This window comes from Ammospiza caudacuta, chromosome 10 (genome assembly GCF_027887145.1).
Source record: "Ammospiza caudacuta isolate bAmmCau1 chromosome 10, bAmmCau1.pri, whole genome shotgun sequence".
Taxonomy (NCBI): Eukaryota; Metazoa; Chordata; class Aves; order Passeriformes; family Passerellidae; genus Ammospiza; species Ammospiza caudacuta.
Genome location: NC_080602.1, coordinates 19,484,691 through 19,556,779, shown reverse-complemented (window position 1 = coordinate 19,556,779; position 72,089 = coordinate 19,484,691). Strand labels below are relative to the sequence as shown.

The following is a 72,089-nucleotide window of genomic DNA, read 5'->3' as shown; positions in this document are numbered from 1 at the left end:
CTATGGCGGCTTCTTCAAAAGGATATGCAGACTTTATGGAGGGAAAATATTCATCTTCCTATTTTGGATAGTCTATTGGTAGCCCTGACATCAAGATGAAATCCAGTGTTAACTACACCCCTCTATATGCCACAGAACCCAATCTCCAGCCTCTTGTCCACATTTCCACCCTGATTCTTTTGCTAGGCTTTCATTATCCAGTGCTAAACCATTCCTTTTAAATGTACTGCACCCTAATGCTGGCTGGGGCTTACTGCAAAACTACAAGGCTCAAAAAATAGGAGATGCACTCTTCTCAATTATACAGAGCATTATTCCATACAGGCATACAACATTCTTAAACTCTCAGCAAAGAGATAGTGTGAGCAAAGGTGAATTTTTTAAAATAAATTAATAGATTAATAAATGAAAGAGCTGAAGATACATTCAGTACCAAAAGCTACTGAAGGATTGACCCAACACTCTGTAGTAGTTGACAGAGCTCTTCCTTTCCCAACCCTAATTTTATCCTCGTTTTTGGCATTCCTTGACACCTTCTTGACTATGTTCATGTTTTTGTAGAGACACAGCTGAGATTCTGGGCTAGCAATCCAAGGGAATGGAAAGCCAAGGTTTTGCCTTCCTCAGAGAATTCCCAGAGCATTCTTTGACTCACTTTCTGAAAGATAGCAAAGTCAACACTTGTTATTTTGAGGTGCATTGGAAGGTTTCCTTGCCTGAATTTTAGAGGAACATCACCACCTTCTCTAACCAAGCCCCTAAATCGCAAAACCCGACCTAAAGCATTTCACTGAGGCACAGGGAGAATGCCAGCAAACATTCTGACAAATATCAGGTGCAGTCATTTTGGTTAGATAGGAAATGTTCTGATGTATTTGAGAAATGCGCTGAAAATGCAGTGTGAATATCAAAAGCTGAGTAGGTCTTTCAAGTCATTTGCTGTCCATATGCAACATCATTATCTAATATCAATCCAGTCTTTCCCAGAGAAATCAATATTAGACTGTGTGCTAAGTTCATATTTTATTAACTACTCCTAGAGAAGAAAGTGCATGTGCTCAGTTAAGCTCCCCCTCTGACTGCCATTTAAAGGTGATGAAATCTTTTAGATCCAAAGCCTTTCTCAACATGCTACAATTTTACACCAACTATGACAAAGTTATTAATAAAAATAATAGAGGGAAGATGCAAGATAGCATCCTCTCAGCTTACCTGGGCAATTTCAAACATCCTTTCTGTTTTCATAAAATATATCTGGAGAGGGAGCAGAAATCAGGATTTATTTATACACTGCACCAGTAATCTGCACTACAGCCCTGTACTTATGTAAAAGAATAAACTGTTTGAGGCATCACAGTTACAAAACTTTGACTGGCAAACTGCATTTAGCAGGCTGCTGGGAGGTCTGTGTAAACAATAATAATTTGTGTCAGGACCTATGTTGAGGGTCATCGTGACTTCTTAGTGTAATGATGGTAAACAGCATGACTTTCTTATTAGTAGATAATATAGTCACAATATTTAATAAGTAGTTATATTGTGGTCCTATGACAAATTCATCACTGGTTATGAAACACCCCACAATTGTCTACTATTTCCAGCCAGCTCATTTATATTAAAGGAATTTTGGGAACAAAACAGCTTCTGTGGTAATTCAATTTTATAGCACGCAATTTTATACACTGCATATTAAGGTGTATATCAAAAATTTGCAGGAAGCTATACATAGATGCTCGTGACTCTGCAAATCAGAGTGAGATTACCTTCTAACCCCAGATATTTTCATAAGTTCAGTGAAGGTCAGCAAAGACCAACCAAATTCACTTGACAATTTTGGGGCAGGACTCTTCTTGTCTCCAACAAGAAGATCCATTTACTTTTTCTTGGTATCTTCCCTATGACATTTTCCTACTCTCTCAGCTTCATCTTCTTGCCATGCCTTTTTTCCAACTACTTCTGACCATGAACCATTTGATAATACATTGACATCTGCTTTTCATCTAAAAATCAGTTACTAACTTGCTCTTATGGGACACAAGAAACCTCAGACTGCAGCCTACATATAGTCAAATAGAGATGAGTGACCAGAAGAGCACTGGTTATTTATACTCTGTCCTTCCCAAACCTTTCCAACAGTCAGCTTTTGATGCTGTCCTCAAAGAGCAAAATCTATATTTGAAGTTTTTTTCTGCTTTTAGGCTCTATATACCTTTGCCATTCTTCACTTCTTAGGGCTCTGTGCTGTCAACCTCTTTTTCTCCCTTAGCTTCTATGCTTGTTTCAGGCTGGCCCATCAATTTTATGCAATTGATGTAAATTTATTTATGGTCCTCAATTCAAATCTGGTCTACATCAGGACTGTATGCATGCAACTAAGGTAGTTCAGGAATGGGGGGAGAAGTGAATCTATTGGTATATTGTCTTTTCTGTAGAGGACTTCAAAGGTAGAATGTTCTTTCTGATTCTGCTACACCTGTCTTCAGCTAAGAACTCGGTTCTACTAGTTCAATAAACATCACAAGACTCAGATCTCACTGAGAAAGTCACAAAGACTTTAACAAAGAAAACCAGGATAAAATCCCACAATGGGAAAATCTACTTTCCTTTTGCAGAGATGGATATTGCAGGTTGGGAGAAATGAGAAAATGTCCTGGGTGAAAGGCATGTGAAATTATCAGGGAATGGTCACCCAGCCCAAGACACCCAATCATCTCCATAGACTCCTATATACTTATCACCTCCCCTAACCTCATTCCCTACCAGAAGATTTACCACTATTTCTATATTTTAATTATGATTCTTGCTCAGACCAGAATTAATTTTGTCCAAAATTATCTTTATACCTCCCTTTCTTGATATTTTTCTTCCTTCACACAGTTCAATGACTTCTTGATTAAGCCCCTCAGTAGGAGCTCTATCATCAGCCAGATGCTATCAAAAGATTTTTACATTTCCATCCTCATACTATTTCTCCCATAAGTAACAAATCTAGCAGCATGCTGCTCAATCCCAATAACACAAATACCTGCAATGCAAAATATAATTTAGCACCATGTTTCCTCACTGAATAGGTAGAAGATTTACTATTCTGCTACTCTTACAGGAAGTTAAACATTTTCCCTACACTTTTCAGGTCTCTTCTATCAGAACTGCTCTGTATTTATACTACTCCTGCTTTTAATTTACAGCTGTCTCCTCTCACTCAAGTCCAACCTTTGCCTTGCTTGTTATCTGCATGCAAGTCACTTTTCACAGTTCTGTAAAGCATTATCTCATTATTCTGTCTCTCACTGTTGAGCATTTTCAGACCCTCTGTGTGAAAGATGAGATATAAAAATAAATTGAATTGGAATACATGATGCTAAGTCCTGAACTTAAACAGACTACACCCACAGTGCATATATAATTTGACAGCTACAGGCTATGCTTTCATGGCATACATCAAAAGGATTAATGCAAGGAAATCAGGTTCTAACCATCCTGGGCAGTCTGACCTAGACATCAGACCCATGGCCACAGAACCCCAGGTTGCTGTTAGACAATCTGCCAAAGAAGAATTGGGGTGATTCCAGCAAAATCAATTGGGATGATTCCAGAGCCAAACTTCCAAGTTCATCTGGAAACATTCCTGTCTTCTGTTCCTGATGTCCAGGTAGCATCCAGCCTTCATTAATACAACATAAAAAAGCATTTGGGAGCTCACAGATTTCTGTCAGACAAAACCAAAGAACAACAAAAACCCCACAACAAAAGCAGGATGATTTAGAGCACTTCTTAATCTGTGTGGTATGGAGGTTTGGGTGTCGGCTTTGGTAAAACTGGACAAATATTTTCATTCTAAGGAGGAGAAGCAAAGATGAAAATACTGAGGATGTAGGTTGGCATAAGGAAAAGGTAAAGCTTCATCCAGTTGTGTGGTTTTTAAAAAAATTCAGAGCATTTTTATTTTCCATGGGTATTCTACTGATATAAAATAAGAAGGACAGAGATATAGGTAATTTCATGCATCAAATCCTGTAAATATGATTACTTGAACATTAGAAGAACAGAAGGTTCATCCCATATCAATGTGTACAGATTTAAGAGTTATAATTGTTTCACTTTGTGGCAAAACAATAAAAGAATACATCAGGGAATCAATAGAAGTCATTCCAATTGCTCTAACTTTAGTTAACTCTCTTGGTGCAAGAGCTGTGACTTTGAAACTTACCTTCCTTCATATGGTCTTTTATCCCAAAAATAAGGTGGCACTAAAGTGATATGAAGAATAAGTAATTAATGTATTTGGACTTTTTATTTACAAATATATATATTTCACTATGATCAAAATCCATCTAATAAAACTTAAATCTGAAATGGTTAATGTGGCTTTTGTTTAAATTCAATAATTAAAATTATTAAAAATAATCAGATTTTAAATTGTAGACACAGATTTTAAATATAAGACACCAATATTCTAGGCCTTTCTGAAAATTATGTTCCACAGGACAGGTTTTCCTACACTGACTGCAATAAGATTAAACTTGCATGTCTTCTTATTAATCTGCTAAAATATCAAGCCCCAAGACAGACATTAATTTTTGAGTATAGGAAAAATTATTTTTTACTGCAGCAAATTTCAAAACTGTAACTGTAACTGTAAAATAAACAGTGTTTATTTTTAAACACTGAAAAAAAAAGTACCAAAAAAACCTTTGCATGTTCCTTCATAATGCTGAGGCACACAGAGTATTTCCCAAAAACAAACATCTCTCTGAGCCTAATGGGATGGCACATGTGACATGGTCCTTCATCATTTCATGTAAATTAAAATGGCTGGAAGTTATTCAATTTTCAAGATTTATCTTGAAAAATACAGATATTTTTAGGCAGAAAAAACACCTGTTTCCACCACTTTTTTCCCACTCAACACAAGTGATGTTTATTGTGGGTTATGTTCTCCCTCTAGACAACAGTGACATAACATTGGTAAAGCTGCCTGATAATGTAGGAGGAATTTAGCCAAGAGCAACAGCCATTGTGAAGTGGATTCAATCCTTTCAACAAATCTCCACTAAAAGTAATTTAACTCAGGTAAAACTTGATATTTTACCTCAAGCCTTCATTTAGAAGTTAGTTACCCACCAGTACACATATTTTGAATCCTCATGGCGTATATTGAACAAGCTGAAATAGAATAAATGTTTTTAAAGAGAAACAAAGGAAGATTATGTACAAGCTGGCAAGTAGAAATGTTACAGGAATATTTATTACAATTATCAGCCAACTTTATATTTTAATGATCTGGGTTTAAATTAGGGAGAAGCATAAAACTTGTGCTATAAAGAAGCAATTCCATTTATTCCACTAATAAGTTGCAACCTGTTTCCGTTTTATGAGCGTGCACATAAACGTATTCAGTTAACTTGAATTATGTATGCATGCCTGAATGTTCATGAACCATTTCCAATGGCTTTAGGTTATTGCAAATCTGATATCCTGAGACTAACTTATCCACAAGTACGTATGGAAGTGGCAAACTCAGCCCTGCGCCCCATTTGGCTGTTTCTGCTTGAGAGTGCCAAGGAAAAGGGATTTTAAACTTCACTTCTGCTGCTGCAGATGGGTGGCCTTTAGCTCAGGGGCTGCTCCAAGAGAGTCCTGATGGCACTGAAAAGCTGGTCCTGCCTGCTGAATTTACACAGCTCCCTGACAGCTTCCTGCGGAGAGATGAAAGAATCTGGGGACATTGCAACAAGAGGGAGAGATGGCATGGAAAAGGGACATGATAAAAGAGCACTGTGCTGCTTGGAAAAATTATGTTAAATCACTCTTGGGATTGGTAAATAATGAAGCACAACCAGAACTATTCAGCTTCTAGACAAAATCTATCATTATTATTGCCATCATCATTTTAGAATTCTGGTTTGCAACCTGAGTGCTGAAAAAAGAAAATGAGAAGATAATCACTGAAATCACTATTCAAGAAAATGTATGCATCCTCCTCTTCCATGAATTAGCAGATTAACTGAGTTTTAGTTTTACTTTATGCTGCATTCACCTTTCTCTTGTCCACAGACCTGCTCTGCAAGCAGCACACTGATAAAATGTGCTCACTGGTAGTAAAAACCAGAGGAATACTATTTAACAATAATATTACTAACAGAAGACAAGAAAAAGAACAGAAAGAAATAAAGATTCTTGAACCAAATCTTGAACCCAATACACAGCTTATCACAGGCCAAAACAGGAATATAAAAGAACAGTCAGGAATTTAAGCTATGTAAAGGATTGTTTGTTTGACTGCTGTGCGGGTATGATGAAAAGGACAACAGACAAGCAGAATTTTAGAAAGAAAATCCAGATGCAGGCTGGGCAAATATGGGATGCAGCACAAAGAAAATCCTAGACAGAGCTTTTGAGTCTGGGTACCAGCTGAAAACAATCTCCTGTTTTTGATCCTCCTATGCTCAAGGAAAAGGTACTTGGCATGTCTTTTTAAATAAACAAGATTAGATGAAAGACATTTGTCTCCAACATCAAATTCTCTTTCTAACTGGAACAAACTTGTGAGACTGAATGCTTGACTAACTCAAAACCAGTGACAATGTTTTTTTTTAAAAGACTTCCAGTATTTTCAATAACATCATATGCACCATGGCAATGAGGTGGCCTGCATTTTACCAGTACAAAAAATAAAACTTCATATTACAGTTTTACCAATAAGCTGTAAAAACACCCATTCTGAAAGTCACTGTGAAGTTTGATAACCCATTATAGTAAATAACATTTCTGGGGGCTAATCTGCAGTGATGACTCAAGACATACAATCTCTTTCCTACAAACCTGATTTCTGGCACTGGAAATAACTGCACAGCTGTGAGATTTGCTGACTCCAGTATTTAACATCAAGAACTTGGAACACAAGATCTCTGTTCTAATCAAGCAGCTATATATGTTTAATGTAATTCTGTCACTGTACAGCATAAGCTCTCCTTTCTTTGAAGAGCTCTGATGAAGGTCAGATCCAGAGCTGTATTCTAAGGAACAGCCTGTGAAACTTCTGTGTAAAATCAGCTGTACAACCAAAATTCTGAATTTATGGATCACAGAACATGAATAAAAAGACACATGCTTAATATCAGACTTTTTCTGAGAGGTCAACAAATTACCAAAATGTGCTGATGGGTCCATTTTACAATGTAGAGGATCTCTCCAATTGTTCAATTGCTGTTTTCAACCACTGCAACATGCCTACAAATAAATTATAAGAATTAATATCAAGAATAGTCATGGCCTTAGAGAAGATTTGGGTCTAGGCAATCTCAGACAAAACACATGACTAAGCCATCACTATCAGCAATACTAAATTTTATTAGCCTATGAGGGCAGGACAGAAACTGCTTGGCTGAGTAATAGCAAAGATTCACTTAATTGTTTTCCAATCTCCAGCTAGGCCCATGATCAGATACTCTGGAGGAAAGGGTGACTATGCTGGCAAATTTATCATCATGTTAAACCTCACCTGTGTGTGAAGTACCAGCCCAGGGAGTGCCCATGCCCACACAGAATTCACCTCCCTGTGCTCAGCCCAGCTCCTGGTTACACTGCCCAGTGGCTGAGCTGGACTGGGCTCCCAGCAGCTGCACACATTCCTTCCTTTCTCTCAGCTTCATGTTTCTGCTTGTTTTGTTGACTCTGTGGAAACTGAGCCAACTTTTCTGCCAGTTTTAATGGATTTTGCCTTGAAATAAACAGAAAAATGCCCATCTATAATAGCTGCTAATTTAGTTCCTAATCTGTGTTATGCCAGACAGGAAGTTTCTTTGGCTGACTCTGAGGGAAACAGTAAGAAACACAGAAATGAGAAAGGGCAAGATATATCTAGGAGGTGGCAGCAGCTAAACTCTTCAGCTAATGCAGCTGCTGACATTTCCAGCCATTCAGTGCATTCCTCCCTAGGGAGAATAAAGCTAAAAGAAACTACTTAGTATGAAACCACTGGATGTCCATTAAAAGTCATTCTAGTGGTGAAGATGAAGAGGCTCATTGGCAAAATACTTTTTGTATAAATCTAAAAACAACATTAAAAGCCATCCAAAAAGCAGGCAGTTAAATAGATTCTTTCACACTGAGAAGCAGCAGTACGTGAGACTAAAATGGATTCTAGGAAAAAAAAAAATTACTTTTGATTCCAACCACTGATAAAGAGATTTCCCAGTCAATGTCTGCGTAGTGCTGGAGAGAAGGATTTTTTGCACAAAGCCCTAAGAAGTCCTAGAAAATATGATTCAAAGAACAGTTTTAGGAGTAAAATTCTAAGAAATTTTAGGGATGGCAGATGACTTTGTTATACTAACACAACTTATAGAGGATAACAGAAATAAAAAATAGCTCTATTCTAATGAAGTATGGGACTTAAAGGTTCTCTCTGTTCAAACACTATGGAAATTATGGAATCTGGGGTAGTAGTAACATCTGATGCTAATGAACTTTAAAAATGAATGGAGATGATTTAAACTAGTTCAGAATTAAATTTCCTCAAAATATCTGTAAAATAACCAAGAAACAAGATAGGCAGTTGGAAAAAGAATCCTTGTAAGGTACCTGCCAATGATGGTATCGAACTCCAATAAATGAGAATATACCAAACATCTCTCTGGACATGACCCTGCCATGAAACATTCAGTAGTAATTCCATAGCCCTATTCCCTTATGCTCAAAATATTTCTGCAGAGTAACCCTTCAGGGTACAAATCAAGGCCAACACTTGAGTGCCCCAGGCTTTTGACAAAACAGCAACAATTCCTGCTCCCAGAACTCCAAACTTGCCAGCTTACCTATATATTAGCCCTGCTTCCAGCAGATAGCTCTGGGAATAGGTGAAGACTGCATGAAATATGAGCAGAAAACAGCTCCACAGAAGTACAATTTTGCCTCCATATGTAGATAGCTTGGTCAAGTCTATAATTTATGTTCCCTCTAGACACTACAGTCACAAGCAAGGCAATGCATTCCCTGATTTAACCAGATTTTCTAAGGGCATGTGTTTAAGTGCTGCTCACTGACCTCCCTCTTCATTTGAGTTCACTGGCCATAATGAGGTGTTGTGAACTCCACTGTTAGATTTACACTTTTGTTTCACATTCATCTTATCTGCTCACCACCTCCACAGTTGGACAGAAAGTCAGGACATTTAGCCCTTTATAAAAGCTGGCAAGATTGATAAATCTTTTACCTTGTTATATAAGCCTGAAATGAAAAGCTAAAAGAGACAAAAAAACTTAAGTGGGAATCTTTGTCAACTTCTGTGAATGCCATTTAAGAAAGCCAAACAGAAAATAGATGTACATGGAGAAGGCGGTTAAGGAAAACATTTCAATTCATTTTCAGCAAATCTGGTTTTCTACTTTACTGCTGAAATGAAAGCACAAGTGGCAACAACTCCATGCCTACGCTTGTTATTGCCTACTCAAAATCAAGTGCTCTTTCACTCAAGACTTGATTGTTGGAAAGAAAATAAACTGTCAACCGGTGAGACTTGTTATCAAGCTGGAAAGTGAGAAAGGCTTGCTTGCTGCTGCTAGTCTTGGGATTTCATCAAAATGGCTTTTAGAAGCACATTCTTTTGCTGTAATCCTTGAAGGAGTTCTCTTGGAGGAATAGCATGCGAGGAGACCAGAGGGAAAGAGCCCCCCACCCAGGCCTGTTTTCCTTATAGTGTCCTTGCCCCTGTAATTGAGACAACATGGTTCAGCAGAGACAAAAAAGGGATTCCAGAGGCTTCAGTTCTCCCCTTAGTTCTATAGTGCCCTGCTTTTACACATAGGAAAGCCATTTAATCTTACCCTACTTCAGTTTTCCCATCTGTAAGCCATGACTGATATTCAGCTTTTAATGACACACTAGGAGGTCTCGGATGATGTCTATTTACTCAAGCTAACTTGCCACAAATTAATTTGGCATTTGATCAAACCTCATGTTCTCCGTTCTCTGACAAACAGCCTTCTCTGGGCTGTAAAACCCCCTTCCATTCTCAGGCAGCAGTTGCTTTGTGCTGCTCACCGCCCAAACTTCAAGCTAAAGATCGCTTTGCATGAAGAATGTTCAACAAAAGCTTCTTGGCCTGCTACTCACTGTCACACAGGTGTGAAAGTCTTCTGGGAGTAAACCCTAGGAACAGCTCCAGAATTCATACAGCATCCCACTGTGCTCATCACTCACTTCTGGCTCTCTAAGCAGCACTTCAGCAGGAGATTGCAAATATTGCTAATCCAAAGACGACAGAGCAATGGGGATTGGAGCAGAAACTATTTTAAGTGATGTGACTAATAAGTCCAAAATGATAGTAGCAGTTTCATTAGATTTCATTTATTAGTTGCTTGTGGAACAGCTTTCAATGAGACCTATACACCAGGGTCTACATATTAGTTAATAATATTTCAAGGTTATACTTATCCTAAAAGGATGTCTTCTAGATAATTAAAGGTAATTGACCCAGGTCAGTATTCTTATTAAACAGCGACAGTGAAGATGATTTTCATAGACCAGATTAAAATAAACATAATATGGGCCAGTGTCAATATAACCTGACAGGGAGAAGACAATGCAGGACAGCACACTGGGAAAAAAGTAATAATTTTACTGCTCAATTTAGCCCAAAAGACTGGGGTTTATTCACATGTTTAAATAATACTGCAGATGAAAGAGTAATATATGCAGTAATTAGAATTTTTAGGGCTAAATTGCATCCAGTTTACACAGTAGACAGTGCAGGCCTTTCCTGTATGGTTTAGCAAGAAGAAGCAAACATGGCAGGTTAACCAAAGATTCATTTACCCATTTAGCCTTAGTGTCCTGCTTTGGTAACAGCCAAAGCAGATGTTTAATGAAAGGTTATGAACACAGGACAAGCATAGAATTTATCCTGCCAATTCTCAGCAAACCTGCAGTTTGGAAATTTCCTGAGCTGGAGCCTGGCCCTACATCAGTATCTTTAATGGCTCTTCATGAACTAATTTTTCCATGAGTTTATCTAATCATTTTAAGAAACCATTTCTATTTTGGCATCTCCAGCATCCTGTAGCAATAACTTCCACAATTTAATTAGGTGTTGCCAGATCACTTCACTTGTTTTTGTTTTTTTTAAGTGAGAATAAATAATCACTATCTCTTCTCTCACTTCATGCTCCTCCTAGCCTTATGTGGCTCCAGGCTATCTTGCCTCCCCCTTAGCAGTCACCTTTTCTCAAAACTGGAGAAACCAAGGTGACTGAATCCTCCCTTGCACAGAAACCATCACATCCCTCTGATCACATTGTTTTCTTTTGTACCTCCACAACTTGCATCATATTCTCGAGATGGGACAGCTGGAATTGCACAAAGTATTCAAAAATGAGGTTGCACCCTGTATTTTATTCTAAATGTGGAAAACATTAAGAACATCATTTATAACCCTCAATGCATTTATAGCATGCCCCAATTCCCCCTATTCAGCTGTCACAGTGTGTCTCTGCTCTTCATGTTTTGTCCTCAGCCCAGCTCTGTGCTTTCCATCATCCCTTCACCTATGCTCTGTCAGCACCACATCTTTCTTCTTCTCCTCAATTTCTTCTGACCTCAGATACAAGACAGCAAGCTCCCTGACCCATATCCCTGAAAATCTGGAGGATTTATGGTGTCTCTCCCTGTATCCAAGCTTTGTGCACTACTCAGACTCACATGCTGTATAATATCTATTATTACTTTCTTTCAGCCTGTTCCTCTGCCTTAGCAGCTGAAGGCAGAATTCTAGCTTCAGAAAGATTCCCTGCACACTTTTCAGACATTTTAAAGTAAGTTTTCATATATAAAAACACCACAAGGCATTTTTCCCGAAGAAGCAAAGTAAGATGTACTTGCTCATGTACAATTCCAAACATAGTTAAATAAATCAGACATCACAAACTGGGGGTCTTTCACTTCTCACAACCATATGGACAAAGAAAAGTTCCCTTCAGGGCAGGCTCAGCTCCTGCAGGGGGCAGATAACCCTTCAGAGGTGCTTGTATCTCATTGACTATATTGAGAATCTGGGACATGTGTGATCCTAAAATTAACATCTCAGTTAAGTGAGATGACTCTGGAATTTTGCATTTCTAGGACAAAACAACCTGGGGTTATATGGAAACAGAGCAGCAGTTAAGAACCCAGCCTAGACTGCCTTCATCCCAATATCCTAAACCTTACAAGCAATACCTTAAGTTGTAAACCCACTTTTTCCTAGGTAGATTTTGTACAGTTGAAGGCAGACCATACAACAATTGTTGTGGACTGTGCCAAGCAAAATCCCCAGGGTGTTTGTTTCTGTTGGGAATAATTGCCAAATTGGGCAATTAATTGAAACTTCAGCTATCAGGTTTCCTGTTGCCCTATAAACTTTTATAGACTGGGCATTTCAAAATGGTCTAGCTCATATCCAAGTGTTTCTTCATGGCTTCAAGGATTTCTTTGCAGCAGCACACAGCTAGAGGTCCAATAAGCAGCAAAACCACAGCATCTGCAGCCTCTCGTCCTTCTCCTGAATGCTGTCCAGTTCCTACATTTTAAATTGCATTTCTTGTCTTGGTTTCTCAGCCTTCTAGTGTTACTTTAATGCAATGGCCTAGTTAGCAGAACACTTCTTACCATCCCTTTCCTTGAAGCCGCCTCATGCTTCAGATTGACACAATAAAACCAAACCTCAAGAATCTCTCACGCAGACCAATTGGCCCTGGGTACTGGCTTGTTTCATTTTTATTTTTCATTTTATTTTTTCATCATGACTGTAAACCAAAATGAAGTGAAGGGAGCGAAACCACAGACACCAATGTACATGTAAGATTTCAGCTGAAGTCTCCAAAAAGGCAGAAGCACCCATTTCCTCAGGGAAACCTAATCTTTCACCCACATCTCCATAATCCCATGACAGCAGAAAACACATTTGCTTGCAGAATTTTGTCTATGGATCTACAGTATCAGTTCTTGTATGAGGGTGACTCCACGGAAAATTAGGACGAACTGTTTAAACAGGGAATGACAGGAAAAGAATTCAAAATACCCACCTAAACTAGTCAAAGCAGGAGTCAAGGAGCTTAGTATCACAATACTCCACTTTTGAGCACAATAGCATTCAATTTAAAATCAAAAATATTGAGTCAAATTGTACTGATAATGCAGAATGCTTCCAGGCAAATGCTACATGAGAATGTTTGCTTTTCCTGTATTTCAGATAAGGATGAACAACTTTCTTTTTCCACTTGGTATTCTAGGACTATTTTATCCATCTGCTACTTGTTTGTATTTCTTGCAATTATGATGGGCTACATTTGGTTGACTCAAGGATAACAACCACACATCCCAAAACTTAATTGAAAAAAAAAAACCTAAACATTTATCTGGATTAACCTCCCAAATGCATTTAGGTAGTTTTTTACTCTACTATCACTTCTTGCCAAGAAAAATTTGTACTAGAAAGGTGTATAAAAAAGAGGCAGAGTTATTCACTTTGCACAAGGAGTGAGCAATTGCAGCACAAACTCATCCATTGCACCTGTCCTATGAAAACACCTCCTTTAGTGCTTCTCCCCTGTCCTCATTGCTGTGACAACCAAAAGGTGGTTCTTCCAAAACGTGCAAGTGTTTACTAGAATTTAATTCAAACTCATCATATCACATTGCATATTAAGAAGCATGAATGGCAACACTGCTAGAAAGCACCACCCAAAACTATTACATATATATATATATATATATACACACACACATATATATTAATGTTGCCATGTCATCAGCCATAAAAGAAGATAAGTTTTTCACTCATTTGAACAGACATTATTTGCTTTGCTAACTAAACCCCTGCCACAGCGGTATTACTTTAGAATAACAAATATGATCAGGAGAGAGACATGGAAGTGCGACTCCAGATTTTCTCTGCATTAGTCAGAATGGCGAACACAGAGACCAAATGCCAGAGAAACAAAACACTACAAGCTCACAATAAAGGCTGAATATAGGATGCTTTTGAACAGGCAACCACTGCCTTGTTGTAGGGCTTGTGTGAGGTGAACAAATCTGTGGTTTTTACCATCAAGCCAGAAGTGGCTCCATGTGTTGGACGGGCAGCCCTGAGTGCTGTTTTTAGAAATGCAGGCAAGGAGAACTTATTGAAGGCATTGAGATGCAAGATCCTCAAAAGTTAATGTGTGATCCCCACAAGTAACAGAAAAGAAGACAAAGTTGTATCTAGTCAAAAGTATTGCTGGAAGTAGCCCTATTACAAATGGCAGAAAAAGAATAATTTACAGAATAATTACCAGCAGATATTCCTCCCCATCTAAGTGCTCTGGCTTTCACACTGAGCAAGATGATCCTGAGCAAAAAAAAAAAAGAATGATTTGCCCTTTTGTGAAGTTGGTGGGGTTTTCCCTTTTTTTCTCACTCCTGACAAGTAAATAAATAATAACAGGAGCAAAACCAAGATCTCTTTCATTCCAGTTTGGGCAATTCAGATGAGACAGTTGCAGATCTTTATGGATCTTTCTTCCTGTGCCATCACTGATAGTCTAAATTCTTTCTCAGTTTTCCAAAGACTGAACTGTCCTCTTTACTATTTACTAAGCCTCCATTACACCAAAATCTTAGAAAGACAGTTTGGCAGCATTATTGCTACTTTAGCTTTAAAAAAATTATGCTCTTGCTGTTTGCCACTTTGGAAAGAGGTGTTTATTTGACAGAACAGAGCAGGGATGGTACTCCGAGAAATGGCTGCCATATAAACAATTCCTTCCTCTCTTTATGGGCCTGCCCCAGTGCCAGGGCTGTGGCCAGATTTGGACAAGCCTTGACAGGTCTGTGCATTAGTGCTGCTCAGCATTATGTAAGTCTCACTCCTCCCAAAACAAAGCAAGCAAGCTCATTTCCCCATAGCCGCAGACCCTCCTGGGAGGAGGATAAGGACCTGAAACACGAACCCTGACCCAGAGCCTGATGTGCTGCCCTCACTAACTCAGCCCTCTCTTATCGCCACATGTGGCTAAACAAAAGCTGGATTCTTCCGACTGAAAGCAAAACCAGGTTTTCAACTCCTTTCCCCATCAATACTGTATCCAATATCTAAATTTAGATTTGAAAAAGCTTCTCAAAGAGAACTAATGAAAATTATATGACTTTTTAAACAATCTATTAATTTTCTCCCTTTGTATTAAGAGGCTGTTTCAAAAATTGTTGTGGCCGAATTCCAAAACCCTGCACTAGAAGATACGCGAGGAGAGCACAAAACATCTTCTATAAAAAGATTTTTCAACTGGGAAGGTGAATATGTCCATTTACCAAGCAGGCAAGAGGCCCTGCTGAAATAATTGAAAATGTAAGCAGCATGGCAGAGCAGGGAGCAGAGCTGTGCACACTCACTCTGCAGTGATCCCAGCCCAGCCATAGCTGGAGTCAGAGCAGGGATTCAGGCAGGCACGGCTGCTCCACAGTCTGGCTCCGGCACCCTGTGCTAGATATTCACCCTGATCTCAGCAGGAAAGCATGTGTTTGCAGAGCTGGCTTGGGCTGCACAAAGTTAAACGCTTTATTAAATTTTCTACTTGGCAGTAGGCAGCAACAACTTTCGAGCATGCTAAAAAAGTTTATTTTTGAGATCCAGATTTATACAGTGGAGCGCAGCACATGTTTTCTGAATCAATGTTTTTCCCCTCCTTCCCCGTGGAGATCAGGGCTGCAATTTTTCCAGAGATGTTTAAGATTAAGAGTCTAGCCCCCCTATTCAGAAATTCCTAATTTTAACTGGCTATGATCCCTGCAGTGTAACCATTCAGTACTACTGGCACTGGTTTTAATCATAATTTTTGGTTTTGATCAGTTCATGATCAAGTAAGAGGTGCTACTTGAGAAAGGAAGGTACAAGCAAAGATTTGAGGTTAAATATTCTTAAATGCAGGCTGCTATAAATAATTAATTTTGCCTTGGTTTTTGGTGGTTTTTTCTTCCCAATCATGCAAATTTGATCTTATTTGGAAATAACCAGAACTTTCACAACGACTTTTCCTACCTTCAAAGTAGCTCTTTTCCAAACACCTGAAACCCCCCAATTTTTAAACTACCATTTAATATCAAAGTCACAAAAAACCACTACTAAGTGGGTAGTTTCCTTACTAACTGGGTTAATTGCTAAAAGCATAAGCTAGCTCTTAGCAACATATAAAACCCATGGAATGCATAGCTTTATAAAATACAGATTGAACTTTTGAAAGCTCAGATTTAACTAGGTATTGGCTGACTGTAACACACTGGTTATCAATAAATCCAATTTGTGTCACAAAATTGATGGTATACAAGTGAAGACAAAATCTGGCAACAGTGTATTTTACAAAACACTGCCATGCAATTTTTAAACAAGCTGAATTAAAATTAAATCTCAGAAAACCTGTCAGCACCTATAAACATAGACAAATTGACCTCTCCACCACCCCCTGCACTCATTCTTGCCAAAAGAAAATTACACACAAAAGATGAAATCACTCTCAAACCTATCTGCCAAGCCTACAAGGGGAATTCAGATCACATTTTCTATCTATAAAATGTCCATTTTAGCCACTAAAGCAGGAGCTACAAATATAGAACATTTAATGCCAGTGTCAACTGTTAAAATCAACTCCATAATTTAAAACCTCTGTCCCTCCTCTGCTCAATTACATATTGCAACCAAATCCACTTTCAGCTGAAATCCTGTGCATCAGTGACTCCCTTTTTCAGGTCACAGAGATTTCCTACTAAAGAAACAGGGAGGACCATTGCTGGAGGAGAATGAAGCACCTACAGCACGGTGCAGATTTAATTCTCCCCTAATTCTGCAAGACAAAAGTGTTGTCTTAAAGCACACAGGTTATGTTTGCAGTTCAATCAATGCTGACGTGACAAAATACATTGACAAGGTTTTCAAGAGAGCACTTTGCCCAGCTGTGCCCTGCTGGGTTACCTAACAGTGACACTGTGAGGAACTGTATGTCACAGACATCTTTTATGGAAAATCCTTTCCTTAGGATTTTTTCTCCTGAGAAGAGGAGAGGCCTCAAGAACAAAATGTAAACATTGATTATCTGCTGCTGTGGAATGCAACAGGTGCATCTGTGATTGGTCTCATGTGGTTTTTTTTAATTAATGGCCAGTCACAGTCAGCTGGCTTGGACTCTCTGTCTGAGACACAAGCCTTTGTTATAATTTTTTCTTTTTCTATTCTTAGCTAGCCTTCTGATGAAATCCTTTCTTCTATTCTTTTAGCATAGTTTTCATATAATATATATCATAAAATAATAAATCAAGCCTTCTAAAACACAGAGTCAGATCCTCGTCTCTTCCCTCATCCTCAGACCCCTGTGAACACGGTCACAGCTGTGCCCTGCTGGGTTACCTCACAGTGACACCGTGTCAAGAGCTGGAAACTTCACAGCCCTTGAGGCTGAATGCTTCTCTGCCAAGCACAACAGGAACAGCACCAATATTCCAGGGGACAGGGAGAACTTTCCCTGCTGCTTGCACAGTGCTGGGGTCTCTCTGGAGCATCCAATCTCCTCTTTCCCATCACCAATGGGATGTGCTACCCTGTACCTGACAGCTGAAATCTCACATCCATTGTGCTCCAGCCCTCAGGGTGAGTCATGGCTAACCTGGGTAAGGGAGAGCTCCCTTCTCACAGGAAAATCACTAGATGCAATACTCAGATGTTGCTGATGCACTGAGAGATAACTGCAGAGCGAGACCCCTGAGAAGACACTTCATCACCCTCCCAAGCACCATGGAAAGAACAATTTACTGGTTTCTTCAGCAGTGCTGATACATTTTCTGCTCAGAATAATACAAATCAGAGGCCCAGCATCTTCTTTTCAATAAGGGCATCCTTTAGGTTGCATAAAAAAATTTAAAAAAGCAAAAGTTCAAATACAAATTATTAACCACATTAAATCAGTTCAATGGTAGAAATTTGTTTATAGTTACTTAATAGGTGCAAATAGGGGACATTGCCAAGCTGCTGAGAGCCTTCCGACTGAAGCAACAAATTACAAATTTTCAACCCCCCTCCACATTATTTCAACTGCACATATTTTAACATTTTTAACTTGGTGGAGTTATAATTCCAGAGAAATCATTATTTCAAAAAAGAGAAAATTAAGTACAATTAAGTTTCTACTGAATTAGGTAGAATTGTAACAGCAAGTTGTGGGAAAGAAGAGCAATAGGGTTTACATAGCAAAATTTTCTGGTTTTTAAACAATGCAACACTTGTGTAGCTACAATGGAATGCTACTCCCACTAGATTTCAACTACACTTCTGCAAACTAGCACATGTAGATAGACAAAATAGGAAGTGTTCTTGGATGGAAAGTACAGCCTTTCAGTTGAAAAAATTGTGGCTGTTCATAAAACTAAACTTCAATTTTAAAGGGTTTATATAGTACAAACACATGGAGCTGAACTTAGTGTGCTCAAATTTCAGTTTTACACACACAAAAAAAGGGAAAATCAAGTAAATTAGGACATTTTTTATGAAAAGAGAGGTATTAGTGGTACATACAAGGACTAGCATTTGGAATTAGCCTAAATATGCCAAAGTGTCAATGACAGAGGAACCAGTCACAGAAAATCTTTTTGCTTATAAGGAAATATCAGGGGTTCCAGGAATCTAATTTGCCGTGTAAGCTGATTTCAGAGTATTCCACTTTAGAAAAAATAATCCATTACAAGAAACTACTACATTAACATTTAGTTTTCTCTTTTGTGTCTTTATCACTTCCTATAAATTAAGACACATAAAATGTATTTCAAGAATGAATATGATGAAACTGATGTATGACATGGCATCCTCTGCTACCAAAAAAAAAAATCTTGGAAGTTCTTTTATGTGCAAAACATCCTTAAAATGGAAGGAGAACTGCCTGGGAAGCTCACACACCTACAAAGGAATTGCATCACAGGGAGGGTACTGGACGTGCTGGCAGTCCAGGCACAACTGGGTGTCCTGATATTCTCACTGCCACCAGGATTTCACTGGTCTGGGAGCACAGACCCCAACTTAACCAAATTTAGACCCTCCCTGTTGCTGCAGTTCTCAGCAGACGAGTCAAAAAAGCAAAAGAAGCCAATCAAAATTTTGCATGGAGTGTGTGTTCTGATTAAACCAAAGTAATAGACATTACAGGTAAGATTTAGGCCTCACCAAGGACAGCCAGTACCTCAAAATCAAAAGAGATAATTATCTAGCAAAAACAATACACTGAATACCAACCAAGAAAAGAACAATGAGATGGAAAATGGAAACTTCTTCAAAATATGTGACAACCATTATCCTAAAACCTTCTTTGCTGCATGGGAGTTGAACTTTGAGGAGCACCCTGGGGTTCACAGCTCGTTCAGTGAGAACCAGGAATGTTTTATTTGCAATGCCTTTGCCTGAGATCATCCATCTGCACACTCTGCTGCCACACAGCTCTTCCAGGAGCTGCCAGCACTGCCCAACCCTTCAGACTAGATGAGTTTTCCCATGTAGTACATCTCCTTTTTACCAATAATTCTCAAAATCTATATTAAAAAGCACACACTATGCACCAAGCAGACAGATTGCAATTAAGCTAGTGGCTACAGATAAGGCAATAACCCATTAATGATAGAAAGTATCCAGGCACCAGGTTTCATTTTTTCCCCCAAATAAGAAGGGGATGTGTTAAAAACAAAACACATAAACCATTAGTGAAATACATGTTATTACTGCCCATTTATCTCTTTATGAGTAACTGTTTGAGGAGATACAAATACCACAATATTTAGGCACGTTTTCCTCCTTGGCACAGGTGGCTGCTGGAAAATAATCAAGTCATGAAATGCTCCAAGTTCTGTTTTCTGGTGGTTTAATCCTTTAATTTTCCCCTTACTCTTTATATAGGCTTTAGAAACAAATTAATCCAACAATTCTGAGCTAACACACATCTATGAAGCAAACCGCAGAGCTGGCTCAAGTAAACCTCTCCAATGATCCTTATGAAATTAATTGTTGAATTTCTCATCATCTTTAAAATGCTTTTTTCTCTGAAAAGATGCAGCTCCCTAATTAAAGGCAGGAAGACAGTTCTTGGAAACTCTGATTTTTGTTGGTATACACGTAGGCAAACCCAGCAGGAGCCCCTAAGCCTGGCAATCTATCTGCTTCTTTCAGAGCAATTTTGGGATGAGGACAAACAGTGGGAAAGGCAGATGGCAGAAGTGCAGCTGTCAGCAAAGGTAGAGCTGAGCAGAGGCACACACCTCACCAGAGACACCACCAGAACCTTGGCACAATCAGATGTGACCTAAGCATTCCATGATCAGAGGTGGGACAATGCTGTTCTGGAAGCTCACACCAATTTCTGAGCAGTGACATGTGGAGTTGAGGCCCAAGTGTGGAACCATGGCTTGGAAAATGAGCTGTAAGCTTCCCCCACATTGTTCAAGCTGCTTCCAGCTGCCAAATCCAACTGAAAGTTTTACAAGGAGATACTTTCCAATGTTGTCACTATCAGAGACCAGCTTCCTTATTGCTTGAATAGGGTGATGATGAGCAGGCTACAAAATCTGAGAAAGGATTAGATGGGCCAATCTTGCGTGACTGGTCACAAAATTTCCTTTAATTCAGTGCCAAAATCAAGAGAATCTGAGGACCAATGCAGCCAGGAATATCACAAGAAATGCACTTTTCCAGAAGGAAAATAGACCTACTACTTCTCATTAAAAATGAACATACACCAAAAAAAAAGTATTGCAGCAATATTTTCTAAAAGAGCACCTAAAACTGCAATCCCATTTGCTTTAAATGATTTCATCTCTTTGGTCCTCTGGGATTTCCAGACATATTGACAAACTAAACTGGTCTAACTACTCTGGCATCTTGGCATGTAATCATTTAAAACAGAGACACTTCCTAACTTGTGCAAAATTGAAACATTTGTTTGAGAATAATTAGTGCCTTAGCCCAACAATGCTTGGCAGATTTTTCTCATTAGTTGAGAAAAATGATTGAGGCAGGCAGACAAGCAAGCAGACTTTGTCAGGCATTCTGTGAAAATAATTTGGACCACACACTTGGCTGCAGAGCCAGATAACGTATGTCATTCTTTGCTATCTTAACAGGTAGGATTAAAAAAAAAACACAACAAGAAACAACCATCTGGCACATGAAAACTGAATTGAGAGGACTTTTCACATCTTTAGCACAGCTCTTCCATGTTTCCCTGTGCAAGCCACAATGATCAAGTCATCCAGTGTTAGGCCCCCACTTATACTCATTTCTATTTCCTATTATACACTCAGAACCAGAGCTGAAAATATTCATTGTGAGTCACAGGCTGTGCAGGTCCCAGAACAATATTTGCAGAGAACTCATGCTGGGATAGCCAACTGTGCTTTCCTTCTCCAGGGATGTTTTAACGTGCAGAGCATGTTCAAGGCAAACTGGGATCAAGGAAATATCAAATCACAACATGTTTTAGTAGGCTGTACAACTTCCAGACATGTTTCCTCTCTGAGGTCCTTCCAGAGATCAGGCTACTACAAACAAAGACAAAGCTCAGGGTGCCAGGTAACTTCACTGTACCAAACCAAATTTCACAGGATTCATTCTATAAATGTAATTATTTGCTATTTTAAGTTAAACATTCATTTATCAATGCAACTAAATTAGGCACAGGATAGATAAAAGCTTTTTGTCATCCAGATATATCAAGAACTTCTGAAGTGTATTTTATAATATTTCAGTGAGAAAGCAAATTTCAGGCTTTAACATGAATTTGTAGAACAAATCAACTGGTCAAACCATCAGATGTAAACTGATATAGTACAATTTATAAATGTCAAATTATGAAATAATTACATTTGCTAGCAGCATTTACATATTTCCCATGTCTGCCTGCAGCCTTTAAGTAGCCATTTGGCCTATTATGCTTAGATAACCACCTGGAACTCCTCCCTGGGAAAGTTCCCAAGTCTAGACACTAAAAATCACATATGTTTCCAATTATGAGAAACTATTACTATAAGGCCGACATAAATCTCCTACATCAACAATCAGTTGCCAATTATATCACATTCCACAATATGCCTTCTTGCTATAACTAATTTATGGAATGCTTAGCCTAGAAAAATCAATAAAATTAGGTGAAAAGGAGAAGTAAAAATATCAGACCTTGACATCAGGGTGAACATTTGAACCCAAAAGTTAGTTTTGTAGGGCTGCAATGAGCTGGATCAACAGAACTATAAATTGTACAATATAAAAAGGTTCATTGTGCAAGCAGTGTTGGCTGTTACCCACAGTATCCATCACACTCAATCCTGCATCATGCAACTAAAGTCTTTAAAACATTTAACAAAATATTGGTCGGTTTTTGTCTTGCTGTGTCACACATCGACTACACAAGAGGCCAGAATTGCAGTAAGGCTTTTTTGAGCAGTGCAACAAAATCCAGTGAGATCTGTTCTGCTTCCTGTCAATCACTTTGAAATTCTTTTACCATGGTTGTAAACAGCAACTGCCAAAAATCAGCTGATTTTTAGGAAACTCTAGAAAACAAAGATGATTCAAAATGAGATTAGTGGGAAAACAGCCTTTACCAAAAGCAAGCTGCTTACAGGACGAATGGCATTTTATACATAATCTATATACATATAGAGAGGGAGATATCACACTTTGCAGGACTAGTAAAAACACTTGTAATTCACCTAAAGTATTAGAGCATTTTCCCTTTGTTTCCCACTGAGTGGATTGATTCATCTGCTTTCTATAATCAAGCAGTAGCACCTTCATGTTTATGGATGTCACTATATTAATTTAAGCATAATTTAATTCCTTATGAAAAGTTGTGATTTTTTCAGTAGAAACAGTGTAGTTTCAGTTTAAAATTGTGAATTTGTTCTGAAAATGATAATTTCCCTCAGTTTACCAAAGGGGAAGGACATCCAGACTATGGACTCCTGAAGATTACAACCCCTCTTTCCAGGCAAGTCAATCAACCTTTTCAGATTACATGTTATCAAATATAACAATTTGTTTGTTTTGTTGGCAGTATCTTATATAGAAAACATTAAATGCAAGCAACAAAAAACTCTGCTTTTTTCTACTTGTCTTTGTTTTGTTCTCTCTAGCATGTCAAGTTGATCAAGATTTTTTGTAGTCTATCAATTTTAAAGGAAAATCTCAGGTCCTGCCCAGATTTTGTCATGACAATTTTAATTTCAGCACAAAGTCCAACTTAGATTTGATCTACACAGGAGCAAGAGTGTTCCTCCTTTGCTATATTCAGACTATTCTAGTCCAGACTTCTGTAATATATTCTGCTGGAATGCTCCCCTTTGCACAATAAGCAATATGCAGTAATGGAAAAATAGGTCTAACTACAGAAACCATGGAGAACAATTTTTTTCCATCTAAATCAGAGTAATCCCATGTTCCTCTAGACCCCTGCTGCTGGAATACCCGAGCATCTCCTGTTGTCAGCACTTGCATAAAAATAAGAGAACAAGGAGAGCAAAACTCTACAAAGCTGTCTTCTGAAATTACCAGAGAAAAGTTTAGTGTGTGATTACATTCATTTAAGTTCAACAAATTCCTGACATTCTATAACTGTAAAACATTCTAGAGAAAATTGTACTTGTCAAATTGCTAAAAGTATTTCTTTTCCTAAATACCATAAATTGCAATGAAAGTTGGTTAGAATCCTAATTTCAGCAACAGTTCAGAATCAGAAATACCTCTGATAGATGGAAAATATAAAACATTAAGGCTGCAGTTTGTCTCCTTCACACTCATTAGAAGTTGTTCCTTGGAATACAGGAGTCACCTCAAAAATGTTTCACTAGGAATTATCTGGCATGAGACTTAAATTTATAATAACACAATGAATATTATCTTCCTTTATAGGATTTTCCACAAGTTAATATATTCAGCAAAGCAATAGTGCAAAAAAAGGGAATTTTGGGGCAGGAGTTTCAAGGTCAGTCTCTTTTTCTCAGTATTTGAGGTCTTTAAATCTTCAAAGCATGGAGATGTCAGCACACACACCTCATTTGAGAGGTCCATCAGTAGTAAAATATGGAGAGTGGTTATCACCTTTCAGACCTCAGAAGTGATCTACATCCCAAAGAATTCTGAGCAGCTCAGCGTTGATGAGACTACAATAGCAAAGCACTTAGGTACATTGTGCTACCATTACCTTAGGAACGGTGCACATTCAATTTTGTCCTTCATTCTTCCTCTTGAAATGGAATTATCCTCCAGGTTAATGTATCTGCTTGTATAAACAGCTCATTAGAGGTTTAGCAAAAAACCAAAAAAAAAGAAACTTAGAAAAGCATAGATGCAAATGAATTGTTTTAAAGAAATTAAAATTTTCCCCCAAACAAAGGATGGTTTTAAAACCCACAATTTCTTAGTATTATTGTTAGATTAAACCCAATATAATTACAAACCAAACAATTATCGGAATGCTAATTTCATGGACAGCACATTAATTCATCTCTTTTCTCATTTCCTAATGAGTCACCTTATAACACCAAGTTACATTTCTGCTTACCTCAAGCAATTCCTGAAAACAACATTGTGTGAGGCAGAGGAACTTTGAGGTGTTTTTAATGGTATCTTCAAAGAGGAAAAACTTGGCACGGTACTGAAAAAGAGAATTCATGCTTAACCTGAAAAAAAAAAAAATTGGATTAAGATTAATCATTCAAAAGCAAAACACACTTGCTTTTTATGTTTTAAGAACTTCAAATACTGGATAGTTTTTGCAGTAATGGCCTCACTTCTGTGAACAACTTAAAACTTTATATATTTTAATTCACTCCCATTGACCTTTTTGAGACATGTTCTAAAGGAAATCCCCTAAACATCCAAGGAAGTCCCTCTTTTTTGACAAGTGGCCTAGTATTTCAGAATTATTTTTTTTCCCCATACATATATAGGGCTTAGTACCAATACAAAACCACTAATGGCTAAATCCCATTGACTTCCAGTTAAATACAGACTTCCCACCTACCAGGATTACTTCTGAAAGTATACAGATATCCAAAAATACAGATCAACAACTGCATTTTCAAGAGTACATAATGGTTTAGACCATATTTCATACATTCCTATGGAACTACGTACCTCACCTGGTTAGATCCTTCTGAAAATCCTAGAATGTCCTGTAAGTGGGGATTTTAATCTGATCCTTCCTATCTATGAGTGATTGACTTTACATGCATTACTCTTTGAGCACCATTACTCATTTTTTATCATTTATATTTTTAACTCTGCAGTAGAGATATCTGCATATTCTGTATTACAGCTGTACTGGCTAGGTGCAGTTGATTATTTTGGAATTAGGTTATGACATAAAAATAAAGCAGCAAAATCTCAAAAACCTTTCATTGACTTGACAGAAAGAGCTGCAGTTGGGAGACTGTGAGAAGGTGGTTGTTTTGATTTTCCAAACCCACAGAAATGCAATATTTAGTAGCAGCATGTGACAACTGCACTGGGAGCATTTCCAGAAACCACAGACGTGCCCGTGCCCCTCCCACTGTGCCAAACAAGACACTCAGCACTCCAGCACCAGGTGGGGAAAAAGGACATCAGGACAGGCAGAAATGAGGATTGATCCTCTGCCCACTGCAGGCAGCGAGGATTTTATCACTGCATTACAAGCAGTAGAACCATTAATTGCCTTACCTGCAAGACACAGCATGAGAGCTCTTAAAAAGAAAGGTAGGGCAAAATAAAAAAGCAGCACTGATGTGTCAGTAACCATAATATAATCAGAGATAATTTGTGACCTAATTGAGAAACAGAGGCAGGGAGATAAATTTCCCCAGTGCTGTGTGAAACATTAGATGCACACCCTAATAAAGATGATGAGATTTGTGTCTCTAATTTGGCCTGAAGTGCACAAACTGTCCTATCCTCAAGTATTTCTCCAAGTGCATTTTTCAAGTTTCAGCAAAGGAAGGAGTGCAGATTATGTGTCTTGGAAAGAAATGAGCCATCCATCAATAAATACAGCAGCAATAATAAGCAATGAAATGAGCTGGGATAGGGCATAACCAGCAAATAAAAAAAAAAAGAGGAAAAGGCAGAAGAGGTGATGCTGAGGATACACAGTTAACATGAGGCAAAATGAATGATAAATAGGCAGGGGCACAGACTGTGGGAAAGGAAAGTGTCATTCACCAGCAGTGACACACTGACACACTTTGCCAGGATGGATGGATGGATGGACTCAGGGATCAGACAAGGCACAAGGAGCAGCTCCAGGGGTATGTTACTGACAGACAGACATACCTGAGAGAGATCAAATGCTTGTTACACCCCAGTGTGAACAGGGGGGACAGGTGACTGATTCCTAAAATAGCGCTATGGTCTACTAAGAGATGAAACTGAAATGCTCATATAGATGCAGCTGCTGTTTTAATCTAAGAAATAATAAAACATCCTAAATTCTCAATGAGAAGGAAATTACTTTCCAAGCTTTTCAGAAGTTAAGCTGGGGAAGCAAGCAGGTATTTACATTTCTGGTTAGACACAGATCCCTCCAGACGAGAGTGGCAGTGAAACAGGGAGAGGCTCATTTTTCCTAGAGCTAAATCCTGACTGAAGAAAAACACATCACATTTACTTCAGAGACCTTCCTTCACCAAGCAAGGAAAACAAACAAAATCCTACTTTTTGCAAGAAAGCAAAATTCTAATAAAAAGCATTAAGTCAAACTCTTCTAGTTTTTCAGACTCTCAAGTAAAGCTCCACACCCTGGCTGCTAAAACTCACCTGAGGCAATGCTGTACCTCTTCTGCAATGCTCAGCAAGCCAGTGGAACACTTAATGAAATACAGGATGTGAGTGTTTGTAAGGCATTGTAAAGAACATGGAAAAAAGAAAAAGGCAAAATCACGAAGAAAAATTGGATTTTGCTAAATTTAACTTTGATATCAAAACAGAAACTTACATTTTAATCACCAATGAGAAGTACAAAGCTGAGAACAGCAAGGAAATGATTTTTACAGAATAGTGTTCCTTACAGTGCCCTTTTCAATTGTTTTCATTGCAGTGGGCAAAATCCCACAGGCTCCAATGGAGGACAGGTTCACCTCTCAGGTTTACTATAAATAGGGGAAAAAAAAAATCCCGTTACAAACACCCAATAGTCAGAGAAAGAAGACAAAGGGCAGGAGCACAAACAGATAAGCCAAGCTGAAAAAGCTCCCAGAACAACACAGCAGGTTTCACCTCTCCACTTCCAGACAATGCCTAAGTCATCCTGCCTTCCACCTCAGAGGACACAGAGCACACAGAACTGAGGACATGCTTTGTGTTGTTCACAATACTCAGATCAGGAGGCTCCAGGGAGGAGACAAGCCCAGAACTGCCTGAGAGATCCCTCAGAGCCTTGGGTGCTGGCTGCAGGGTATCCCTGCACACAGCACTCAGCACATCAGCTCAGCTGGGTGGAAAAGCAAATGACACTCAGCAGAGGAGCCCTCTCAGATGTGCTGTGTCAGGAGCAGGCTCAGATGTGAGCTCACGCAGCTCTGAGGCAGGACTGCAAACATCTGTCAGGCACAACAGGCTCCACTCGCTGCTGGGAGGCAGCTCCTTTAAACTCTTCCAACAGCAAAAGATAGTTTCCAGACCAGCTTTGGCTTTCTAGGAGAATTCCCCAAGGGTGGAGAAGCCACCACATGATTTTCATGGAATTAGATCAGCAATTTGCCATTCCTTGTGTGGCAATTGGTACAGCAGGGTGTGGAAAGAGCAAACACTTCAGTATGTGGACAATACCTCAAACAGCTAGAAATGCATTAAACCCACTTTTATTTAGCTCCATCCTTACACCAGGACAAGTCTTGGCCTGTAAGTTGAGTACAAGATGGTAGTTGAGTACAAGATGGTTTACACATTAGAAGATGGTTTACAGATTTTTCTTCCTTCTAAACTTGTATAGGACAGGGAGTCTGAACTGGAGACAGAACACACATTAAAGTAGCACCATTTAGGTAGGATGCACCACTATTCACAAGAATTTGCGAACATTTTGAAGCTCAGGATGTGCTTGGTAAGAATTCTCGACATCTGGTCGTGTCTGAGTCCAACCTCACTGAGGTCTGAGCCCCTGGGATTCTCACAAAGCAGCTGCAGAATATTGCCTGGCTGCCCTCCAGCTCCTGGGACCCCGAGGATTGTGTCTGGCAGGACAGAGCAGGCAATGTGTCTTCACAAAAACCTGCTGCAATTATGAGAAATCACTCACAAGGTAACAGCACAGGAGAAGCAGGGGCAGACACGCAGGACAGGGAGATTCAGGACCATATGAAGACATTAATCAGCACAAGGAATGAGCTCCAGGCTCAGCACAGACAAAATACCAGAGCAGCCAGATCAGAGCAGGAAGAGAGTGATCTCAGCTGATATCATGAGCTGGGGAACAGCCCCCAGGGGCTGTAATCACTGAGGATGGGTGAACAGCTTTTGGTATCAGCCATTACACACATCCCTACAGATGAAGAGCTGCTCATCTCACATGTTCCTGGTTTAGGGATGCATGAGAATAAACTGTGGCAAGCATTATAACAATCCATCTCGCTTCTGAGCACACTTGAAAGGCCAGGAAAGATAAAAATAAAAATAAATAATATAAAAAAGCCATTCTTACTTTAAACTTTACCTGCCAAACCTTTGTCAAAACCTGATATATCCACCAACATCTGTTTAATCTTTGGCATTAAAAATGCTTCTGCAATTTTAATTACAAACATTTTAAAAATCAGTGACAAGGAACCAGACAGTTTAATTTACCCATGAATGCAAGTAGTGGGCAGCAACATGAAGGAATTTGTCTCAAGCTTAATCCTAGGGGAAACATTTATATGAAGAAGAAAATCATAAATCTTAAACTACTGATATTTGCTAGTGAGGCAAATCAATTTAAAAATGGTTAAAGGAATGCTGAAAAACATCGTGACTACCATGAAGAATTCAAAAGAGTTTTTTCAAAGATAAGCTCAACTATAAATTTCAATTTTAAAAAATCAGCTGAAAAAGTACACTAGAAAAATACATAAAATATAAACTGCTTTGTCAGCTGTGATCTGAAACTAAAGGGGGAAGGTCAGAAAATTGATGCCCAGGTGACCCAGACTGGCCCAGCAGGGACACCAAAGCCCCCACACCCTCATGGTGCCAATCTGACACAGATGTGGGATTTTTGAAAACAGAGGTAAGAGTATTTGCTGTAAGGACCAGCAGATGAATATAAAATTAGGAATTAAGCTAATACTGCCCACTCACATTTGTTTTACACATCACTGAGTGACCCACTGCAAGAGCAGGTTTGCATACTTAGCTAATTTAATTTCATGTTTCTGTGTCTGTTCTTTTATCATTGTTGCTAATTACATCCTTGAGCATATTCCTGCCAGGAGAATGTTTCTGCTCATCTCCTTTTGGCCAGGGACTGATGCAGCAAATTCCACTGCTTTTCTTCTTGGGGATTCCTCCATTGCCCAAAGATTCCCTCTGTCTCATCCTGGACAGATTTCCTCCAGACCTTGGGACAAAAAGACAAAGTGGATGGTGAAAAAACAGGACCACTTGCAACAGAGGCAGAATAAAACTTCTTGACAAGATCATATCACTTCATTCAGGGGAAAAATGCTCCTAAAAAACCAGGAAACCAATTTCTGCTCAAATGAGCCTTGGCAAAAGCCTTACATGAGAGATGTTTGCAAGTATAGACCTTCTGAAAGGTGAGCACTGCACTCACCAGTGTCTATTGATTTCTTGCTAGAGCCTCAGCTCTGCAGAAACCAACATTTCCTTGAAATACAAATGCTAAAAAATAGATCCTTTTGTGGAGGATTTGGGCTTGGCCAAACCCTGCAACACCTGGCTGGCTCAGACACTGAATGTTTATTGTTTGGGGTTTTTGCCAATGACATGCAATGCAAGCATTTTCGCAGCATTTCTAATATGCGCTGTTTCCATTTTTGACCCTTTATTTCACTGAAAATACAAAATAGATTAAAATAAAGCAGAAAAATAATTTCCTAAGCCATTTGGAAATTATTCTGATCCTTGCTACTTACTGCAACAAGGACAGATGTTTCAATTGTCTGGGGGGAACTTCTCTTTGTGTATGTGTGTTTTATTTTGTATGGGGGTTTAGTTTCTGAGGGCTTTGCTTGTTTGTTCTTAAACAAATTTTGCCTTAAAAGCTGATCTGGCTGGCTCCCTGTGGCAGCAGGGTACAGCACAAGACAGAACTATCTCTGTTAATCACATGGTACTACTGCAGCTCAGTCACAGGAATTGTCATAACCATCCTCAGAGCCAGTTTATCAAAGAACCACTTAATCTGACATACATTAAACATCAGCTGCTGAACATAAGTTCATATTAATTCCAAGCTAATTGGAGTCACAATGCAAATCCTCTACCTTGGCTGCAGAAGGAAAGCTGCAGAGAAATAGCTTTGATTAACCAAATACACCGCAAAAGAAGAAGATGTAAAAATGGATCCTGCTCTGCCCAGAGCTCTATGTGGGCAACTCCCTGCTGGAGACACCAAGTGCTGCAATTACCTGGCAGACAAAAAATTTTGACTCAATGGACCATCCCTCCAAGTTTTTACACATAACTGAGTAGACACTTTCCAGGTAACTGGAATTAGGATTAAAATAGACTGGAATATTTTAATCTGACATGGTCATATTGCAGTTTTATTTGGTTTTTGGTGGGGTTTTTTCCTCCTGATTTAGTGTGGATCAAGGGCAGCATACATCAAGGCCAGTTCACACAACTGGAATTCAAAGGAAAATATTCTAAAATATTGCGGTGATAATAAAAATTGATCACTGATCCATAATTCACATAAGTAAAAGTTATTTCAGAAACAAAACCATATTTAACATCTCAACCTAATTACAAAATTAATGGATCAAATGTATGAAATATGTTTGGAATTATTCTATGGTTTATTTCCTAGACACTATGTGAACAACATCATTGGAAAAGATTGCATATAACAGGTTAAAAGTGGCTGAAAAATCAGTCAAATATTTTAAATGACAGAATAACAACAAACTCAATTTACCTTTTATGCAAATAAGTAAAAAGGAAAAGACACCGGAGCATTGTGATCTATTGCACAAGTGAGGGGGCAATAAATTCAGACCTACATTAATTAATAATTAATAATAACGGGCAGGAGCTGGCCCATCAGAATTCACCTTAAAAAATCCACATCAGCCTAAACCAGACCATTCTCTGTTCCTTCTCCTGTACTGAGGTTGAGCTCTGGGACCCAGCCCTGCAGACACAGTGACCTGCAGCAGCAGCAGCAAAACCCTCCTGCTGCCCTCCACAGCTGACAAAACCTCCTGAAGGACAGGATTCCAACAATAATTGGGAATTTCCAGGCACGTGTTCAGAAGCTTCCATGCTGGTGGTGTCGATTTGTGATTCTAATGCCTGAGAGTTACTGCAAATCATTGCATTTCTGACTTTATGCTTATTTATGGCCAGCTCCAAATCAGTGAAAATCTCAGAGAGTTACAGTCTGCTGTCTGAAAGAGTAGGAACAAAGTGCATTTTATGGTGTATTAATTACTATGATCCAGTGGTTAATCCCTTACAACACAATCACAAGTGTAGCCACTGCTTTCCAGTATACTTGTCAAAGAAACAAAGTGTTAATAATAGGCTTTTTCGCTATTGCCTCTGGTTTAAACCATTGCTGCAAGGCAGCAGGAAGTTTTTAATTTTTTTTTCTTTTCACAAATTATAAAATCTGCAAATTATTAGAGTGAAAATTAACAAGTTTCTACTGTGTCTAGTTTATGTATATTTAAATCCTACTTTATTGGCTCTTAATTAAATACATATAAGGAACCTCAGTTTGAAATACCACCACACTCCTAATCCCTTCATCATTTTCTCTACACAGTCCCTTTCTGATTTCCCATTTCAAATTGTTTTCTTTGTAAGCATTTTAAAACTAGCTTTTACTATTTCCACTTTCTAATTGCAAGCACTCCAAGATGTTAATTTATCCTAACAGAGCCTCCTTCTTTGCAAGTACTGTTTCTAAACACATGAGAACTAAGGTGAAAGGCATAAAGATCTTATGATAAACAATTAAAGAAACTTGCATCAGAAGCAAAAAAGAGGTCAGATGAGAAGGGAGCTGATGGACTCTCTTTGGACAAGGAAATTAATTTCTTAGGTATAAAAATGATTTTCAAAATTATGATAAACTATACGTATAATTTAGTTCAACAGATACTTTTGGCTGAAGAAAAACAATGAAGTGAAAGGCTTAGAAATGCCACAGTCATTATTTCTGAAGCACCTGCCTTCTTTCAGGCCAGACTGACACACAGACGTTGGCCCTCCTGCACTCTGCCCTGATTGCCCAGCACTCCAAGGGTGCTCTGAGCAGGGCTGTGGTCTGTGCCAGGATGCACATCCTGCCATTTCTCCTCTTACTGCTGATTTACTTGGCATGGCAACACTTAAATTACAGGCCAGAGGCAGAACCAGGGGATGGACACACATCATTCCCTTATTCCACTTGTAACTGTCCCTGCAGATCTAGGAGCTGCTCACAGACCTCCCCTCCTAAACAAATAACATGATTTTGCCAATCCATTTGCTTTGTCAAAAATGGAGCTCCTCCAGCAGCTACAAAAGGGGTTTAATGTCCAGTTAAAAGGGGTTTAACTCCAGGAAAGGAGTAGCAGGAAACAATAATATTTTCACTCAGCTAAGCTGCAGCTGCAGGAGGAGGTTTGAGGATGTTCAAGGATGCTCACCTGCAGCTTTGGTACCAGTGCAGGAATCAGCATTAAGGGAGTGTGCTCAGAGATGCTCTCTCCATTTGCAGACCTTGTCCTTATGGATGCACACTTTTATCTTCTGAAAGAACAACAGCTAAGTTTGGCAAATCTGTAGGTCACAACTCTTCTTTTCTTGCATTTCATGGAGCTGTTTGTTAAGCTGGAGAAGATAAGTCATTTCATGAATAAAAGCATTCTTCTATTCCTAAATTATCTATAAACAGACTGGTTTTTATAAACTCATTGATTATTCATGCATAAAAATCCTGTATTCAAATATATTACTGCCTACAGTCTGTTTGTTTACTACATGCTGCTCTTACAGCTTCAACTATTTATGTCATGCTCGATTGTAAATCATATGGTATTGTTTCTGATCCAGAGCTGGGTGAATGAAAATGTTATAAAGGAGAAGAAAAATAAGAGATTTTACAATGAAGATGAAGCAGTTTTGAAAGCCACCTTCCAGAGAAATCATACACTTAGAGTCTGATATGTGTAAATATAACTCAAGAGAAAGACTAAGGTGGGGTAAAAAATCCTCAATCATTCAGGCAGCATAATATTCAAATTTTTACAGTATTCATGTAAGTCTAACTATTTTGCTTCTGTATCACAGGGAGCACATATGTTGAAGGAAATACAGTAAAATCCAGGTCCCTGGAGCTCAAATTTAAATCCTTTACACACAACAAAAGTAAAATGGAGACTGAAATGGGGAAGCTGCAATCTGTTCTTGGTTTGCAGAAGCTTCTGTTCAATTCATTTACTGAACAGCAAATCTTCTGCACTACAGCGTTAATGAGAATAGATACAAAAAGCTTTCAAACTTAAACAAAGAAATGGCTGCTACTTTAGGGTATTTTCAAGCATTTCCCAGAGATTAACGTATGAGGCAGATGCTCAAATACCAGCACACAATACTTTAATTTAGTTCAGCATCTCTGCAGGCAGTGGCTTCTCCATTACTGCTGGTTCCCAGAACACAAGAGAATGTTATTGCAGGGCACTTTTAAATTAAAATCCCCAAATAAGCTGTTAGACTTCACACACATCAATCTTTTGTAAATACAATAAGGCAGATTTAATTGGTTTTACTTTCATTTTATAACAAATGTTACTATCTATTATATAAGAAAGCTATTTTTAAAAAGACCCATAAAATGGATTACAAAGCAATTCTATAAGTGATAAAATAGGGGCAGAGAGTTATTATGGAGGAATGTCAGCAAGTGCCCAGCTAAGGTTGTTTACTCAACGCCAAATAATCATCTTTGGAAGTTGAAATAATAAACTTAAATAGTTTCAAATTAAGTCTTGCAAGAAATGGAAGAGTTATTGAAGCAGTAGAGGAAATTGGAAAAAAAAAACCCACCACATAAAATGAACCCACATAACAAATATTAACATGATGACAATGAATGGTTTATCCAAAAGAATGAGGATGAATAATGCTGGGTTAATAATGACTAGCCTGATCTGCAAAGCTCAGAATGGAAAGCAGCTTCATGGAAATGGAGGTATTTGAGCACATGGTCTCTGTTTGAACACCAGTTAAGCCTGAAAAAAATATTTACAAGCTGGTCTTCTGTTGATTTTCTGTGAACACTTGAGTTGTGAATTTCTAGAGTTAGAAAGGATGTCTGACAATGTGCAAGAGTGAACATGGAGAACATTAAATCTTATTTACAGCTGTGCAATTATTCAAGACTATTTTCCAGTTGTATCCTGTTGCACTGTTGATGCTCAATACATTATCTATGTGCAACAATACCCACACATCCACATATGAAAATACTTCAGTTCAGAGCCTCAAGCAGTTCAGCTAAGGAAGAAGGTCTGTACCTCTCTGTGACCTGTCCTTTTCCCCAGAGGACCAAACAACACACAGGCAGATATATGCATTCAGCTACTGGGTTGCATTTTGGTCAGGAAAGTTTTAACCTTTGTCGTGCAAAACAATTGACAGTAAAGTCAGTTACAATTTCTGAGAACATTATCAAGAAAGAAGGTATTAATTAAAAAAAAAAAAACTCAAACAGTCAACCAAAAAACCCAAAAGCCTGTGTTAAAAACAAAACCATATTAAAATTGTATATGCATGTATTGTTTATACATGTATTTATTTATTAACATATTTTTAGCAGAAGCTTTTTACGCTCTCTGAGAGGACCTCTGCTCAGGTCCAGAAAGGGCATGTAAATTACAGGACCTGAAAATCTGAGCTTTTACTTCAGCGTAGAAGTTTCCATAAAGTCCTGTTTCACCTCATTATAGGCTTCAGACCCAAGGTGGAACAAATTAACATAGCCCTGTAACTTATTGGACAGCTGACCTTCCACTGACCCAGCAGAGAAATAGCGTTTCAAGAGTGAAGTTTTCTGCACTCAGATATCCACAAAAATGAGTTAATTTCAGATTGTCTCATTTACCTGTGTCTATTCCATATCTAAAATCCTGACATTATTTTTTTTTATTGTTCACCTCCTGAGGGGCAGCATAACTCTTGCTCTCTGACTTCTGTGTTTCTGGCACGTTCCTCTCCCCATCCAAATGGGTTTCCTCCTCCTCCTCCTGCTCCTTGCAGAGCTCTTCCTCCTTCTTTGGCAGTTCTGCTGCTCTAATTTCCATAGCAGGAAACTCACCTTGCTGATAAATCAAAGAGATTGGAAGTTGGGACTCATCACCTTCCTGCAAGTGGTTAAAATAAAAATGGACTATGGTCATTTCTGTGGTTTCCACTCTTCTTTGCCTTAAGCTGGAGATTTTATCATCTCTCTGAGTTATTTTCAGCTTTTAGTGCAACATATTAAATCTTCTCTGCCTGACTTTGTCACGTCATTTGATCCTGCTTTCCCCTCTTATGTGCAGCCTCCATTGGTCTTCTGTGTCAATAAAGTCTCTTCCTGCATTACTCTCTCACAGGGGTCATATCATGGAAGGGGATATCACCTGGAATATCCCTCTTTTCTCTGATTACAAGATGTGGAAGTTTTATGCAATAAAACCCAAGCATCCCCAATACATAGTGAGTTTTCTGCCAGCCTTATGGCAGGACTGCATATCTCCAAATGTGAGCTACCACCTCTAAAAGGCACTTTGATCACAAGAATCCATAGCAAGCAATGTATTACCTGTGCATTAGAGGCTATGACTAAACTCTCCCACAGCTGCAGGAGGAAAACTGGTTTTTTTGGTCACATTACAGGTGTAGGATGGCAGCACTCAGGCCTTGAGGGCATCCAGAAGAGGTTGAACAGCAAAATAGCTCTGTAAATAGAGATGTATTCAGGAAAAAATAACTTCAAGTTTTAAAACAGAAACAATTTTTTTTCTGTCTTTCAAATACCACAAACCAGCAGGTTTCACAAACCTTCATGGTCCTGTATAGACAATACAGACCCCTGAGCTGCTTCACTATTTAGTGGCTCCAAATTCCCTCAGAGTTAAGCTTTGCTGCTACAGTACCATCAGCTAGTGCAGATATGCCACACAAATTCCTCAGGAAATTAGCAGAGCTGCTTCCAAGCACAAAGCTCTGTGCTGGAGGATTCCCATGCAGCGTGCTCTGAGCTTTCACTCAGCTGCCCAATGCACTTTCTCATTGCTCTGCTGAAGAACTTCATCAGTTCATTCCAGAATCTAGATCCTGTGTTAAAGCATAACCAAAAAAAAAAAAATTCCAGCATATAAAATAAAGTTTACAACAGCACAGTGAAGGTTTTCTGCTAGTTTGCCTTTACTGAGCTGAGATCAGTATTTTGAAGATGAAGAACAATGTGCACGAAGGCCAAGCCAGAAGAAGAGATGTTCTTAACAATAGAAGGGATGGACAATCCTTAATTCTTCTTGGCTCTGCCTTGCAGGAAAGTGAAATGCATCAGTCCAGCCAAGGTTTCAGCCTCTCCATGCTCAGTTTACCCAGGACACTGCTGCCCACATTTGTCTGTTCCAAACCAAGTACAACTTCATTGCACACTGAGCTCTCGAGGGACACCAGGCTCTCCAGAGGCCAGAGTACAGCACAAAGCTCAGCCCTGGAACTGCCAGGGCACTGAATTGTGTCCCCAAAGCCAAGGACACACAAAACAACAGGAAAATGTACCTGTGCCTTCCTCACACAGCACCAATTCCCTTCAGTCACGGATCTGCCTCTCTTGTTCCGCCCAGGTTCTCTTTGCTTTGGAGATTTAGCCAGCCCTCTAACATTTCTTTAATTTGGGTGTCTAAAAGAATCATTTAACTTTCTTTTCCATCTTCCTAGATTTGCATGGTTTATATTATTTATCTTTTCCACTTGATTAACCAGCTGAAAAATCAATAGCAGTGAATTTTATCATAGTTGCAGAGGAGCCCTCTGTTGTGCTAAGCTGCTATTTTAGGAACCGGAGCAGTTTGTGAATCTATCTAAGTATTTTGGCAAGCTGCTCTTTTTGCCTTTGCCCTCCCTTTTGCTTTGGACACAACACAGAAATCTTTCTGTGCCTCTGCATGGTGAAAACTGATATAAAACAGCTTTGGTCATTTTTATATACTTTTTTTTTTTTCCCTGCTAAGAAAGCTAATACCATGGAAAAAACTGGTCAGGAGGATCAAATGTTTATGCAGGACGTCATGCTGCTTTGGTGTGCCAGCTCTCCAAGAGTCTATAAGGAAGCCAGCCAGACAGGCTCTGCAGCCTGCACCCTGACCCCAGTGACCTTTTCATTTTTCAAAGTTTATCTAGCCCCATCCCAGCACAACTTGCATTGAAACCAATCCTTCTGCTCCTGGATTTTTGGCAGAAGGTGACTTCCTTCATATGGAAAAGTGTTTAATACCAATTTAATGGTCTGTCTAGCCACTGTAAGCCCCCAACCCCCTCCCTGAGTCTCCCACTGGCAAGAAACTGTGAAATAATATGCTTGAAATAGCCCTAATTCTTCTCCTCAGTGTGATAGTTGTTTTTCTAATAAGCAATTTTTTGAAAAAGCCATAGAGGAGAAACTATTAGCTACAGAGTTGAATGACATTTTTAATAAATTCCTTTGCATATATATAATATTTTTTCATTTAAAAAACTTGGTTTTTTCATTATTTCTTCTCTTAAACATTTGCACAGTCAGGAAAGGGCCCCAGCAGACCCCAAAATGTTTCCATTCAGACTTGTTGGAACTGGAATAGCAAGTCACATTTATGCAAATTCACTTCTATACAAAAAAAAAAAAAAAAAAAAAAAAAAAAATCTAAGTAACAACTTTATCTGGGTTGTAAAAAGAAAGATCTTGGCACAATGCCAACAAAAAACCCTAACAAAGAGGGAAATAAAAAGGAAATTGGGAGATGCCTAGTTTTCCTAAAGCAACGAGTTTGTTGCTGCAAGAAACGTCTTGGTTCAAAGGAAGCTGCAATTGTCCTTTGAGATAAGGAAAGGTCTGAAAATTTACAGCAGGGTTTGCTGTGTCAGGGGCAAAGTGCAGCCTCACACCTCCCCCAGTCAGGGTCAGGGTGGGGAGAGGAAAACAGAAACCCAGAACTGGGACAGATGCAATGAGCTGGCTTGGGGCGAGCTTCAGCATCCTCTTAGTCACGGCCTTACACTGGAACAACCCATCCTTCCCACTTTGGGGATGCAGGAACCAAAGCTGTTCTAACACTGATTTTAATTACTTTCTAGCCTGGAAAAAGTAATCCAGCCCAGTTGTACACCCCTTCAGAGGAGAGAGCTGAGAATGCCAGCAACACCCTCTGCCTTAAGAAACCTCAGAGACGTCCCTCTGAGGAAATAGGAAGGTGCTGCCTGCACCCAAGTCCCATTTGGACTTAAACCATTTAATAGTCCAGGAAGAGAGAGTCACATTTAGATAGGAGCAATGAAAAAACCCCCACAGTTTAATGGCAATGAGCTGCCCTGTTTTGTGCTGAAATGCTGCAGGACAACATTTTGGCTGTGGCTGTGGGCGATTCAATGGCTTGTGCTGCTGCAAAGGGTCACCTCCCCTGTCTCTTTGGAGCAACACAAAACAGGAAAATATGGAAGGAAGAATGAAAACATTCATATGGGTTCTGTTTATAACATTTTTTAAGTTAGAATTTTCTTGAGTGAATACAAAATATAACTGAAAATCTAAAGTGATTGCTGGTTTTTCTCCTTTTAGAAAGAGAAGTATGCTCTACTAATTTCAAAAGCCAGAGAATCTGGCACAGCCAGTCACATAGGGGAAGTACTAAGCAGGATAGGACACAAAGGTTTGCAATTCCCATCATCTCCAATATTGACACTCCACAAATATCTACAGCATCATCCTGCAGCTGAAATAATCCCATCTCATTAACAAGAACAAACAGCTGCAAACATTATGATTTTATGTCATTTTTTTCACCTCTTTAGGAGTGGTCAAGAGGGAGAAGTACCATATCAGCTGTGACACAGCAGCCCCAGGGCTCATGTCAGCCCACCGGACTTCAGTCTGAACCCCAATCTCAGACTGAGGCCCAGTGGTCAAAATCATTTTTGTTTTCGCTCATGTGGCTGCCAGAGACAAGCATTTCAGAACCAGTGAAGTGAGAGAAATAGGAAATACAGGATAGCATGAAGAAACAAAGCTTGCATGGAAACTTCCTGAACTTTTTGATGTCTCCATGAGACATGTTCTGCACAGACCTGCCAGTCTCCACTCTAAGATCCACTGCTCTGTCTCCTGGTTTAGAGCTTTCAAGCAATGCCATCACCTACCTTTCAGGAAGGAGTTCAGACTTTATTTCTTTGGCAACAAACAATATGTTCTTCCCTAATTCCTTTTCTAAATACCACATGGTGGCACAGCCTTGGAATGATGTCAGACTCAGGACAGCATATGTGCTGTTAAACTGAGCACAGCTCACGCACTCTGCAACCACAAAGAATCCAAAGAGATGAGCAAGGGTCCTTTTCTGGAGAGTGGCTCCAAATGACCAAAGAAAATAAAAGTTTTTTCAGAAAAATGCAAGTTATGATACACCATGATGATGCAAATTTGGATAGTCAAGATTATGAAAACACACAATCAACCCCAGTTGTGCAATTGTGTTTTCTTGCAATTTCTCCAAATCCATCACATTGGGTAACTAATGAAATAGGAGGAAGGTGGTGACACATTATGCTCAGGAAGTTTATAGAGAATCTATGCAGTGAGGTATTCTATGTTTGTTCAATGCTTCTGAGCTGGGGTTAAGGTGTTATGCAATCCTAACTACTCTGCTTGCTTCTTTGGGATCCTACAATTCAGCTTCAAACAGTTCAGCAGCACAGCTTCCCCCACTCCCATCCTTTCACTGCTAAGTGCTTTTTTCTTACCCCCAGAGATCAAAGAGATGCTTTTGTGGTTCGCTGTTCCATCCACATTCCCTCTCCCTCCTCTCTTCCTTCCTTCCTCTCTCCTCAGCGCAGCACAGCAGCCCCAGGCATTAATCACTCACACCAGCCACCTTCACACGAGCTCATGGAGCCAACATCCTGCTCTGGACATTACCCTGGCCTTCAGCAGCCCCCTGGCTCTCACTTGCAGTGCACTGAATCCACTGCTAGCTTCGCAATTCCTCTCTGGCTGTTTGACTAATTTTAAGGTCTGATTTTGATTCTGAGTCAAATCAAGTACATTTGAGTTTTTGATAGAGACTGTGTGTCTAGTAGGTAAATGATAATTGAGGGAAAAGTCTCCAGATTGCTGTTTTCCTGGACTTTGCTGCCACCTCATTCCCACAGTGCCTTGACAAGGCTAAAGTTTCACATTTGATTGGAACAGGGCAACAGCTTTATTTTCCAAACCAGAGAATCTGGGTCAGCTGAGGAATAAGAGGACAGACTTCATTTTACAGGACATCAAATATAAAAACCATTTCTCAGAGCAGACTATCCTCCCATTAGGCTAATTTAGGTTAAGTTTTACCAAACACTAAAATAAATGAGCTACAGCTCTTTTTCCTGGCATGGTACTGGGGAATGGTCAACTGAGAGCTTGGATCAAGACCAGCTACAGCAGACCATGACAGATCTCACCTATTGCTTATTTCTTTTTATCCCATCACACCAAGCAGGCTTGCACATTAGTAGAAGTTTCCAATAAAACAGGTATGCACTTAAAGGTTTCCTCACAAGCATTTGGTTTTCATGCATTATTGTACAGACACCTTCTGCACTGTTTTGCCTATTAGGTCATACAGTCAAAAAGTAACTCATAGTCAAAGCAAAACCTGCACTGATATTTTTCTTCATTTTCAGGCAAGTTGAATGATTTTTTTTCAAAGGCATCATTAAATATTACTTGTGAACTATTACATAAATAATCCTTTCACTTGATGCCTTGCAGCATTTAATATTCAAATTACAGCTATTCTGGCTGGACTCTAAGGTGTGTGGTGGGTTATGGGCTTCCCCAGAGGATAAGCAGAACCTTCATCTCCATTGTGATTATTCACAATGTTATGTATATATCTGTTATATACTGTTGAAATTGTTGTCAAAGTAAACAGCCCTGTCAAGACCTACCCTTGCATTAATTTATACAAAATAAATTTGGAGAAAGGAAACAAAGGAACAGAGTTAAATAGAGTTAACAGTTAAAAACACATAGTGTAAATCTCAGAATATTGTTTTTCTGCATTGCAATAAAAATACCAAAAAATACAGTGTGTATGTAGCCAAGGATAAATAACTCAAAATATTATGAATAAATCAGCAACTGAGTGTGAATAAACCTCACCTCTCAATCCGTGTGGAGAATGCATGAGGCATATTGAGAATGCACAGTCACTTCCATAGGAAGTCCCCCAATTCCTGCTTCAGGATTTTTCATTCTACAGCACATGTGGATGGCATTGTCCTGCTCTTCAGCTTGTTTGAAATTGTTTACCCTGTATTATTACTTCACTGCTAATAAAGGACATGGTGCAAGAACCCTGCCAAACAGCACTTTTGGTAAGGCAGAATAGGCCTTAATTCCAGGCACATAAACAAAAGGAAAAAAAATTACTGTCAAGGGACAGGGTTATTTTCCCAAAGGAACATCTGTTTCTAACACATCTCATGAAAACACATACAATAAACCATAAGTTCAAAACAGAAACTGCACTCAAACACTGCCCAACAGAAGTCCACAATCCCTGGAAAACTTCTTTTAAATCCCCAGCAACCCGTAGGCTCGAGGAGAACCATTTCCTCTGTGTACACTGCAGCCCTTCAGAACTGCAGCCATTTGGCAGGGAGCTTGCAAAGCCACAAAAGGATGGGAATTAGCCATGTCAGCATCTTTCCTAGCTGCAGAATGCAGCTCAGTCCTCCACCCTGCCAAAAATCAGTTGTAAAGCCAGCATGACAGCCGGGAGGAAGGTAATCCTGGCCAGCTGTTCCCAGCTGCAGCCAGCAACATCAGCAGCACACAGCAAGCGCCAACATGCAGCAGCTAAAAATGTACCTGAGAGGAGGTAGGGGAGATGAAGTCTGATTCCAGGATCAATACAGTGCCTCGGGGATGCTGACAATGCTTAGCTCAGCCCAGCCAGCTGATCCAACAGAGGCTGCAGCAATGTGGGTGCAGGCCCTCAGCACCAGGAATGGGAAATGCCCATCAATCCACCACCTCGGGCACTGCAGAATAACTGCTAACCAGAATAACAGAGCCTAAGCACATCTCCAGCCTTGATTAAAAACCAGACTTTATGATTAGGTAGGAAAAAAAGCAGGTTTTGCCCTTCTCTTCAGTGCCTTAGCTACTGCCTGCCCACACGTGCAGAGAAGCACTGACTGAGGCACAATTCACCAATAATTCACACCATGTTCAATTCAACTCAGGGGGCAGCTGAGACCAAAGAACCTGTCTTGTCTTTCCACTGTTTTTTGCTGACAGTAACTTTAGGGATGTCAGATCTGTTCTTACTTGTTCATCTTAGCTTCCTCCTTCACACATACTGAGACAACAAAAGAGCTCTCCAACATATGTGCAGAAAAGATGAGGGCTTACAGTTGTCATCTAAATATTTGTATTGAAGTGATAATTAACTGTTTCTAAGAGCTTGGCTTTACTACAAAGATAGCAAGTCAGAATAAGGGTATTAAGTTTCCTCTTATCAATCAGTAATTTCTGTTCTAATGCTGCAAAATGTGCCTTTGGGGCACCCTCTCCTCCTGCTGCTGTTCTGCTCAAGGGAAAAAGTGATGACTTTTTCTTATGTTATACTCCGTTACACCACACAGCTTAAGCTACATGCTCCTGCTATCCTAAATGCACCATTCTGCTCATCTACACAGATAACTAAATTTAATTACATTAATAATTGTTGTGGTTTAGTACGTTGCCAAAGTTTACCTCCTAGCTTGTTAGGCCTACAATTTAATTAGCGGCAGTGAATTTTAAATGAACGATATTATCTAAACAATTATTTAAGGGGGCTTGCTGTTGTTGTTTCTGCACCACCTAAACAAAATAAACAAAATTATCTATTTTCCTCACTGCACTAGTCAGAAGGGAACCTGTAGCCCAGACACTTGTGGCAAAAGGAAGAGATTCCTTTGGACCCACTGACATCAGTTTGGAGGGTCAGCTACAATACAGTAATTTCTCTAAGTGCCAACATTCCTTCAAGTTGAGTTTTATCTGATTTGCAGTAAATCCACAATGGTCCTTATACCTCTGATAAGGTCCTGGGCTGAACTTATATTTCCAATATTCACACTCACCTTGAGCTTTTTGTTTGTGATACACAACAGACAGAAGCCTCAGTCAGGTACTTCCCTCCCTGACACAAGCAACTCCAAATCTCCTTCATTCATTTGAATCCAAACTAAATCCTCTTTATCTCAGACATGAAGATGATAATACATACTTGTCATTCTCCTGTAATCAACACAACCTTAAGCTTAAGCAAACTCTGATTTTAGCCAGCTGGTAATCACTTTTCATTCCTCTATATTTATCTTAATTATATTAGCCATATTCAATGAATATCACTCATAAATTTCCACTACTAAAAGAAAAGTTACCATAAAAGCCTTAAAAACAAAATAAACACCAAACCCACATGTTTCCTGATCTCATCAGTCCCTCAGGTGGGTATTTTCTTGCTGTTGTTCATGAGGTGGGTTATTTGTGGGGATTTTTGGATGGTTGGCTGGTTTTGGGCTGGTTTTCTTGTTTGTTTGTTTCATTGGTTGGTTTGGGGTTTTTTTTTTGAGGGGGTGGGAGAGGTGCTCTGCTCTGTTGGAGCTTAAGGTCTGTGAATTACTTACATCACCTTTCAGGTTAAAAGACAGCTCTTCAAGATGTTTATTAACCACCGTTAAGATACTAAATCATGCTTATGAGTGTTTTCAGTTCTGCAGAGTGAATGGTCTGTAGAATCAATAAAGCAATCCACCACAATGTTTAATTAACTCTCTCTCATAACTGCACTTACAACAACAACCATGCTTGAGAAAAATGAAACTAAACAAATCAGCCTCAAACATCCACACCAAACTACAGAGGAGCAGTGAGTTACAATAAAGTGCAGAACGAGTCTTCTGGATAGAGAAAAGAAATAGATTCCAAATTGTTCAGTACACTTAGGAAGGAAGCATATTGGAAACCACACAAATATTACAAAAAGAGCCATGAAGCTCTGCACCAGTGTGTGCAGGTGACATATGCCTGAGCCAGAGAGGGGATGTCTCTCCTGTAACTGAACTCGTTTGGTTCCTGCAGTGATAACTCAGTTTGCTTCCCAAAGTGAGACTTCAGGAGTAATAAAAGGAAACAAAACAAACGTCCTTTGCCAGCAGAACAGTGGTGATTTCTCACTCTGCCAGCATCACATTAGCTGATATTACTGCAAGTGGCTTTTCAGTTCTTGGTTGGCATTACTGTACGCCTGACAATAGGAAAAGAGCAGAGAACAAAGCCTGGAGCTGAGATATGTTTGCCAAGGCATCTTGCTCAAGCCAAAAGGAGGAATACTCACAAAATTAACATCTTGCTCTGCTTCAGCTTCAAGTGGTCTGTCATTTCTGGGGGCATTTTAAAGAATATATACAACTGGCACAATGGCTGCTGGAGATCACCGCTCCTGTGCTTTTTGCAGGCTATCTGTAACCCGCACAACAAAGCTGCCTGGATTGCTAAATTAAACAATGACAGGGATATTGAACATCTGCAAGGCTGCAGGCCTGGCAGAGGGTTGACATCTTACACTTCAAGATAATGACCTGCAGGTTTATGTGCTTTCTGATGGCCACGGCCTGATTGCTGAAGACAGAAATACACCATCACCCACCATGCCTCATCAGCTGTGATTACAAGAGGATTACTCATGGGGAATTTCCTCAGATCAAGAACATTATTTATTGATCAATTACAAGCGGAAATAGTCTCCCCATTTTTATATTTGAATTCAACAATTCATTTCTTAGTAGTGAACATTTAATGCTAATGGTGAAAATCTGAGGTTCCACAGAAACCCCACTTTCAGGAACATATCTCAACTGGCTTAGAAATCAGTCTTTCAAAATTTCTATCCCCATTTACAGGAACAGATCTCAACTGGCTTAGAAATCAGTCTTTCAAAATTTCTATCTCAAAAGTTGGACAACCAAATACTACCAGATTTTTCTGAAATGTTTTTTCTGTTTTGTGATCACATTGATAAATAATTGCATCTCATTAATCTCACAGTGTAAACAGAATGTTTGTTAGTAAAAGAAGTCTCAAATCAAAACATATCAGAAGTATCCTCCCTATAAAATTAAAGCAACACATCAGATTATACACTTCTACTGGTTATGAAAATAATGTTAACCAAGTAACAAAAAGAAGAATGCTGAAATTCAATGTGTCTGAATAATTTACACATTAGATTCTGGGAATTTATTTGAACTGGAACTTGCATAAGAAACTGGAGGAATGCAACAACCGCTTAGGCACCAACTGCAGGGTGAGTTTCAAACAGGTATCTGAAAAATAACATTTCCAGCATACCACTGAAGACAGATAAAAGGTAACCCACAAATCAGTAAATCTTCCTTTAGTGCCAGTTCCAGGCTCTATGTCCAACTCCTACATTGCTCTTGAGAAGGAAGGCAGGTTTTTGTGTAACCACACTCACTGTACAGCATCTCACCAGCCTATCCCTAGAAATGTGCTCCACGAAGATCAGCCTCACTCAATCAATGTACAGCTATGGCTGCTAAGCCCATCCTTTATCATAAAAGCTCACCTCAAACAAAATACATTGAAAGGAACTACAAATTTAGACCCAGATACACTCCCAAATTTAATTTTGCTTTTCTTTCTAGTGTACTTAAAACTGTATGTTGGAATCCAAACCTTGCATCTTTGCACAGTGGTAAATTCTTTTACCAATATTCAAAATTATACAAAGGTTTTTCTCTGTGCTGCACCACAGTGCATCCTCAACTCCTGAAATATTTAGGAAAATATTCCATACAAAATTCAGGTTAAGCAGCTACAACGCTCATCTAATTAAAGGAATTTCTTCTGTTGCAAAAACTAAAGTTTGTGTTGTTTGGATAGATTTTCCATATGCCCATTAGAAAAACTTTCACTATTTAAAGTGTACCATTTACCTCAAGAGGTTAAAAAAAAATACCAGCACACTATTTAATTAACAAATCCTCATTATTTGTGCCTTGTCCAAATTGAAAGTAAAGCCAATATAATGAGATTCAGCTACTGTTCACTCCACTTTGCTGATTTTGTGGAAACCTTTTTTGAACTCACTCCTACATCCCATGGTAACAGTGCAGAGCTCAGAGATGCACAGGTGAGGGGCCACTGCCAATGTCCTCAGCACTGATACCCTGCCAAAATTGGTATTCGAGTGTTTCTCTGTAAAAGCAGAACAAAGAGATGATTTTGTCTGTATGCTGCTTAATTAGAATTGGCTCTCCCTGGGGAAAGTACAATCTCTGACACTTCACCTGGAGGCAAATTCCAGGATCCTGTACAGAAAAGCTCATCAGGGGAAATGAGGCACATCCTGTTTACTTTTCAGCTCACTTAGCTCATTAACATCCACATTCACAGACACCTCACCAAATCTGGGGTATTTTATGCATTCCTGCAACACAACTTTGTAGCCATATTAGTTAATGACTTCGGGGTGTTTTGTTTATTTGGTTGTTATTTGGTGTTGGGTGGTTTGGGCTTTTTTCTTTGATATACTTGGTTGGGTGGTTTGAGAGTTTTTGCAATTCAATGCCTATGCTTTTTAAGTAAGTCACTGTCTCAAAAGAATAACTGTTACTCACACAGATTTAATGAGGAATTTAGAGGAGTGAAGGCCATGTTATGATGCAGTCTTTTTTCCAACATCACTCTAGAAACCACTGACTATAAATGCCCTGCTTGTAGCGTGAATTCCAGCTTTGTTTGTTTTTAAATAATGATCACACTTTTATTTCCCCCACCATTTACTAAAGAGGAACAAGCAATTTAACATGACATTTTTTCAGTGCAACAAATCTTGGTTACGTTCCACTTCAAAGTCAGCGCATAGCCCAAGACCTGACACACACACAAAAGAAAAAATCAAAGTCAATGTATAGCCCAAGATCTGACACGTACACACACACAAAAGCCATAAGAGAAAGATGGGTTATTGTGTTTTTTCTCCAAAAGCAGTAATCCCCTTCGCAAGTCCTTCTAGATATGAAGGCAGGTAACCACCCCAAAGAAAAACACCTTTCAAAAGGAAAACACAGAAAACCAGGCAAAATTTAATCAGAACTACAGAACTCATGCTCATTATTTGAGCACCAGCAATGTAAGGAGCGTGACTATACCACAATTTCCCTTCTTGTAGCCCAAGTGCTCTAGTGAAACACATCCAGCTACAATTCCAGAGCTGACCAGAGTCACCATTCTGTTTTACCCAAAAGAAAGGATTTTTGCAACCCAGGATCAGTGCCCTGATCCCTGAGCCCTGTGACACATCTGCTGCCCTGGAGCCAGCCCTGCCTGGGGATGCACTGCTGGGAGCAGCACATCCCACAAACTGCTGAATAAATCCATCCCATCATCTGGGACCATGAACATTTTTCCTCAGAGCTGAATGGAAAGATGCTTTGCTTTCCCTTCCTATTAAGTTGTATTTTGCTGAGGCCCACAGCACATGCACCACAGTCTCGTCAACAGCTGTTTTTCCTTCTAAGCTTGCCCTGTCACTTAGGGATTTGAATTTTTTGCTGATAAAGTGTAATAGAAGCTGCTTCCTGCTACACCACAGTGAAACAGATGTTTTAAAAATTGTGGTAGCCCTAAAGCTGGTCTCTGTAGCAAAATCTGTCTCAGGCTAACTTTCCTTCTGTCACAAAACCAGACATTATATTTCTTTTCCTGCTGCTTGATTGAAGTGAATATCAAACTAACATTTTAAATAAGACTTCTTTTTGGATGAGAGGACTGCCACAGAAAACAGCAGTGTCAGAAGGAAAATACAAAGATGCATATCAAGGAAACTGGGAGAAGAAGGTGCTCAGGTGGTCCCTGAGCTCACCTTGCTGTTCCCAGCACAGGCATCAGCACCTTTGGCACTCCTGGCAGGTGTCTGTCAAGCCTGACCAAACCAAGCTGAAGTGATTCCACAGCAGCCCTGAGCAACACATTCCAGTGACAAAGTATCCTGAACAATTGCAAAGCTTCTCCTCCTATCTAACTCCTGATCTCTTTTTCTTTCATTTAAACTCATCAGTTCTTGTCCTGTCCCATGAAGACATGAAAAAACAGATTATACCTTCCTACAAATGGCAGCTTTTTCCATATACCTGCTCAGCTGCCTTCACCTCCAGCCTACAAAACCCAATTGTTTTCAGTGTGCTTCCATAGCTGGAATTTTCTTTTGTTATCTTCATAAGTTGCCTGTGGTTCCTGTCCATTGCTGTGTACCTGCTTTGCTCTGTGGCACCCAGGGCTGGACAGGGAGCCTGGCTGATATGGAGCCACCAAGCAGAGTGAGAGGCCTTTCTCTTGTATTTACACAATACTTTTGAAATTGATATCTTCACAGACACTCTTAGGGGATTTTTCCCCCATTTTGACACTGAGACTTCAGGTTTGGAAGATAGCTGATAGAGATTGGATGTGCAGCTGAGATAGTGGCTCACAGAATATTCCTACTCTCACTGGAGATCCAGGTAACTTGTGGACCACACTACCAATGTTCAAAGTTTCAGGATCCAAGAAATCTCCAGGAATGCTGGAGAGCATGAAATCTACACTCTAAACACACATGTTTTATTTATATATAACTCAATTCTCTTTATCACCTTTTGTGCTGTTTGTTCCTGGCACTGATAATAGCCTTAGTGCACTCCTTAAATCTGTAAAAATAACCATCATTTCTCTATTCCCAAGGCCTGGCCTGGAAAGGAGCTCAGCACTTGCAGCTCTCCCCTATGCAACCACAGTGTCATGCCCAGTATGGCCATAAAACATTTTGCCTGTGGCTTGAGATAGGGACACACCCTCTCACCCACTGAGGATTTGTGTTTGCTTACACACATTATTTCTCCCAGCTCACACACATTTGGATGATTCCTAAATAATTCCCCAAGATGTTGTCTGATTAGCTGATACCAGCAGGCTTGGCTTATCAATGCTTTTCCTCATCTGCTCCCCTGCATTTGCAGCACTCTTGAGTTTCCTACTCCTACTTCCAATCACTTTATCTTCCCACAGAGTATTCCAAAACTGTCAGAGGTTAGACTGTCAGGGCTTGATGTTTCCTTATCTTTGTCCTACTCCCTAAATTTTTGTCTGAAATAAAAGCTTTGGAGACGTTACCACATGCCAGGCTGCACGTTCTTGCACCTTTCACGTCCTGTGCTTCCCTCTTTTCACAGTTATAGTGAGGTGTGTCCGTATCAAATGTGCTATTTAGACACACAACCACAGCAGAACTTTTGGGCTGAGTTTGAGAAATCTTCCAAGTTCTGCCTGGAAAACAAAGAAAGGATGCCACAGCAAAATATTTCCTCATAAAAATGAACAAACAAACAAATAAATAAATGAAAATGGCTGCTAGACCCAGGGTAGCCATCCATTCAGAGTGACCAGACCTCCTACCCAAACAAGGGCACAGCAAACACCAGCCAGGAGAGGATGCCTACCTGACTCACTAAAATTAAGGGAACAATTGAGCAGTAATAATTCCTTCAGCTGGAATAAACAGACACCTGGATCTGAACATTACTGGAGAAACTCCATTCCTCAAAGCTAACTTAGTAATTTCGGGAAGAACCCTCAACTTGGCTTGCACAGACATACAAGAGTAGAGGACACCAACAGATACACGGCACACTTGGTGTTTTATGTTTTTATGGCAGTACAGATGTCCCTGCAGAGCAATGGGAATTTTGTACACTCTAAGTCATGCACCAGGAAGGAAACAACTGCATCATTCTGTCCTGAGGCAGAAATAGAAAGCAGACAAATCAACGAGAAGAAATTCCCCAATTATAAGAGCTGGGAATGACATCTTAATGTCTCATTGGAAAGATGAGAAAGGGGAAAAAATTCAGCTTAACCTAGACATGGGAGAAGCAGCCAAAGCAGACATCTTCAGAAGATCCTCAAGGATGATCTGTTCTCCTGTTTTATATCCTTCTATTTTCCCCTCTCCTTTTCATGTTCACTGCTCTTGTACTGGAATCCTACAGGTGAGCCCCTTAACCCACACGTGCTGCAGGACTCAAAGCAAGGCTGCAATCCCATCACTGGCAGATTTTCCATGTACTTTCTCAAACCACAGCATGAATAAGCTTCTTGCAATCATTTACTGGTAAGAGAATACATTTCCCTTCATAACCAACAAAAGAAAACAAGAATTCTCCATCTGCTTTCACATGTGAGAGAAATGTTTGACTGAAATACCCTTCTACGTGATTCAGATATGGAAACTCTTTGAAGCCTTACTATAAAATCTGTATCACATCACACTACAGCTAAGTGCAAAGCCTTTGAGATATTGTTACCACTTTTGAGAAAGGTATTTCTATTACAAAACAGTCAGTTACCTAACGCAATGTTCCTGCCCAAGAGTCCTAGTGAAACAGCCTCTCTTACAGAAAATAAACAATTTTATAAACCTGAGAATAAAGCAAAACAGCCATTAGTCTAGTCCACAGAAAGAGTAATGCAAACAAAAATTACAATACTTGTGGTTCATAACTCAACAGACATTTCTATAAAACACCAGGTATGTCGACACAGTCTGCAATCCCCCTCCCTGCAAAGTCATCAAGAGTTCCCATTGCCTTTTGCTGCCTCAAAAGTTCATTTAATGAAACAAATGAGAAGTATAAAAGCAGGATCCCAAACAAGTGCTGAAAATCTGAGAGCAGACCAGAGGCAAAATTGAGAAAGTAGCTGTACATTAGAAAGCAGTTCATGATACAGAAAGGAAAATGCAGGCAGAGGAGGGACCCCTGGATTCTGCAGGCAACCCTGATAGAAAACCTGAATGGAAAAAGAAAAAAAAAATTTAGAAATGCACTCAGATTTAATAATTTGTCTTAAAACACACACTTTTTGTGTAAGCAACACAGAAAGTGGCTGGCTTTTTGTAACCCTAAAAACTCGGGGAATCCGAATTTTGAATTCACAGATCCGCACAAAGTGCATCTTTCTCCAGCCTGAGGTAGCAGACGCTGGGCTGGAGATCAGTGCTGTCTCAAGAAGGTTGTGAGCTGGGCCCAGAGGCCCCATTTTTAATATCCAACCATTTTTCTGCAGATGAGCAGGCAGCCTGTGAGCTGTGAGCACGCAGAATCTGCAGTGCTCCTTCCCTGCTCCTCTGCAGGGATCTGCCAGCACCCAGAGCTGAGCAGGAGGGAACCAGAGCAGCCTGGGGAGTGCCCAGCTGGGGGGAGTGTTCCCCCAGCTGCGTGACAGCATGGCTTTACAAATCACAGCCTTTCATGCAGTAATTATGGCTAAAACATCCCAGCCTTGCTGGAGCAGGCTAACGCTGCAGTAATTCCCAAGTACAATAAGGAGCAGTAACTCTGCTGATCAGCAGCCTTAAAACCCTGGTCCAATTAGAGCAGAGGGACTAACAGAGATTAACACAATTGGATCAAACTGATCCTGTGGAAAGCAAGGCCTTTTAGAGGGAGCATGAGGTTCGCTACCAGGGAAAAGCATCAAGCACAGCACACAAAAACTGCTCACTTTTTTCCTCAAATGAGAGGTCTGGATTGAGCACAATGCAGTTCTGATGTACACAGGACAAAAAAAACAAACAAACGAAAACTAGGGGTTCTAGGAATATTCATTACTTTTGTTTGTGCGCATAATTTCTGAGTTCAGAAGTGTTTGGGCACATGGTGGGATGTTCTGTACAAGGCCATGGGGTGGACTCAATGATCCTGATGGGTCCCTTCCAGCTCAGCATATTCTATGATTCTGTTCTATTCTATGATTCTCCTTAGCCCTTGGCCTCTTTAATTCTAAGTCTGTGTTTCAAATGAGGCTGCTGTAAAAAACAAAATTTCCTCTCTGAAATGGATTGTGTTTCTTCTTTTTAATATACACTAAAACTGCTTACAGATTGTACACATACTGAAAAATAATAAGAAGAATATCCAATCTATCTTGTCAGATTTTGCAAGAGTAGAGTTGCTGAGAGATGCAAAGCCTTGAAGAATTAAAGGATTGCAATTTCCATGCAACAGATCCTACACACAGGCTGGTAAGAGATTTTGCTGGTACAATAATCAATATTGGCTGCAGGCTTCTCCATTTCTAAGGTATTCTACACTTGTTTAAAGCATTTCTACAAAGCTGGGCTTAATATTTTTGCCAGTGAACGTGTTACTATCAGTGCCAACAAGAGAAATTCCTGGAGCTTTTCTTACTCTCCAGAAAGTGAAGCACACCAGTGTGTCAGAGAGAGCATATGTATAAAAGGAGACTCTCAGCTGTCTCATCAATTATCCAGGCAACATTTAATGATAGATTAATGTTCCAGGAAATAAAAAAAATCACTAGGTAAAACCTGATTCTTTCCTACATTCTCTTCTGTGCCGCTGACAACACAATTTTAGATATTTCAGATGAAGGACAAATATCACAGTGTCTTCATGTTGGACAGAGAGACCCTTCCTTCAGGGTTTCCCAAAAAGAAGCTAGCACTGAAGATTTCTTTCATGAGGCAACAAAGATCTGTCTCCCAGCAGTGACCAGGTGACCTTGAGAGGATTTAAGATCATCCTGACCTACTTTCCAATTTTTACTTTTAATTGACAATTCACATTTCTTCCTGACAGCAGACAGTTCACTTGAATGTCATTTGGATTATCATCAGACAGGAACTTGGGCAAGCAGAACTAAAGAGGCTGATTAACAAATATTCCAGTTTTTAAAATCTGAGCAAGAAATGAGTTGTTAAATTCAAAGACGTTCACACCCTCATGGTGACCTGTCAACCTTAACTCAGATTTGTTCACTTGGAAGAGAGGAACAAGTGTTCTGCTTGGCACAACCAATTCCAAGCTTGTGTCCCAAGAAATTACAAGATTTCCAAAACAGTGATTCTGCTCAGACCTGCTGTTCTTTTCTGCCTTCTCATTCACTTTAAATTTTACTTCAAATTTTAGCTCAGATTAAACAAAAAAACCCAGTATATTTTTTTCTAAATAATGTGGACAATTCCAGCCTTTATCACTGCAATAGTGTAACCCAGGCCATAGCAGCCAGGCAGAGCACAACAGGCAGGTGCTGAACAAGTTTTCTACCACAGGCAGCTTTGCCAGCAAATATCTGGCCTGCAGTACCCTTGCTATTTCTGTCCTGGATGTCTCTGGAGGAATGGCTGCCAAATGAAAAGTACCGTACCAGTTTGTGCGGTGGTTTTGTGATGTGCATAAATGAGTTCTTGGATAGGCTTAAATTCCTCCTGACTCGTGATTTAAGTGCAAATTTCAATTCTGGTGTGTCTAAAGGGGAAAGGTTTGCGCATTGCTATGCAAGTCTGCCAGCTGGCCCCCACTGCCACTTTGTTCCTTTGCTTTTAAAACTAAAACATGAAGCTTAAAACAGTTGTTTTAATATTTAGCATTGTAGAAGGTCGTGTTCATACGAGGGCCCTGGAGAGAAAAGCTTTTGAGCAACTGGGGGAGCCACTGAAAGTCAGTTTATATAGGACACATCAGTGGCACTGCTTTTATATCTCACCTCTCCTGACAATGAGCTGGGAACCATCAGGCTTGGCCAAGGACTTATAGAGAACAACTGATACTGAAAATGAAGTTAAACATTAGATGTTAGGCTGAATATATCAGTGTTCTTTGATTTTAAAAAGGCATGAACAAGGCTATAGAGGTCTTTTCTAACTTTAAAACACTGAGGTGATTTTAAGGTGGAAAATTCAGCTCCACATGCCAAACACCTGAATCTTATAACTGTGCCATTCCAGGGGCTTGTTAGAGATAACTAGTCCAGCCTCTAGCTACTGAGTAACACATACCTTGCACTTATTATATTGGATACTTATGTACTCTTACAAATTTTTTTTTCCTTGTTTAATGGTCTGTAATCCACTCCTTAAAACTGCCCTTTCTTTGGCAGTATTATCCCTCAGTTACTATATTTATTCTAATGTGGCTTTATGAGCACTGAAACGAGATGGAAAATTCTCTCACTGCCCTGTGAACACCCATCACACCCTGCTTATCAGGTTAACATAATGCCCCAGGTGATTATGCTGCAGAAATTCAGAGATATTAGCCCTGGTTTCCCTATAAAGCTGATTTAACATCCACTTGTGAAGCAACCCAACAGACACACAACAGGATAAAATAGAAGCCAGCTGAGCTTTCACTCAGTACTTTTCAAGATGAGTAAAGCACACAGGAATCACTGTCCTTTCAAACTATTGTACAAGATGTTAAAAGGCTTTAAAACCAGAGACACTTGTTTTAAAGCATATTTAAATATTTACTGCATGCAATCTCTCAACTTGGTGCATGACTTTCAGCTCCTGTAACAGACACAGACCTCATGCTCTCGGTACCTCTGCCAGAACACAGATTCTGCACTCCTATTGAAAGCAGGGGAAGTTAGAAACAAATCACTCCTCTTGGACCCCCTTCAGAGTCCTTCAGTCAGCCTATTACATAAATTTCCTTTAACTATGAGGAAAAAGAAACAAATAACTATTCTCCACTAAGGGGCTTTTTATTTATTAATTCATTTTGGAATTATAGTCTCATTTTCTCTCTCAATAGACCAGAATCAGGTTAAATTTCTTTCACTAAATTTCCTCCACAACTTTTACCTACATTAATGTAGACACTTTCCTGGTACTAAATTAGCATGACAAGCTACCTTGTTATGGGCATGTTAACAGAAATGTCTGTATGCTTTCTTAGTAATGAAAACCTGCCCTTGCTGTTATTCTAATAATCAGAAATTCCATCTTTCCCTAGCCAGCTGCCAAATTTCTTCTTTCCTGAAAGTAAATAATGTCTATTCTATACTTGTATATTATACTTCTGGATCCAAGCCAAAAGGTTTTCATGCCATGAAAACCTTGTGATTTAAATGCATCACGTGAGACAGGACAGCAACAAATCAAACAGAGCAGGAATAATGGGTTTGAACAGGATAATGTAACAAGCAGTTGTCTAAGGTTTGGAAAAGGACTAGGAAACACACTGTTGCTAGAACAAGATCCTCTGCTGCCTTCAGCTTCAGTGGTTATTTCTGATTTGTTCCACTGTGCAAAAAAAAACACTGGAAAAAGCAATGTTATTAAAACCCAGATGTGTGGAGAGAGCTTGATTCCTTCTAAATATGTCAACATAGGCTGAGCTATGCCATCTTTCTCACAGCCATGCAGGCAGCTGTCTGCACAACATCCACACAGAAATAACTCCTACCCTGGCTATGGAGGAGAAGCATTACCATTTTACTCAGCTGAAGATAACCTGCATTTATCCAGAAACCTGATAAATGTAACTGATCCCTTGAAAACGTGAAAAACACAAATTTGGCAAAGATTTATTTTCCCCCTACCGATCCCACTGGTAAGAGCTCCAGGAAGAAGTCCTTCTCACTTGAACATAAATATGTAGCAGACTTCTAAGAAAACAATCCTGTGAGCACAATTGTTGCAGCTGACAGAGAGTGGCTGGTGATAGAGAACAGGAATATTAGTGAACAAGGAGCAGTTATTCCTGCACTCACTCAGCAAATCCAGAGCACAGGCACTTTGTCTCTGCAGAGTTTCACTGTGCCACACAAGCTGCTCAGGAGGAAGACTATGGTTTCAAACATCTCTCCTACTTTAGTGCACATCATGGTAGTTATTTGCAAGGCCATTTAATTTGCAAGATATGGGCATGGAAATGCTAAACACAACCAATTTACTTTTGGAAAATATCACTGATGCTTCAGTAACAGAGCATGTGCCAGAGATAAGTGGTTTATACCTGAGCACACAGGCAGATTGTTCACTTCACAGGCAGTGGGTGCTACCATGCCTAGTCCTGCAGGACAGCTGTGGGGACAGAAGTGTGACCCTGTTCACAAGGGTCTGAGGATGAGGGAAGAGACTTGGCTCTGACTCCATGTTTCAGAAGGTTTGATTTATTATTTTATGATATATATTATATTAAAACTATACTAAAAGAATAGAAGAAACGATTTCATCAGAAGGCTGGCTAAGAATAGAAAAAGAAGGAATGATAACAAAAGCTTCTGTCTCAGAGTCTGAGCCAGCTGACTGTGATTGGCCATTAATTAGAAACAACCACATGAGACCAATCACAGACCCACCTGCTGCATTCCACAGCAGCAGATAACCATTGTTTACATTTTGTCCTTGAGGCCTCTCAGCTTCTCAGGAGGAAAAATCCTACGGAAAGGATTTTTCAGAAAATACCATGGCTACAGAAGAGCCAAGATTTGGGTCCTGCTTTGGGTCAGGAGTGCTGTGCCAGCTCAGCCAGGCACAGGGGATCCTGCTCACACTCCTGTGTGTCTCCCCACTCACAGCCTGGGGCTCCCTTACCCCACAGTGTCATGCCCAAAAAGCAGGTTTGTGCTACTGATGTAGTCATGTTCATAGCAAGTGTTTCTCCTCCTCAGCATGAGCCCAGGCTTCAGGCATTCTGCAGCAGGTGACAAGAGTCAGCTGCCTCCAGGGCAGAGCCACATTCAGCGTGGGCAGCACTCCCAGCAGAACCTGGGCATATCTGCAAGCCCTTCCTGCTAAACTCTGGAAAAGTCCCTCAAAAAACCAGTAAAAACCACTGTGAGACAATAAATATTCTAGCAGCTTACCCTGGTTCACTGCCAGCTAAATGAGTTGTTGGGTATCTCTCCTTTCTTCTTGCCAGCGTTTCTAAATGCAAAGTATAAAAAAATTAAGGTCATCAGCAGGAGTGAAGGGCTGTTCTGAATTAAAAATTCTGCCTAACATTTAAGAGCAGAAACTTAAGTTACCAGCTGAACGCATGGAATGTAATGAAATACAGAGAAACACAGGCCCTCATGAAATGCAACACAAGTAAGAAGAAATACTTCAATTTAGTCTGGTACTTTCCTATTTCACAAATAGTTGGTGAGTTGAAAAAGCCAACAAATCAAGCCAGAGAATGACCTAAAACCCCAGAAGAATGAGAATTACTAAAAATTACCAGTAGGAAAAAATCCTAGATGCTTTAAAAAGCCAGAGATGTTTTTAATAGCCATTTAAAAATATATATCTGCTCCTGTGCTCAGGTATCAAATGCTGCTCTTCCATTTATTTTTTCCTAACATATCACACACTTTTCTTTCCCACCATCCACAACTGTAACTACAAGAGCACCCAGTGCAACACACTCAGTCCCCTCTAACCACAGAGCTGCTACTTCAAAGCAAAGCAAAAATCTGATTTATCAAATACAGAACACAGCCGTATTTCAGATGTCAAATCTCCTCGTGCTAAAATATGTATATCCTTGACAAACTAATTGTTTTTCTGTGGCACTGTGACCCAGCCAAAGCCTGAAGCTGCTCTGCAGCCCTGATCAAGGGGTGACAGCAGCGAGAGTGATGGATGGCAGAGGCAGCCACTGGCTCTGGCTGAGCGGGCTCCACTGTACCACCCATCCATCACCCTGACAGCCCGAGAAATTCCGCTCAAATCTATCTACAGGGCACTAAGCAGGCAGAAGGCAGAGCATATATCCCACCAGCTGAAAGGGCAGATAACCAGGGAGGAACATCAGGCCATTTAGTTTCCAGGAGTAAATTGGTAAATCCCATTTGGCTCTGCTGGCCAGGCAAGTGAGGTTATGCCAGGAAGAAATGCCATGGAAATACAACTGTGGAAATGGTAATGATGTATCAAAAATGAAAAATAAAGTTACTGGAAACAAGTCTTCCCCTCCTGGATTTCATTTAGAGAGAAAAGCACAAAGAAAGAATAAGAAAAAAATCAAATAATTAAGTGGAGCCTGGCCACTGTGTGTGCTGTAAAGAGGAAAAAGATGAAAGGTCATAAAATAATTGAGTCCTTGAATGCCAACAACTGGAGTTTTAAATCAGGACTTGACTGACACAAAGGTTGAACTATCTCTGTCAGTTTCTCAAGCCATAAATAAAGCAATATTCTGCATTATTTTGCAGTGAGTGATGACAATATTCTCTTCTGCACATGCACTCCTTCCCAAACTGACACAGGGTGTGCCTGTATCATATCTGGCACATCACTGGTGTTAATGCAACTCACCAGAATAAACTTTGTCTTATATAACAGTAATACACCTTAATGTGCCACATGGAAGGATTGAATAAGGCTGACACTTCTGTTTTATACATAGATGGAAAATCAATTCGGTTGTGGCAGGTAAAAGGAGGCATTTTAAAATTAAGTCGTAGTCAAGACAGAGTTGGGCAGAAAAAATTTAGAACCGTCAAAGACATCTTTTGTTTAATCACTCCTGCCTTTCTCTTTTTCACTTTGAAAGGCAGCAGGCTGCAGCTTGACTGTACCAAAATACTCCACTGGGTATTTATCTTGAGAACTTCCTGCAGGTGATACAGTGATTTTCTGTAAATTTAAAGATTAGAGAATTTAATACTCATATTGAGTAAACAACTGCCTGTCAGATTTTCAAACGTTTTCCTGCAATAAGGGGGAGAACCATAATTGCCTGAACTGCTTTGTTTGATTTGTAAATGAACACCCTCCTTTAATCAATTGACACTAATTAGTAAATTGGTGACCTGAACATTTCTTGCTTTATTTTCATAAACTCCTGTAATTTCTGGTACCATGCTCATGTGCTGTAAGTAAAGGTTGTAAGGGTTTTCTCAGAAAGAGATGATAATTTTAGCTTTTTACAGGAATTGACTCATTGACTTGCAAGTTAACTGCTCTTGAAAGAAGCATTATGTAGTTCCTAAGCATTTGCTTTTAATTCAGTGAGAAATAGATCTAAAAACCCCCAAATAAACCTATGTTGTTCACACACTCTCCTGTCTATTTCTGCATTGTATCACTTGTAAAATTTAAAGTGTGTTCTTGTGACAATGCAAGAGCACAGGCCCTGGTAACTCATCCCAAAGACATCTCTCACATTCAGAGCAGCCAAATTCCCACTGGCTCTGGGAGCACAGGGAGACCAGCTCAGCATCACAGAGGCTGTAACAATATGCACATCTGAAACCAGGATGTTAACTTTTACATTGGAGTACTCAAATGGCTGCTCTGGGCAATTCAAAGAACCTTTTCACCCTTCTGGCTGGCCAATTGCTAGCTCTGGGAAGTCACAGTGTAACTTTTTGGGCAAATTAACTCTGAAATTCAAAAATAAATGAACACAATTTGACTTACCAAAAAAATTTCAGGGTCTGTTTAGAAGGACAATTACCATTTCTACCCCAATTCCAGAGCAATCTTCATTTTGTAATTTCCCTTGAAAAAGAACATAGTAAATCAGAATGTTATGAAGGCAACCTTACCAAATTTCACTTGGCCTGTCTGGGTCAGACTTCATTTAATTAAATTACTTGATTTCCATACCAAAGTTCAGTGTTATTATTCAAACTAATCCTTGCCATTATATTAATAACACCAAAGAAGCCATGCCATGCTAAAAGCATTTGTGCTAGGAAGAGGTTTTGACCATGAAGAAGCACAATCAAAGAAGTGCAGCAGCATTCAGGAGACAACTTAAAGAATAGATGTCTCTTTAATAGTGCTTAAACTATCTACTCCAGATCACAATGCTGGTGTTGTTCTTGCTTGGCTGACCATATGGAAATTAAGCTTTGCCCCTGCTCTTCACTGCTGTTTTCCTAATGTTGGCTTCTGAGCCATTTAATTGCACTCTGTCATAAAACTGGGTGCTCAGCCTGACAGGAACAAGGATCACCTAAGTGCCATTGTGGTGACCAGAGCACTTGTATAGGCAATGGAGGTGAAAACCTTTACACTTCAGAAAGAGAAAAGAAAACGCATTTCACCAGGGGCAGCACAATGCCCCTCCTAAGCCTAAACAATTGCAAATGTACAGGCTCTGGACGTTGCCATATTCACAATGGGGCCATTCATGGGGACTTTGCTGTGGCAAGTTAGGGCAGGAGGGTCAGAGGGCTCTGAACTTTGATCTATCGCTTCAAATTTGGCAGGCCTTAAAGAACCTCCTGCTTCAGTAAGTTTCTTGATTAACCTAATAAGAATTACACAAGAAGTGCTGTGATCTTAGCCCTGCATCGGATTAGCTGCCTAGACGGTGTTCTGTGAAGCCTAAAAATCTCATCAAGGAGCATAATGAGAAATAGACGATGGAAGTGCCGAGAAAAAGGGCTCCAGTTTGTGTTTTAATTGTGCAGGCAAGGAAATGAAATGAAAGTTACACGAGAGCTGCATTTTCTGAAGAAGCAGAGTATTTCTCCATAGAAACATTATCTTAAACTCTGAGGGGAAAAAAAACCCTAACAAAATTGAAAGCTGGGAAGTGAATTCAAGATGAACCTTCAATAATTCAGAAACAATTTTTTCCTTTTGCCACCTTCCCCATAGAATAGAATCTAATACTGACATTCATATTTATGATAAATTCTAAAAATTAGTTCAGCAAAAAAAGTCACCATAAGCAGCACTAAAGGATATCCACAGCTACCTTATCAAAACCATGTCAAGGAAGAAAGAAATTTGAATTGTTACAAAGAAGAAGGATTAGCAATTAATTCCTGAATTAGGCCATTAGTATATTCATAATTTTTTCCATTTAATGAACTACCACTACATTAGCCCATTTTTATTATAATATAATTTAATTCATAAAATTAATCAAATATAATTCATCTTTGAATTATCAGGATTTTTCCTTTTCCATGGATGTTTTGAAAGGTTTCATTGCTAACATAAAATGCTAACCTGAGTAGCCACAGGAAGTCTACTCTTCAGAAATACTAAGAATTTCTTGAAAGGCCTAGGTAAAAAATAATCATGCTTCAGCATTTCTAGCTCATCCTTGCACTATATCTGCAGACTGGAAGATCAGCAAGTTTTGGTGTCCTGGTTTGTAGTGGCTCAAATAGTTTAAAAGGACAGGTTAGAAGCTGACTCATGCAGGACAGTTCTCTGCTCAGTTTGGGATCAAGTGCCAGCAAAGGCAATTGGGTCTGTGCCTTAAAAAGAAGTGGGAGAAAGAAGTCTCCAGGTATGTAATTAATAAAAAGGGAGGAAAAGCCCAAAACCCCACACCACCAAATCAGTGGGTTTTTTAAAGATCTCTGGTTCTGCTTATGAGGTGTTGGGCTCCCCCTTAATAGAAAGTGCTTGGACAGCACTTGGGATCAGGCTCCCAAGTTTCCACGCTCACTAAAGACTGCATCCTAAAAATCCAGAATGAATTCCACCCTTGAGCACTGCACAAGTCCATGGACAGGATTTGCTCAGCACACAGAACACTCCCACCAAAGGCCTGATGCACCACAAAGTGTCTGTGCAGCTTCACCAGGGAGCAGCACCAATACCCAGCCACAAGTTGGGGTGTAGCTTCAGCACCCTGCACTGTATGCTCACACAGCAACAGCACAAGGTTCCCCAGGAAACATTCCAAAATTGTTCCTTTGAAAAGTGAAGTAAGTTCACTCGTGGGTCAATGGGGTAATTATGGCAGAATGAGCCTGCCAAGCTCCAACAACAGTTTCACGTTTCAACAATGCTTCTTCCCACAATCCCAAGTGAGTGATTTCTTCTACTCCATGTGCTTCTTCTCTTATGAAATAATAACAATAAAAGACAGCTAATCAGTGCTATCAATTAGGAGTCATCTCATAGAATAGAGTTATACTCTGAATTGAAAAATGAAAACATTTTAAGCTGCATTTTACTCACTAACATTCTTATTTGTTTTGCTACTCTGCCTCAATATTCCTGAGTTTTCTGTGGAAGAATTTTAAGATCCTGACATGGTATCTTGTCTGAATGTCAAAGAGCCCAGAGACCAGGAGGGAAACTCCTCCAAGAGGCTTTTATGATACAGTGAAGTAAAACCTGGTGCCAAGTGGAAAATAGCATGTTGAGTTGAGTTGCTAAACTTGCTGGGAAGCTGTTTACATATACAAGCCACAGTAATTGCAAGATAATAAATTTATTTATCTTCAATTAAGCAAACCTCATGGAATAAGCTTGCATATCATTTGTGCTGTCTAGCGCACATGTTTTTTTATCACTGTTACAAAAGCTTTTACCAGCAGGGCCTGTTAACAGCAAAATTCAAACGTAACATGAAAAAACCATCCTTTATAGCCAATAGAGAAGAAAGCACCAGAAGGAAATAAGTGCTAATGATTAAAAAAAGCAAGCAGCACTCTGAAAAGACATAAGATATATGTGTAGCTTAATGGATAGAGCAGTGATGCCATCCATCTGCCTTTGCTGCGCATCAAAAAGAAAGTTATGAGCAGCTACAGACACAAAGGCTGAGTGGTGACCCTGCCTGAGCATCCCCTTTAAAGGCCCAGATGTATTTGCTTTCTAGTTTGTTAGGTAAGGAATTGAGCTGACTGGCAAGTCTGGGCAATTCTAAACAATTAGCTACACAAATGATGTTCAAACTCCCTTTGATGTTCTAGCTGTGCTGCCACAAGCAGAGAACAATAGATCAGAGATGTGAACTGCCATGCAGGTACAGAACAATAGAGAAACAGCTTCAATAAATTTTCTGTGCCCCCACATCATACCTACAAGCCTCCATAAAATTGTACACCAGGGAGAAAGGAACCAAAGCAGAAGTATGGATCCAAAACCAGTTTGTCTTGCAAAAAAAAATATGCAGCAAGTAATACAACAATCATACATACTTTGAAATCCACAGCCTCCTTCTAAAAAAGATTTCTCTATCTACATAATAGCACCTAACTGAAAATATTTGTTTGAACTCTCTATGAAGCATCACTAAAAAATATTCAGAAAGGTTTAATGTTATATACCTGGGGAACCATCTAAAATGCCTCCAAGAGAAACTACTGTGAAGATCTTTAACAAGAAAAGACACTTTAACAAGTGTCTTTTTCTTTCATGCAGGTATGAAAAACCCCCATCAATTTAGAACAAGATGAAGCCTATATTCACTTATTTTATTTTTAGTATGACTGTTCATCCAGATTTGTAACTCCTGAACTGTTGACTAGACTGTTTTGTTTCTTCCTCAACTAAATATTTTAGCCTAATCACACAGTGCCTTCACAAAACTGACACCCTGCCAGGCAGTAGAGCACAGTGTCTCCTGGAGCAAGATTAATCTCCAAATAAGTGAGGATAAGGAACAACAGTGTCTAGAGTGGCTCAGCATCCTTAGGAGAGAATTCAAATGCAGTTGATACATTGGGTTAAGCTGCCTTGGCAGTGGTCTGTCCATAAGCCCAAAGGCAGATGCATCAGTCATGGAAAGTATTATGTTGTGCCTATTTACCTAGAAACACTCAATTTAAAACTTAATGGTCTAATAGTATGGCAGGAGCTGTGGTTTGTAAACAGGCAGGAAATTCGACTGTGTGGAAAAACAAAAATAACTGTCGCAAGCTTTGCTTGCCTTTCTTTTCTTTTTTAAAGACAGGGATTTTGCAAATATTAAATAGTTCATCTAACTTGGGAGAACTATGCAACGTAACAAAACTGTTTGATTTATCGTATTATCACTGGGCTTTGCACAGGGTCCATAGGAGGGTTGCTAAATAAAAAAGGTTCTCAGTTTTGGCATGAGAAATGCGCTCCTCGGGTAGGAAAATATGCATTTATCAACAGCTTTGCCTATCTGAAAATATTACTCTGTTGGAAAAACCATTTCTGTCATTTGCAGAAAGTGCATATTTCAATTTTCAGTCACATCAATATCCTACTCTATATATGATTATTCTTATTATTTGTGTTGCTTCTCAACCCAGTGATCCCAGGCATGAGCCAAGAAATGCATGAATCCAGAACAAAGAGTACAGTTGCTAAAAGCTCACACTGAGGCTGGGATCAGTAGGCAATAGATTGCACAGGCAGGAAACATAAAGACATATCAGCAGCAAAATCAGTGCCTGCTTTCTGTCAGTATCTAGGATAGTTCCCACTGAAAATTTTCATTTAAATTTTGAAAGGAAAATTATTGCCCGTATGCATAGTTTATATTAATACCAAATATTGTGTTAATACCAAATATATGTAAATAAAAGCACATTACATATATTACAATATATGTAATGAAAGCACATTTATTACATATATTACAATGTACATATTATGCATTACAAACAAAATATGATCACATACTTATAATTGCTATCATGAAATTGCTCAAGGAAAGGCAGAGAAAACACCCAAATTTAAGGGCAAGGGCATTCTCAAAGCAGCTTCTTTGCTGGATTTATATGAAGGCATTCAAAGGGGCTTATATCTAGTGCTGTGCTGGTCAGGGAGGCTTTGCAACAGCAGAATTCCAAAAGGGGTTACAACACAAAAGCTTTAGATTGGTTTTACTGACTGTTAAGAGGTGAGATAAAACAATTCATGAATTCAAAAAGATCAAGTAGGGAGGAAGATCAATATGAAAGGAATTAGTGCCTAAGTTTTCAGATAGATGTGCCAGCATGCTGCTTGGATTTATAATTATAAAGCAATTAATACTTAGCTCAATAATAAATTATTAGCTGCCATGGAAACGACTGAAATATAAGGGAAGCTATTAAAGGCAACGAGATGGCCTGCAGGAGACAAAGGGGGAGGCAGCTTATTCACCAGGCACACTGTGCCCTTCCCTCCAGCTTCTTATGCCATCACACACCACTCTGAGATTGCTAAAGGAGAAATTGCAAAATGCCTGAACTCACACAGAGCCAATTGTCAGGGTTTAGCAGGGCTTTTTTTTGTGTTAAGATGATAATTTGATTATAGAGTCAGATATTTTTCTGGTGTAATCCTAGGGATAGAACATATCCCTTTTCACCTGAGCAACTAGTTGAAGCAGCTATTTTCAAGAACTTGTAGGGGACAGGTAATGCCTCTGAAAAGCAGAAAGGGAGAGTTAATGCCTTCTATCAAAAAGAAGAAATTGAGGAGCAAGAAAATTATAGGCTAGGCAGCTTAACTGCAGCTTCCTGGAAAAAAATCATGAACAAACAATTCATTTGTAACCACCTGGAATAAAACAAGAAGATTATGAGCAACCAACATGAATTTGTTCAAAGCAAATTATATCAAACCAGTCTAATTTCTGTTTGTAACAAAATAAAAGGCTCTGACTTAAAAAACACTGAATGGTGCCCTGATCTCCTCATGTGCAGACAAGGGAAGTTTGGTCTAAATCCGGTACTACCATGTGACAAACAGAATTTTGCCTGCAGATTATTGACCTGCACGTTGCCAAAGTGGAGAGAAGCATCAAACAGGGCTGCACAAACAATTCTGGATGCATGGCCCTGAAAATCCATCACTGATTTGTTGATGGAAGAGCACATGTCATTAAATGCAAGTAACATGGCATGGAAAGTTTGCCACTACTTTGGAAAACAGGATTAAAATTGACAGTGTTTACAAGGGATCCCAATATCAATATCAATCAATGATGTCATTTTGTAGTGAAAAAAACCCAAGAAGACAACTATGATACTCAAACCATAAACAGGCTTCAGGGTACATGGATACACAAAGCAGAAGTTTAAGTCCATCCCAATCCTTTCTTTAGTGTGACTGACTACAGGACAGGTAGACTGGCACCAGGCAAAGAGAAAGCCACTAGAATTATCAAATATGATCTATGAAAACAGGTCTAAAGATATGGTTAGAGCTAAACTTTAGGGAAAAAAACTTTCTAAACCAGAAACAGTTAAACATGCAGGGAGCTGCCCAGGGAAGTTCTGTCTAGAGAAACTTCCTGGAGGTCTTTTAGGACAGGTTACAAAATTTTAATTAGGAATACCATAGGCATAACTGACCTCATTTTCCATCAAGAGGCACAACAGGTAACATCTTTGGGTCTCCTGCGGTCTTATTTTTCTAAGACTTTACAATATTATTTTTTCCCCCATTTCTAATCTCATCTGGATGAATTGTAAGGAATTTGTCTGGGGTTTCCAGACATGAGGCAGCCTTTTCCTGGCAGAAACCCTAGACTGACTACAGACATGCATACCCTCACAGGGCATATATGCAATATATTGAATGCTTCAGCCAAGGACTGTTCTATATCCAGAAATCAACAGCACATGTGCAATAATCCATCACTTTTGGGAAGCATCAGACTTTATTGAATAGGCACTGGAACAACAGTGCAATATTCAGGGAACTGAAGTCCCAGAAATCCTCCTGTTCTTTGGATATGAGAGGGATGAAACAACAGCAGAAATATTCTTTGGTCACAACTCTAGGCCATCACTTTACCAAACAAAAGCACTTATTCTCTCAACTCATATTTTGTTTTCTCATACAATTTACTAGCACTCAGCTGGCTGCATCTGTGATTCCCTTACATCTTTGAAGCAAAAAAAAAAAATATTCAACACTAGCTGCCTGAATTCCTCTGTTTACTAGTCTCCACAATAACTTCTTCAATCACACACCTGAACTCTATTATTGGCATTCACACAGAGTACACAAGGTGATGGGGTGGTAATTTTTTCCAATTTAATTTAAACAAGGGAAAGTGGTTCTTCGGCTTCAGAAATATTTCCACCAGCATAACTGTATTTGGTCTTATGCTTACAGAATCACAAAAGCAATGATCTACATCAGAAAAATCTGTAAAGGAATTTATACTAAATTGAAATAAAATAAGGAATGTTACTGGAGCTGGTGGCCACAGAACAGGAACTGTGCAAATAATTATAAGGAGGAAGAAAGAATACAGAGATGGTGAAGCCATTGAAAATTCATCTTGAGCCATCCTAGAATTGTTTAGCTGGGAGCAGATAGGAAAATCAACTTCTGCCAATTGCCCCTCTGACAGCAGGCAGCATCACTGCCTTGCCTTGCTGAGCAAAAGCAAGGGAGAAGGCAGTGACTAACTCCAGTCAATAAGCACACCCACTGGTATTATCATACAAAAGAATTGATGAAAGGAGCTCCTGAAAAAAAAAAGTTTCTAATTTTACTAATCCCAAAATGTACCAGCAGAAATCAGTTCTGCATTCCAGCCTGTAGGAACTGAGGTGTGCAGTTGTGTGCAGCCCCCCTGGACGCAGCAGGGTCCCAGAAATTCTCAGGGAAGAGGAGGAACTGGTTTGATACAGTCTAGATCTGAATGGCCCTGAGCTCAGACTTTAAAAAATATGCTTCCTGTCAAGGTATCTTGTCCAGTGTGAGCAATTCCTCATCGAATTGCAACAAGCAAAGCTTCTATTGATTTGCCAAAGACCATCATCTCCTGTTTATAGCCACACCCGTATTTGTTCAGGTGTTCTCTTCCTTCTTTTATATCAGCTTGAGAACAGTAGAAAACAAACCCCAAAGACAGCTGTCCTTGCCACCCTGTATCAGCAGGAGTTATATTTGCATGAGGTTCTGCCTGCAGAGCATCATCCCTGCAGATTTCTGTGTCCCACATCCAAGAGGAGCAGGATCACCTGCACACACAGGGCAAGTTACTGCTCCAGACCAACATGAACACTCTGAAATAGGGGATCCACAGCCCTGTGGCTTCTCTCCTATTCTTCTTTTGGCTTTCCCCCAAAAGAGGTACCACAGAATAAGGTACAACACAAGGAAACCCATTGACAGAAGCTGAAAAGAGAGCTGAGCTGTTTCTATCCGCACATCAGGGTCCTTAGGGTCAACGTGGCTTCTTTCAACCTGTAAATTCTGTATCATCCACAGCAAGAAACAGCCCAAGTGATGCCCATGGAGGGACTGGGGATGGCTGGTGCCCCCAACCATACCCACACAAAGTGAAAGGAATCACAGTTAAAGCACTGTATGCTATAAGACACCTTTCAGCATAGAAGAAACATAAGCAGGATGATGACCAAACAAGAAAGGAGATCCTTCCTTTCAGAAGTTCCTTTTTTCCTGGTTATTAAATCAAATCTGACCATCTCCTAAATTTCTTTTATCATCTTTTATTGAATTTTTTAATAACATTTTCCATGCCCATATTACTTCCAATTTTTGATTATTGCCGCCCTATTTTTAACCTCACTCTTCCCAGAACTTGGCTCATAGATGTGATGCATAAATCACAAGGCTATTCTGGCTAATCTTGTAATAAAAATGTAATTTATAATACTTTGCACAGAAGACAACAACACTTTCCTCAACTGACTCAGCACTGAACTTTTAACAACCCAAAATGTGAATAAAGCAGGTATCTTATCTGGCTATTAGTTTTGTTTATCAACTTGGAAAATCATGATTCTCCCCATCCCTCAGTCTCTCCATGGATGACAGATGTATGCCATGAACACGCTTCTAGAAAAGGTATAGAACAGATGTTAGGGTGTAGATATAAGGGAGATGAAACAAAGATTCAGCCTTGATTTGCTGGGTTAGCAGATGACCAGTCCTCAAAATCAAACAAAATTCAAGAAAGAGACAAGACAACCTGATGGAGTTAGCTAGCCTCATCATTTCTTACTCAGATGTCTCCTTATTTCACATTTAATTCTAAAAGCTGTTATTTCAACACAATCCAACTGTACAGGGCTCCAAGTTCAAGTCCAAAAAAGATGCCAAATATTCACAAACTTGCTGACACAATAAACAATAAAGAAGGTACTGAGCACTTCACCAGATGCAAATGTTAATCGCCATCTTTCAGTTCCTACAGATAATATTTGACAACTCTCTTCCTTTCACCTGAAAGCGTGAGAAGGAGGCAAGAGATGAAAAACATCTCTCAAGCTGCTACACCAAATAATGTTTTGTGCCTCTAGGAAAGAACGGGTACAACTGAACAACTTGGAAAGCATTCCATCCTAGCATCACAGGACAGAGCTAATACAGACAAATAATTAACTACCTTACATCCACTCTGTCCTTCCAGCATTGCTTTATCTCAATCACTGAACCCTTCACAAGGCACCAGCACTCTGATTTGCACTGCTGGCTGTTTGACAAACAAATCAGCCACATCTTTTTCTAAAACTCTATTTTTATCTTTTGATGAGCATTGAGTAATGTCTGTAACACATTCTTGATGTGAAAGCTGCTCAGCATCATGAGTCAGTGCCCTCCTCCCCCAACCCCAGCAGGAGTGACAGATCCAGCACTGATGCCTCAGCTCAGGTTTCATTTCATTTCATTTCATTTCATTTCATTACACAGTGTAACAGGCCAATATCCACAGCTCAGGCAGCCGAGCCAGGAAATTCAAACTGCTGCTGCTTATTAAACATTGTGCCATCAAATCACGTTAGGAGCATTAAAATGTAAATAAATACTGTTGGGTCAGTGGTTAGACTTCTCCTTAGCTCATCCTTAAAGTGCTTTGAGAAATCTTTTTGCAAATACCTCGGTGGAGCACCAAAGGTTCTTTAAAGATGTTTGCCTTTGAAGATCCAGCTGCAACAGGATTAAATTTACTTTTACAGCAGTCTGTGGTTACAAAAAGACATCCTCCCAACTGGAGGGTACTGGGATACCTAGAGTGCATCCTAGCAGCTTTCAAGGCATTGGAGCCAACCAAGGAAACCAGCTTTTGTGCATGCCAAGGAGGTAAAAAAAAGGAGTTTAAAAAGTGATAATACTGTTGAGGTTCTCCCAGTGTCCATCTTATGCATACAAAAAGTTGGTGAAATATATTTCAGTTTCAGTTGTGCCACCTTCAGAAAAGGAAGGAGTAGGTACCCTCTCCCCAGGCCACCGAGTGTGAGGGTAAGGGCTGTTTATTTTCCATACATTTGCATATATTAGACATATGCTCTGTGCCTTTAAATTTAACCTTATTCCAAATGAAGTCACTTCTACATCACATTATTTTTAGATTTTTTTTAAGTTTAAAATGAATCCAAACCCAGAGTTACGTGTAGGCAAATGTCTGAGTGAAGGGGAAGACAAGGATTGATTCCTTTGAGCCTAAAGACCTACACAAGTCAAGATGCAGAGAGCCTTTAATAAAGTACATTATGTGGATGGCCAATGCTGGTATTTTCCCTCTGCTGTTCTGACCCCCAGGCTGGGCAGGCCTGCCACAGCCACACTCATGCATGTGGAAGAATTTGGTACCAATTCTGAGCCCTGGGAAATCTTCATGGTTATTGAGCCACAGGAACTGCACCTTCACCAACACTAAGGGCTGGGTGATTGAGTTCAAACATGATGTCTCATCATTTTAGCATGCACACTACATGTAACCTCTGCAGAGGATTAAACAACTTAACCAAGTATCAGGGATTTAAAAAATGCATTCTGACCTTGTAACAGGTATTTCACACACTCTTTAAAGCAATCACAATATATTAATTAACATATTGAAAGAGAGGCATTAATTACAATCTCATTATACTTCTGGAATTAACATATCTGGATAAAACCTAGGAAAATGCAAAGTTATTATTTTCATTTGTTTAGTGTCTTCCTCAAATATGATAATGCAGCCATGAAGCCACTTAATAATTAGGTTAAGAAAATGGACTGGAAGGAAGCAGAAGGAGCTGAAAATATTGAGCCAATGCCCAAAAAGTCAAGGAAAGTGTTTAATTGAGCATAATGGCTTCAGAAAAAATTCTGCAAAGAGCTCAGTGCCACTACAATGTAAGTGTAAGGTTCATGCAGAGTGAAATAAAATCATGGATCCCTATAAATTAACAGAGCTTTAGCTGACCTTTACCTGACTGCCCTGGAGAAATGAACAGCTCCTTGGTTTCTATTGTAGAGGAAGCCTTGCAAATAAACAAATGGGGTTCCAGAGGTCAAAATGAAATAGAAACCTCTTGGTAGTGTGTTAGCCTGTATATTTGTTTGGACAGGCACAAGAACGTGTTGAGAAGGAGGCTGAAATGAGCAAAATCTTTGGACTTGTGACATGGAATACAATTCTATCAGCACCTGAATTTTTTTTCACATTTGGCAATGCTTTTTTCCTACAAGCAGGACGCATGGTAGTTGAAATTCAGCTCTGGTAAGTAATCACACATGTGATTTCAGAATTTGCTTTCCATTAACATTAATTCCAATTCAAAAGCATAAAGGTTTGTAAAGGGAAAACAGACACAACCACATCAAGTCACTTGAAAGGCAATCATTCAAACTGCTTTTACAATCTCAACCCTATTCCTTTCAACCACCCCATTTCATGGTGGCTGTACTATTTCTGTTGCTATGGGTATGCACATTTTAATTTTCTATCACTATTAGAATTTGTGTTAAGAATCCACAAATGTGAAAGTTCCATCATGAAATTCTCATCTTGAACATGTTAAAACACAGCTGTGCAAGACAGCAAGACTAAATCCAGGACAGTGGGTTTGCAGTAACAGCCAAGAAGCTTTAAACAGCATTAAAGACAGAAGCTAAGAGGTTCAAAGCCAGCTGTAAAAATTCTCATTTGGCTTCTTGATGCAAAGTTAAGCAGGGCTACTATGAAGGAAGATGCTGCTGCCTTGGATTTCATGTAGCATCTGTATTTCCTGAGAAATACAACAACATACATAGCAACAGAAGGAGAGAAAAACATATGAAGGTTTTCCCAAGTAGCACAGTAAAGAAGTCACAAGGGGAGAAAATATCAACAGGAACACGTCCCTACTAAAAATTAAAAAAAAATA

General features: G+C 39.5%; 1 long non-coding RNA gene across 1 annotated transcript; it reads right to left on the bottom strand.

Annotated features, from left to right (window-relative positions):
• Positions 1 to 35,337: 35,337 nt before the first annotated feature.
• LOC131562166 (uncharacterized) lies at positions 35,338 to 59,766 on the bottom strand. Its single transcript, XR_009275130.1, has 4 exons — positions 59,728 to 59,766; positions 57,186 to 57,246; positions 36,027 to 36,162; positions 35,338 to 35,583 (listed from the first exon to the last, which is right to left on the bottom strand). It is a non-coding gene; the product is annotated as an uncharacterized LOC131562166 (long non-coding RNA).
• Between the last annotated feature and the right edge of the window lie 12,323 nt (positions 59,767 to 72,089).